The sequence below is a fragment of the Talpa europaea genome (assembly GCF_964194135.1).
Source record: "Talpa europaea genome assembly, chromosome: X".
NCBI lineage: Eukaryota > Metazoa > Chordata > Mammalia > Eulipotyphla > Talpidae > Talpa > Talpa europaea.
The window spans coordinates 75298940-75371028 of record NC_140081.1 but is presented as its reverse complement, the minus strand read 5'-3'; the positions used below and the strand labels follow the sequence as shown (position 1 = coordinate 75371028).

Here is a 72089-nt window from a genome sequence, read left to right as displayed (position 1 = left end):
ATGTTGGCTTTCTGACTCACACACTGAAAATGTATTCAGAGAAATTTTGAACTAACAGCAAATTGAAAATTAACAATATTTTTTAATCTGCATGAGACTTTTCATTGAAATTTTAATAGCCATGAAACTTTTTCTTTAAAAATCTTCACAGCTTCTTAACTGTTACAAACTCTTCTACAAACATACTTTTTCTTTACCAGAAATATTTTTGGTATCATCTCAAGTGTACATTAGTCAAATAGATAGGCCAAAATGACTTAATAGAATGAAATTTCCTTTTCTTCAGATGTGATCCTATTAAAATTATTGTTTTACCAAAATTTATTTCCATTAACCTAAAGAATTTCTAAAGGTTGAATTCATAAAATCAATAGTTATAAATTAATACTTCACATACTAATTGAGAGCATTTTAAGTAAGTGACAGCATCTGGAAAGATCTTTGTATTAGCGGAATTGCCTTTTTGATCTACTCGGAATATTTGTGTTACATGAAAGCCTTATTGGCAGTATTTATGAAAGTCATTTCAGTACTAGGTCAAATACCCAATTTGGGAGAGAGGACTGTGAACCCGTTGCCAGAATAAGAAATTAATGAATTTTTTAAAAACCAAGTTATATTAAATTCAAGGCATAATACTTTATGGTACATGTCACCTAATAGTTTATATGCTCAGTGGTAATTTGGGAAATTGAAGGAGAGGTACTATTTGGGTGTTCTTGACACCATATATTCACAAGTCACATCTGGCACCCTCAGCTATCTGGATTTTTACCAGAACAAGAAGCAAATAAAAAAGATCACTGCTGGCAGCCAAAGTCGATGTCATAAAGTCCATAAACTCCAGGATTGCATCTTGTTCCCAGTTAATGCCCCAGAGGCTAGCAAAAGCCTGGCAGATTTCTAAATGCAAGCACAATCAGAACTTCCTTGTAGCCTATTCATTCTCATTCTTGACAGAATTCTAATAAGCTTAATTGGCTGATTTATCAGTCCTGGTAGATTGCAGGCTAGGAGGAAAACTAGGACAATAAGAGGCTTGAGAAGGGAAAATATTTAAAGAGATGGTTCAACATTCTAGCTTCCTTCCCTCTGCAAGAATATCCTCATCTACAACATTCTTTCCTCTTTCCAGACTCGGGTTTCTTTTCCTGGTTGTTGCTTCTGCGATTTCTTTGCTTCTGCCTCCTAGGAGACTTTGTACCATTCAGCATCTTCAACCTGTCAGTTGCTGATGGCCATTTTCCTCATCCCATAAACATTTGAATCTCTTTCACCCTGATGATACTCTTTATAGACCCTGTGTCCCTTTTCTAACTACTTCCATATTATCCTTTGTGCTAAACTTGTATGGTTCCCATCCCATATTTTTGATCTCCTAACGGATAACTTTTTGTTCACTCCCAAATCTGTGGTCATTCTACTCAATTCCCACCCTCCATATTGCTAGATCTATTGACTTTTCATAGACTTCTCTAATATTTTACACTATTCCATACTAATTGAAGCTATTTCCTTCCTTGGCTTTTCTACTTTTTCCTGTTCCTTTGTCTATGCCTCAAATACTGATGTACCTAAGGGCATTGTCTCTAAGTCTCTTTTTATTCTATTGATACTTGCCCTTGCTGAGAAATATCCTTGTCCATGTACTTTGGGTACTTGGTTGGGATCCAGGCCTCTAAAACAGTAGATCCAAAACAAAGTCTCCTTCTACAATTTCCTCTCCACCTCTCACTTCAACCCCCCCCCCATAACTACAAACAACAGTGAAATACATATATTTTCCTTCCTGTATTCCCTACTTTGATGAATGGCACCAGCATCTACACAATCACTCAAGGTGAGTGAGTGGAAACCATTCTACTATCCTACCATACCCTGTCATCCATTTAGTCAGTTCTGCCTTATCATTAGATCTCTAGACTGTCTCTTCTACATCTGCACTTAGTTAACCCAATTTAGGGCCACACTGAGCAATAGAGATGGATGCCTTCTAACAATACCTCCAGTCTTACATCTGCTGTAACTTCTGAAACAAATATCCTGCTTAATCCTGATGTACTTCTTTTATGGCCATTAGTATAAGGCCAAGTTATCTAGAGCACACAGTGCCTTTGTGAACTGGTCCTAATACACTTTTCCTGCTTCTTCCAGCCAAGAATATCTCTTTATCTGTTGTAGTTACGCCAACCTACCTGCATTACCCCTGAAGTGCTGTGTTTTCTTACCTTCCATTTTTTTGTCTGTGCTATATCCTATTCCTAGAGTTCCCTTCCATCACCCTTAAAAACTCAGCTTTAGGGCCTCCCCGGTGGCCCAGCGGTTGAACGCTGGGTTGCGAAACTGCGCGCGGCCTCTGCGGCGCCGGTTCGATCCCCGGCTGCTCCCTGGCCACCAGAGGAGGGTCCCACATGGCGTGCAGACCTCTCCTGCCGCCCGCTGCTCCCCTCAGCAGTGTACTTCGGTCCTTCTGCCTGCTCTGCTCCCCGCTCTGGCTCTGGTGAATTCTCTCACCCTCCCGCGCTTCTGACTGTACCCAGTGCATGTATAAACAAAACAAACAAACAAACCAGCAAACAAATAAATAAAGCATGCCTCTATTAAAAAAAAAAAAAAAAAAAAAAAAAAAAAAAACTCAGCTTTAGTGTCACCTCTTTAAAATATGTCTTGTGTAACAAGGCTGACTTGAGTGTGCCTCTGAAATACATCCATGGCACTGCGTTGCCTTTCTCCTATTATAGGACATTTTGAAGTGATAACCACTGATTTCTTGTTTGACTCTCAAACTAGACTGAACATCATGAGATGAAGTTTTACCCTTAAGGCCAGCTTATATCTTTTCCCACTACTAAATCAGATTGCTATGCATTGAATCCTCCTTATGTCTGCTTTGTATAGTTGTTCATTTGGTTTATTTCATTAATACTTCACAATCTGGTGTTCAGGCACTGTGCTTTTACATCATCTTAACAGTTTAGCTCTGAAAGCTCACAGCCTGATCATCAAGGAAAGGCTAATTATATTCACCCATTATCGTCTGTTTAAGAAATCTGGGAAGTATGTGATCATTTTATATATCTTTCATCCCAAATGGCTGCATTTTGGGGGGTACTTAAAATGTACGATTTGGCCATTAGGAGAATCATTGTGGAACATCTCATTTGCTGGTAACTAATAACACTGACTTGTTACCTTGGTGTAAAAAACAAGTATGTTGGGAAGTTAATCTATAATCTATAATATACATTATGATTATAGATTAATATAATGTACAGATTTGAAATTTTGTCAGTGTTTTTGTTCTCAATTGTCCTTTTTCCACATCTAGCGCAAGACTGCAGTGCAGATGACGACAACTTCCTTGTGCCTATAGCGGTGGGAGCAGCCTTGGCAGGAGTACTTATTCTAGTGTTGCTGGCTTACTTTATTGGTCTCAAACGCCATCATGCTGGATATGAGCAGTTTTAGAACTTACAAATCTGATTGATTGTATAAAATACATGCACCTAACAATTTTTTCTTGCCTCTCAGTTTGGAAACACTTTCCTCCTTAAGACTGATAATGTTGAAACTTTTAATTCTTAAATCAGTTCCAGATTTTGAGATAAGTCTTTATAATAAAAATTGTTCTCTTTGATCCGCTTAAAATAAAAATGTTATTTACTGCTCCTGAAGACAAGCTTTGTTAAAGAAAACATCTGTGTGCAGTGTTTTAAGGTCTGTCTTAAAAAAGCATTGATCAAATTTTGATCCTAGCCTAAGATGCCTTAAATTTATTAACATGGCGATTATTAGAATAAAATATGTAGTTATTAATGGAATTAATAAATATTATCCAACTACAGATGTTGTTTCAATGCATGAAAAGTAGTTTAATTTACACTTAGCACAATGCCTTTGCATATAGTTCATTGAATAAATATTGGCTTGGCATAAGTACCCATCAGATAGGCTACAACATGGTTTTCAGTTGAATGTCCTCAAGACCATCAGCATTTTTTTTAGGCTTGTGACTTTTGCTGATTTCTTTGACTTCAAGGTAAGGATGAAGTAAGTATCTCAGGCTTGTGATTTTTCCCTAGGTAAAAAAGAGACCCAAGAGGCCACAACAGAACTTTAGCTTGCTTCAGAATTTGAGTTATTTAAAAAAATATTTCTTTGTCCTCAATAGAGACTGAACATGTTCAAGCACATTTGCTCTCTTGCCTTTTTTTTTTTTTTAACTTGTGTTTTTCTCTTCTTTGGATGCCTGATTAGCATTGAAAGATAGAAATATTCTATGAACTAATTAGGACAGATTGTGTTGTGTTTCTCTACCTCATCGTGTTGATCTCTAGAGCATTAAAATCTATTTAGTGTTGTCATCAGACTGGTACTTATGAAATGTAAGCTAACAGCAATCTCAGAAGGGAAGCTGTGAAGCATAGCAACTAGGCTCTTACTTCTTCAAGACAGCCCCTGTGGGGCAGAATGTAGATGGGGGTGTACAGAGAAGCTGTTGGCATTAAAATGGTCTATATAATCTGCCCCTAATGAAGCACACTCCGTATTATATCTGCAGCTGGATATATAGACAAAATACTGGATATATAGACAAAATACTAGATATGTAAACAAAAAGGAAGCTTAATAGACTTGAAAAGACTTTCACGTTGAAGTGATTGTTAATTTGTTCTGTGTATATACTGACTTGTTCAGAATTTCTGTAACTCGCTGAGGACTGTATCTTGGCACCCAGTTATCACTCTGAAGGCATTTCAGTATAGTAAATCCTTTTAACAAAAGCTAATATCATTACTGAAATTCATACTATACACTCAAAACCTTTGTAACTGCTTTTTTCATGAATGACAAAAGTATAAGAAAAGGGAAAATTAAGATTAGAGAGAAAATGCAAGTTATTCAGTCATAAACCACATTAATGATATTTTGTTAATTGTGTTAGACTTATACTGGAAAAGGACCTTAAAGATTATTTACTCTAGATCCATAGTTTTCCAGAAAGGAAGTGACTTCACTGAGGCTACATAATCTAGTGGGCAAAAAGCCACTAGTAGCATTTTGATAAAAATTAGTAGTAAAACTAGTTTAGATTTAGAATTTTGAGGCCAAAATTTGGCACTTGGAACTTCTGTGCTACTTTCAGTAATTCATGATACCAACTTTGCTTAAGTATTTTTCAAAGTACTGAATATTGGCTTTCTTCAATAATAATACACTGAAATACTCCTTTTTTGATCTCCAGTTGCTACTGCAAAGCCTAAACTTTGGATGGGATCACAAGCATAAGAGGAAGAGGGAAGGGAATGTGCACTTGTTGACCACCTGATGTGCTTCAGATGCTTTGGAAATATAACTACTTAATCCTCATACCTTATCATTGAGTATCATTATCCCCTTTTACAGATGAGAAAAGTGAGGTCCAGATTAAATAACTTGATCAAGGTCCTTTAGCTAGAATTGGAGGAGTCAAGATTCAAAGCCAGTTTTTTTCTGAATCCAGAGCCCCAAACCTTCACTGCTCATGCTCACTGCCTTCTTGGTGCAGTTAGGTGGACTGCACTGTATTGGATTCTGTTACTGTTCTTCCAGGTTACTGCTCAGCAAAAAATAATTATATAACACCCGACAGCTACCTAATGCCTAGGTGGAAAAAATTATACTACATTTTCTTGATTTTTTTTATTTATACAAGCACTGGGTACAGTCAGAAGCGTGGTGGGGGGGCGGTGAGAGAACTCACCAGCGCCAGAGCAGGGAACAGAACCGACAAGAGTAACGAAACACTGCTGAGGGGAGCAGCAGGGGCAGCAGAGGGCAGCAGGAGAGGCCTGCACGCCATGTGGGACCCTCCCGGCTGCCGGGGATCGAACCGGCGCTGCAGCAGCTGCTGGCAGCTTCGCAACCCAGCGCTCAACCGCTGTGCCACCGAGGAGGCCCCTGCGGGGAGGCCCCTGCATTTTCTTGATCTTAAGTCCTTCTTAACTTAAATTTTATTACATATACAGAATTCTTATTTATATTTTAACGATAGTTGTGGCAAGGGAGAAAGGGAGTGGGAAATACACAGGCAGTGGTTTTAAATGTAGATGATAGCTCTTTTCCTGGTGCCATTAGACAATTAAACATAAAATCTCCCCATATTAAGGCAAGGACAATTCTGTGCTTTGGACTCTTTCCAGTTCTTCCCTTAACTTTTGCTTTTTGTACTGAGGAATTAGGTGTGAGTTGAGATGAATTGATAATAAGGATCAGTTGCTTAGAAGTCTTTGGGTGGCTGGAGACAAAATAAGAAAATATGGGTAATGCTATAAAAGACTAACCCATGTGTATTTTCAAAATGCTTATGTCTTGTTTGCTTGTTTCTGCTTAATTGCATTCCTTACTAATTCCCTTTCTTTGCTTTCTGTCTGTTCTTTTCTAACAGCTGAAGACTGTTCTGCTGACTCTGACCTCAACTTTCTTATTCCTGTTGCAGTGGGTGTGGCCTTGGGCTTCCTTATAATTGTTGTCTTTATCTCTTATATGATTGGAAGAAGGAAAAGTCGTACTGGTTATCAGTCTGTGTAATCAGCCAAATTTCATGCTTTTTGTTTTTTGGCCATCAGAAATTATGTTTCCATTGGCTAAAAGCCAGGAAATGCTGTGCAATGATTGTATATGAGATGCAGACTAAGCCCAGTGAGTTGCTAGTTAACTTGGGCATGAGTAGTACTTACTTAACAACGTATTAGGATCAGTTTCTGTTTTTTTTCTCCCTTTGTTAAAGTGCAGTTGAAAGAAAAATTGTGGCTTAGAATTTTTTTATGTAAATAATGATTTTAAACCAATCCAATTATGAAAGCATTTCTACTGAAGTATAATTTTATATGTCGCAGTTACTTGTATTTTGCTACTTTGAGTTTATTGGCAAAATCAAAGCTGTTAGAACATTTAACTTGCTTCAGGAAATAAACTCAAGAACATAATGAATTAATTTCCATTGGTGGCAAACATAAAATTTGGTTCATAATCAGACTTCCTTTCCCTGCCCCCTAATCAGGATTATTTAAATCTGTGTTTATCTGCTAGTTAAAAAGGAAAAAGACAGAAATGGCATCATATTACGTTTATTAGTAAAAGTCTGGCTGTTTTCTTCATTACTGTTAAAATGTTAAAAGTGACTATATTTTAACAGGATGTCATTATTATTATTATTGAGCTTACATTAGCTTACAATGTTGTTTATGTTTTAGAAATAAAGGATCTCCCCCCTCAGGTGTTTTCACACTGCACCCATAGTCCATCATATAGTCCGTTGTGCTCCCTCCCTACTTTGTCCTCAACCACCCCTTCCCCTCTCCCACCCTTTATTTCCCTTCTTGAGTTTGGAAGATACTATCTCAGAGTTGCCATTTATACTGAAGGATAAAGTAAGATCTTCAACTCTGTTTTAAGGTGTTGCTATTATGTTTTTTAGGGCTATGATGTAGAATTTTTTTCCCTTAGAGTCTTAATTTGTCCAGAAAGGTAACTCATCTTCCACTAAAAAAAAAAAAAATTCTATACTTTGTATGCCTCTTATACTCTCCATTCATTAGATGAACACATTCGAATAGATATTTTTAATATATTGATTTCTTTTTTCTCACAGAAGCAGCAAGTGCTAACTCTAGAGGCTAGTGGGCCCTGAGTCATTAGTCAGATGGCTGCCTAGCCAGAGCTGACCTGGGAGATTCTATAAATTTGTTGATCTTGATAGAGACTTATATTCCTGTAGGGACCTCTAATGGCCATGGCTTCTGGAGTCAGGTCCTAGAGACCACTCATCTATTGTCTGCTTGATTGGTGAGGCTGTTGAACTGCCATTTATTTGTTGTATTTCTCTATGGCCCAAAGAGCTGCTTTGTGATGTTTATTTTATCAAGCTATTTTATCTCTATATACCTTAAAGACAAAAGTTTCCAAAGATCTTTCACTTCAGAAATGTTCCTTGGATTAAAAGATTATGCCTAAACCTTAAATAAAGTTAGTTGTTGTTAAATCCAAGGATTAAGTTCCCATCTACCTCTCAGCACAGTGCAGATGCTTACCACTCTTGCTGCCATACACTGATGCCAGAACACTTTGCCAGTAATCGGAATTAGAACATTTTGTTAAATAAAAGAAAATTCATCATTATCTTTCCTTTATTATTTTATCTGTATGTGCATCTCAAAAGCTTATAGTCCCCATTGGAGCAGAGAGTCAGATTGCTCAATTATATCTCCCTTAGAATGCTAGCTCTGACTTGCAGATTCAAGCTTTCTTCTGTTTGCCAAGAATATAAAGAATGTTTTCTTTTAAAATGTTCTCCTTTGAAAACAATTGCTTCTTTGCTATTTGTTCAAAATGATGGCACATAAAGATCAGTGGCTTCATTTCAATAAATGTTTCGGAGATGATTGTCTAGAAGCCAGATGATTTAAATCATCTTGTGACCTTGCTAAGTATGTGAATTGAAAATTCAGATACATTCAAAATGAAGTTCATTTAAAAGTTTTATTCCTTTTGGGTAGGAGATTACTAACAGTTTCCTCATTAGTTATCATGACTTTAAGATAATTAGCAAATGTGTTTAATTCTTTAAGCATTAAGATTAAAATATAAAATATTGACCGAGGGTTAAAACAAAAGCTGCTTCACCGCCAATAAAATGTAGGAAGTCCCAAATCTATGAACTGAGTGTTCAGCTAGCTTTGTTCACTGAGTTCATTTTTATGTCAGTACAACAGTGCATCAGAGAGTAGGACTATGAAGCCATGATAGAATTGTTTTTCACCTAAGCGTCTTTGGAAGCACTGAGGTTTGCTGCTACCTAAAGCTTTGAATATAATGACTAGTTAACGAATCAATACCTGCAAAATAAAGCATACTGTGGTACTCCTGTTTGATCTGATACGTTTGGTTTTTAGATCGATGGATTAAAAATAATAAAGATCATATAATCCCTATCAATATGGATAACTTCATTTTTGTTACATGTGCTCAGCCTCAAGAGATTGGATTGATTTGTATAATCTGAGTTCATCAAATTCTGGTCTCTTGAATTAATGGGAATCATATCCCAGAGGCCTGCAAATTAACCAAGTGCCATCATTAAGAAAAGCATTAGAGGGCCTCCCCGGTGGCGCAGAGGTAGAGCGCTGGGTTGCGAAGCTGCCCGCAGCCTCTGCAGCGCCGGTTCAATCCCCGGCTGCTCCCCGGCCACCGGAGGAGGGTCCCACATGGCGCCCAGACCTCTCCTGCCGCCCGCTGCTCCCCTCAGCAGTGTGCTTCGGTCCTTCTGCCTGATCTGCTCCCCGCTCTGGCTCTGGTGAATTCTCTCACCCTCCCGCGCTTCTGACTGTACCCAGTGCATGTATAAACAAAACAAACAAACAAATAAATAAATAAATAAAATGCCTCTATAAAAAAAAACAATAATTATAAAAAAAAAGCATTAAAACCTTTAGTACAGACATTTCAAATATGGCAGCCTTGTGGTCATGAAAATTCCAAGAAAACACTGAAAATAAAATATGGACATCTAATGAATGTAAGAATGTCTTAAATAATTTTTTAGCATATTGATGAACTGTACTCACTGATGAGTTCATTCCATTCTGGGTAAGATTTCAGATATTTTGGCAGGGGCAAAGGAGGAGCTATCCATTTTTGAAAATTCAAATTCCTTACAACCCAGCCCAATGCTTAAATGTGATATGATTGCATGAAATGGCAATACCCTCTTTTTTATATAAGGGGAAGGAAAAGGTATTGAACATTGGATCTCTCTATAGTCCTGAGTAATAGGGTTTCGTTTTCTGATTGTTGGATGTTTAATGAGTTTTAATTTAAGGGAAAATGTGGCACTGCCTTGTGTTTGTGGGACTAGAGGGGATTCTCAATAGAACCTGTTTCTTCATTGAACACACCTCACAGCTATGCATCGCAGGGCCCTTGCTGGGAGGGTTGCTGAATATCTAAAAAGCCAGTTTGGAGGTTTATCTTTTTTAAAAAAAGATTTATTTATTTTTGCATACAAGAACTGGCGTACAGGCCAGAGGTACAGGGGGTGAGAGGATTCACCAGAGACAGAGTGGGGAGCAGAACAGACAGATGGTCTGAAATACACTGCTGAGGGGAGCAGTGGGTGAGACAGGAGAGGTCTGCTGTGCCATGTGGGTCACCTCGCTGGCCAGAGATCGAACCCGTGCTGCAGTGGCTGTGGATAGCCTCATAGTGCTGCATCTTAATCCCTTGCCTCACCAGGGAGGCCCCTGGAGGTTTATCTTTTTAATTTCAGTGTGTATACTCAATGTTTGAACTGCCTTCTGAACTTCAAGGAAACATTTTGTCTTTGCTTTCACTGTCTATTTTGATGGCAATGTAAATATGAGTACCTTTGTTTAAAGAGGTATACATAATGAACTGGAGAAATCTTGGTATATAGTGCATTTTTAGTGGAGAAAGCAGCTGTAGTTTTACTGAACAGTTACAATGTTGTGCACTTACACAATTTCATTTCATCCTCAGCAACACTGAAGTTGGGTGTCATTCCCATTTTACAGATCAGGTAACTGAGGCTCGGAATAGTTACTTAACTAAAGCTGCACAAAGAGAGCGAGTAAGTGACAAAACTGACATTTGTGGCTAGCTCTGTCTGCCTCCAAAGCCCTTAATCTTAACCACTACACATCCTGGCTTCTAAGAAACAATCGATATTTAAACAACATACCCCTTCCATTAAATGGTTGCAGAGATCTGACACCTGTATTCCTATCCTGTGAGTAGTCAGTCTGTAAATATTCTTCAATATTCTTAAAATAGCTTGAGTTTTGTCCAGCCCACTTGAGGGGTAGACGGATGTTGAGACAGCATGCTTTTTGAAAGATCACACCAAGGCCAGTTTGTGCTGTGCCTCATCAGTAATGTTAACCCTGCCTGTCATTTTTTTCCCGGGTGGCTTCATCTAGTTATTCTGATCACGTATCATTATCGTTCTGCCCTCAAATTCTTCTGCACCATGAATCATTTTGACTGTGCATTAGTGTGTTTAAGAGACTAAATGGAACTGTCTCCCTCCTCACTTGCTCTAAATTAATGCCATCTCTACCCCCCAGCCATCCCTCAGCTTTAAATGTGATGCAGCCAAGACACTCAGCAATCTTTGCTAGGTGCATCTGAGCCCCAACACGCAGTTCCTACTGCCAGATCTAGAGCCTTTTTGAAAGAATTTCAAGTACTCCTTACCCACATACTTAAAAGTTTCCAGCTATCATCTGCAGCAGCCCCCTCCCCCACCTCATGGTATTCACTCTAGCCACATTGGCCTTCTTGGTACTCTCAAAGACTAAGGGGTCTTCATTGCTCACCCTCTCATCTATTTGGGTGTCTTCAAATCAGGAAAGCATTTCCTGACCACCCTGTTTAAAATAATATCCTGTCCCTCCCCTTCCCCTTACTCTGACTTCTTATCACCTATCACCATCTGCCATACTATGTGTTTCACCTATTCATCTGTTGTCATGTGTGTCTTCCACTAGACGGTAAACTTCATGAGAACAGGCATTGGTATTGAGTTTACTATGCTACTCCAGTGCTCATAATTCAAATATTTGCTGAATGATGAGTGGTTGTCTTGTATAACAGGTAAACATATTAGGCACTTAATACTTGTTTCATCAGAAGATGCCATCAATTTTAAGATAAATACTGCCAATTAAACTGTGGTTGAGAGGCTGGTATCAAAAACACTAAAATGTAAAAAAAAAAGTAGACTTGCTATGTGCCAGGCACCGTAGAGTCTGTACATGCATTATAGTATTTCTCATTAATCTGTGAATGCATCTGGGATTCAGACCCAAGCAGTTGGAGCCGATACCCTTAAGTACTCTGCCATTACAACTTCCTTTAAGTACTGGTTCTTGTGTCATTTATAATTCAAAAAACAGGTTGTATGGTTGCTATAATTTTCAATTTTAAAGCAGAGAGGACACTTTTTCATTTTTCCTTATTTTACATGTTATAGTATGGCACGGCCGGTATTTCAGAACAGAATCTGAATCCTGATTCTTACTGCACAGTGGTATGACCTTGGACAAATTGTTTAACCTCTCTAAGCCTAGATTTCTCCATCTTAATGTTTAGAGGATATGTCTAACTTTATTGTAGGATTTTAAAGGGAATTAAATAAGATAATGCCACCAAATACACAGTAAGCAATAAACATGAATTTTAAAAAAATGATATAGGTGGGCTCAAATGATTAGATAGTGATAGGTGTCAAATGATTAGATAGTGAAGTGAAGAGCAAGAATAGGGCTGAATTAAAACCTTAAGGAACAGAAATCTATTCAGAATAGATTTTTTTTTAAAAAAGCAATGATTTATGAACTTATAGGGTAAATCTCATGAAATCCAACTGAAGAAAGTTCATCTGGGGCTCAAAGGAATAGAATTAAATCATAAAGTTTCAACAAAGAATGAATAGGTGATGACTACCAGGAAAGTTTAGAAAAATGTGAATAATGTAATCTTTCACTGCATTTATTACTATGTGTTATAAATCTAGAATCAAATGTTGGATGGATATAAGAATAGACCGACAGTTTAACAAAAAAGACAAACGTGTGTGGTGTTTGGTATTTGATCAAGATGTTCTTTTCAGATCAATGGGGGAAGAATGAAACATTGAAAAAATGACAGTGAAAAATATTTCAATATAGAAAAATGTAATACTTCTGGCAATCAAAAATTCCATGACATAAGTTTAAAGATAAACTACAAACAAGGGAAAATACTTGCAATCATAGGTATGACAAAGGGTTAGGTTAATATCCTTACTATCATATAAATACTGGCAAAACAAGATGAATATTCCATGAGTAAACTTGAACAAGGACGTGAATCACTAAATCATGACACAATACAAATGGATAATTAATTTGAAATAAATGGTCTATTTTTTTTAATATTTATTTACTTATACAAGCACTGGGGTATAGTCAGAAGCGCGGGAGGGTGAGAGAATTCAACAGAACCACAGCGGAGAGCAGACAGGCAGACTGACGAAATACACTGCTGAGGGGAGCAGTGGGCGCAGCAGGAGAGGTCTGCGCGCCATGTGGGACCCTCGCCTGGTGGCCGGGGATTGAACCAGTGCTGCAGAGGCTGCAGGCAGCTTCGCAACCCAGCGCTCAACTTCTGCGCCACCGGGAAGGCCCTATCTTGTTAGTAAGCAAAGAAATAGAAATTACAACAAGGTGTTTTTAAACAGGTTGAGATATTTTTAATGATCTTTCCTCTTCGCCATGGTACAGAAAACTGTTCATATGGTCACAATGCTGAGAGTAAAAAGGATTTGGAAGCAATCCTAATGCCCAGAAAGACAGAGCTACTTAAATAAACTGAAACCCTAACACAACAGAATGTTACATAGCTATTTAAAATACAGTTTCAGTATCAATATGAGACTATGCTTGTGTCTTACTGTTTAAGTGAAAAACATACATTGGGAAGAAATTATATACCATTATTCCATTTTGGTAAATAAATCTGTGTAACTGATCCTCTGCCAGCTGAGACATGATTCTCTCTGTCCCGACACCTTCCTGCATGCTGGGTGCAGAGCCCACCACAGCAGCGGTCAGATTGGAGCCACTACTACAGCTGAAGAGGTTACAAAAACAAACGACATATCCTGTCTGGGTATGGATGGATATATGTGTGTATGTATATAAACAGCACCGCCTGCTGCTCTGTCTTCTGTATCCCTGCCTCCTAGGTTTCACCAGGCTGATGCGCCTAGGAGCTGTGTCCACAGGCCTCTTCTTCCAGCACCTTCATTTCTAGCACCAACACTCCATAGCAGCCAAGCCTGACTCTTGTCATCTCCACCCACTTCCCTCTCCACCGGACTGCCTCTATGACTCAAAGCCCTTCCATAGTCAAATCTATCAGTCAAGGTATTGATCGGGCCTATTAATTGCTTTTCATTGGTAAGGGTAAAAGGTTGACACTGTGCTATAGTAAGAAAGATTATGGAGTTTGGCAACAGACAGATTGTGTTGAAACCCACACTTCACCAACTCCCAACTGGATGACTTTGGGTAAGTTATTGAGTTGCCACATCTGTAAAATACCCTCTTTGAAAAACTACTATTAATAGAGGAATCTATTATATCTATACAGAGCCATGATGGTCCCCAATGTGATAATGGCCACAAAGTGTCACATAGTAGGCACTCAGTGGTCTGGGTAGGCATTTCATGGGAATACTTTATACCCATCACCCCATCATGACAAAAACAGAACCCTGAGAACAGGAGAAAGGGGATTTGGGGAGATTCAAATGTTTTGGGGGTTCGGGGAGATTCAAATAGCTCATTCTAGGTCACACAGCTGGTGAATGGCAGAGCCAGTAAATGAATCCAGGCCATCTTACTTAAAAAAAAACTCTCTACCTTTACCTGCAGGTACCGGGCCCAGAATGAAGGGATCATTGATAGGCAAACTCAGTGATTCTGGCCACTATTCATGCAGGTGGCAATGAAAAAAAATCAGCTCTGAAACATCGCGCTACAGAAGGGACAAATCTGCTTTCATACATATCTGAATTTAGTGGGCATCAAAGTGTTGTGAAGTTCCAAATGAACCAAGGGTATTGAAATCTAGGATGACCTGTTCCTCTTACACTATAGATTACAAAGTTTCTTAAACTTTAGCAGGCAGCAAAGCACAAGTTAGGTTGTAGCCCTAAGTCAAAGATGGAGCTCGAGAATTCGCATTTATTACAAGTTCCCGGGAGATCCTGATGCTGCTGGCCCCAAAACCACACATTGCAAACTACCAGATTAAAATATAACATTTCCAAGTCTCATCTTTCTCAGCCTCCCAGATTTCCAGGAAGCTATCAGCACACAGGAGTAGCAGAAAGTCATCCCCCAACCCAGAAAATCTAGCCCTGGGTTGATGTGCCTGAGGGTCTTCTTCCTCCCCAGTACCCTCCCAAGTGACCAAGACCTCCTGGTTAATCGGGAAATCTGAAGGAGAAAGCTGTTGGGGCAGGATCACGCCTTCTCTGTTCCATCCCCATCCCCGTACCAAGCCTGGAGCCAGACTCTAGTCCCCTTTGTCTCCAAGAACACACGCCTTGTTAGCAGACCTACACCTGCTGCTTTCTAGAATCGTGAGCACCTCGATGGGATCCTACATAGGCAAGAGGACATTCCCTTGCGGGGCGGAAATGCAGGAGTGTCTACTCAGAGACAGGGCCTCAGGGAAATAAATGGCTTCTTGGTGCCCAGGGAGGCTGGACCCCAGCATTAGGGCCCCCAGCCTAGGGAGAAGCCCCCTTCCCACCTCACTCTCGTGCCCCGCGGGCCCGGGAGCAACACACAAATCCACAGGATTTGGACAGTGGGAGCAGCAGGGACATCCACAAGGACTGAAGGCCACACCCAGGCCCCTCCTCCCAACTTGGGTAACTCTCAGCAGAGGAGGGGCCCCCTACTAGTGAATAAGATTGAACTTTCTTTCACCTCAGTGGGATGCAAGGAATTAAAGCTGCCACCTCTGAGCAACCGGCCCCAGGATACACGCCACGCAGAGGACACAGCAGACAAGTGCACACGCTCTTTATTACTACTTAGGATCAGAAACCCCCCGACAAAGGGTGAGCCTGGTGACCTGGGATCTCATGGGGGGAACTCGAGGACAGTTCAGACAGGAGGCAGGTCTAACTTCCCAGCCCCTCGGAAAGGTGAGTCTGCAGAGAACGCACCAAATGGATGAGAAGGCCGGAGCAGTCTCTAGAGCGCATGTCCCAGTCCAGTTCCATTTTTTTTTTTAAGATTTATTTATTTATGTATACAAGAACTGGGGCACAGGCCAGATGCGCGGGAGGGTGAGAGGATTCAGCAGAGAGAGAGCGGGGAACAGAACAGGCAGACTGACGAAATACACTGCTGAGGGGAGCAGTGGGTGAGTTAGGAGAGGTCTGCTGCACCATGTGGTTTGCTCCTTGGCCAGCCGGGATGAAACCGGCACTGCAGAGGTTATGGACAGCTTCACAGTGCGGTGCTCAACCCGCTGCACCACCAGGGAGGCCCCAGTCCAGTTCTATTTTTAACCTATTAGTGCTCCCAAAAGGAGCCCCGTCCACCGCATGATGGAGTCCATTTTGCTCTTTGTCCACTCTTGACTGGAAAGGGACTTGAGAAGGTGCTGGCTGGAAGCTGAGGCTTGAGTGGGTCACCTCCCTGGCTGGGGATCGAACTCAGGTGGCAGTGGCTGGTGATTGCTTGATAGCACTGAGACTTAACCCCTTGTGCCACCAGGGAGGCCCCAAGATCTTGACATTATTTCAAATGGGTTCACCCAAAGTCATTCTGCATGCTAGGCAAAGCAGACACCCCTGGTCTATACTGTATCTCAAATCAAGCTCTCTCTTGTAATGCAACCAAACTCCCCCGAGTGGGTTATATATAATGTGTTCACCAGATAACAACATAATTGTAGTTACTAACATATACAATGCAATCAATAGCTATTTGTTCACTGAATTAATGAATGAGGCAACAAACATGCTATAACTTCTAAAAATTAACAACACTCCCCCCAACCCCTTTTGAACTCTGATGTCAAACCCTCTTCCCCAACAGAAGGATGAAGTGCTAACAAAATCTGCTCTCCCTTCTTTCAGGATATGTGACAGAATATCTCCTTTTCCCTGATTCCTTCACATTCTTTTTTAGCTCTAGCCAGCTGAGGTCTCACTGAGGTGAAGGATGCTGAGAGCCAAAAGGGTATTTCGTGACGGTTCACACACTGTGGGCTGGAGCTTCTTCAGTTTCACACAATGTTCCTGGAGCCTAGAGACACAAAGAACAGGCCTATGAATGTTATAAAAACACACCAAGAAACAACTATGACCACTGCTGCAGTTTACAGCATAACAATAGCATTCTCAAGGAAAAGCAGTTTGAGTTCCTAGCATATTATGTATTTTGTGTTCTAAAAGCAAGGCTATTCTCAAAGACCTGGTATTATGGGAAAAAGTAGGTTAAGGAGAATACAGAAGGGAGAAAAAGAGAATGTCTCACCCTGTCGGGCTTTCCAGGATGTTAACCAATCAGTAGCAGTCAACCACAGTCTACCACGTGTGAACATAAATGCAGTTGAAGTTTTCCTTAAAGAAAAGATTTAAAGTGTACTCAACAGACTCATCTTTAAAACAATACACATTATAGACCCACACATACATGTGTAATAAAAGTGGGGGAGAGAGATCATATGTGGAACTAGATATAATGTGTTAAAAAGTTGTTTGATGGAGAGATTATGAACATTTTTGTTTGATGGGTTTCCAAGTTTTCTATGATGCAAGTATGAGTTTTTGATTAGAAAGAAGCCTCTAGAAATGGATTTCTTCTTGGAATCTGTTTCCATTCTTTTTCTACATCGCTGAATTCACTGAGGAGCTTGTTCTGGGTCCAAGCTGCCCACCTCACTTGGCATCTAGATTTTCTTGCATTCATAGTAAGTTGAGCATCAGGAAAAATTAACTTCTGTCTACACCATAAGCAATGCCAGGTCTGGGGCAGGTTTCTCCTCTTGCTGGGATTCAAAAAGGCTTCCTTACCTTTTGAGGTGGTTGCTCCCCTAGGTCTCCTTGGCTCAAGCTGGGGCCAGTGGGGGTTATGACATGCAACTTCACTGGGCCTTCCTTCTGGTCTTGGCTCCTCAGAGACGAGGGAAAGTCTTCATACTGGTGCACCCAGAGATCTTTCTCCAAAGTCTGAGCCCCAAGCAATTAGGCAACAGAGCACTTATTTACTGAGCAGGGGTACATTTTGCACTTTAAAGCAAGCAGGGAGAACAGAAGCAGTTATCCTAAGCAGTTATCTGGGTGTAAGTCAGGTATGTGGCCTTAAGAACACTTATCAGTTACTTCTTGGAACTTTCAGTCTACTTTGAGGCTTTATCTCAACATAACTTCAGACATCTTCCACTTCAGTACATAGAGCCACCCCCCAACCACCCCCCTTTTGGGTGGCTATGCTGTTCCTACCATTACTTCTGCCACTACTCCGAGTGGGGAGGTGGTGGGAACGGGAATGAAAATGCCATTGGGAATGGGATGGGGAACAGCACTGGCAAAGGGGACTGAACAATCTGGACCCAGGGACTAGGGGTGTGGGTCCCAGCACAGGAGGCACACGGGCGTGGAGGCCATCTTGGATTCCACATCCTGCCCACTCAGCGACTCTGTGGCCTGCGCCTCATTCCACTTTTCTGCACCCATGGGCAACCCATAAATCCTGAGCTGCTCCACTTGCACCTGGGGACCTCTTTGGGCAGCGGGATGGCCCGGGAGCGGCTGTGTGAATGGAGCAGCTGCCTGTACAGCACTTTGCGCTCGGCCAGCAGCTGCAAGGCCATCTCCGGGAGCTCCTCTAGCAGCCCCCGGAGCTCGGCGGCCGGTGCCGAAGAAGTGCCTAGCACTCCTCCAGCACCCGGAGCGCCCGCTGCTCGCGCCCCACACGCATGCTCAAGGCCAGCGCGCCGTCCTGACGCACCGCGGGGTGGCCACGAGGAATCGCAACACTCGATCTCATTCCAGGACCGCGAGGGGACGGCCTCGTAGAAGTCCGGGCCGCCGCTATTACTAAGCACCTCTAAATAGATGAACCCCACGCCCTCGCTGTGGCCGAAGCCTATCCTGTGGCCTTCAAAGCCCAAGGCCATGGCCGCTGCGGCCTAGTCGGCCCGCCCTGTGCCCCGCCTGTACGTAAGCGGTGGCTGGCAACCATTGGCTTCTCACCTCCCTGCCCGGCCCTACTGCAGCGTTGCCCAGTCCCGGCTCCTTCCCGGCCTCCTTCCTCTCTCATCCGCGTGGCGTGCTCCTAACAGAGGACCAGGCGGCCGCGAACCCCGACTGCCGGCCGGCGGGAGGGCGTCAGAGATGCAGCCTGAATCGCAAGGTGTGCTGGGACCAACCTCCCCCCGCGGAGCGGCCCCTGCCCATGCGGGCAGGTTGGCAGGCTGCGCGGAACCTGCTCTCCTGGGGCCGGCTTCCTCCCGGCAGGCCGCCCTGGCGACTGCGCTGGGAACTGCAGTTGGTCAGTCCAGAGACCACTCTTGCCCCAAGGGGCTCAGCAGGACGACATCGCGAGGCGTGGGATGCATTTCTTGGAGGTGAGTGGGTGCTTGGGGTTTTTTTTTGGGGGGGGAGGGGCTCAGTGCTCTCTCCCATAACTACCAGGTGCTCTTTCAAACTCATCCTAAGCTGAGGAGCTTGGAGTTCCTCTCACCGAGAGGATGGTAAGCGGTGGCTGCCGAGTGATTGCCCTCTCACCTCCTGCTCTGCCCTACTTTAGCCTGAACCCCCTCTTGACGGAGGAGCCTGGAGTAGGTGGAGGAGCATGAAGCCGCTTCCTGGGCGCTGGGTCCTGGGCCCGTGCAGCATGAGAGTGACGTGGGAAGGGGGCTTTGCCGTAGGCTGGGTGCCCTAATGCCTGGGGTCCATCCTCAAGAAAATCAAGTGGTCGAGCCACGAAGTCCAGCAGTTTTCCTTCCCACACCCCATTTTCCTGCTCCAGGTCCCAGTCCCTCCCATTCTGTTTCCTGAGGGACTTGAAGCATCTTATTTCCCCTTTATGTCCCGAGTCTCCCCGCTCTCCTGTTTGCTGGATACTTCTCTTCCATACAGTAAATCTGTTCCGGTTGCTTCTGTGCTTAGAGTAATTTCCTTCTCTACCTTAGGCCCTCGCCGTTCTTGTTAAGCAATAGTCCACATTTTGCTGCACTTTGGTTTTCACACTCCAAAGCTTGACTGACTTTTCTCTGATAAGGTCGCCAGCAGGCCTAACCTCATTGCAAAAGATAGTGGATACTTTGAAAGTCAGTTATACCTCAATTTTCCAGTAGGGTTTGTTGCTGTTTACCGTTCTCTCCTCGACTCCATCCCGTCTTGCTTTCTGTGATGTCAAATTCTATTGATGTTCTGCCTATCCATCCGGCCTGCCTTTCTTGGATTCACCGACCTGTTTGTTCTTCTGTCTAGGCACCAACATTACTGTTTCCCCAGTTTTGTCCCCAGACCCCTCCGCTTTTCATTCTATACGCTCTCCTTGGATGAGGTTATCCACTCTCATAATTGTAAACACTACCTCTCTCTCATCTCTATTTCCAATTTATACTTGTCTGCCCATCATCAGAGCCATACATTTTTGTTGCTTTAATAGATAGCTGTTGAACACACGATATGTTTACTTGACAAAAAATGATGGAAAAATGTTGAAAAGTTCCCAGCCCTCGTGTCATTGATATCTCATTGGTGGAATAATGAATGAAAAAAGTAAGGAAGGCAATTATAAGTAGTGATGTGTGTCATCGAGTTAATATGTAAACTGATGTGAGAAAAGGATTGCACAGGGGGTTGAGATTGTCCCCTATAAAGATGGAGTATGAGGAAGTTCTTTGTGAGGAAGCAGTGTTGGAGGTGAGACCCAGAACTCCAGTTACAAAAGTCTTGGTGTACAAAAGCTTAGAATCTTCAAAGAATAGAAAGATCCTGGTGTGGCAACAGCATGGTAAATTAGGCAGTGAGTGTTACAAGATGATGTTGGAAACACGGCCTCAAGTGCCATCATGCTTGCCTTCAGAAGTTGTATTAAGAAAATTGAGTTTTGGGCCTCCCCGGTGGCGCAGCGGTTGAGCGCCGGGTTGCGAAGCTGCCCGCAGCCTCTGCAGCATCGGTTCGATCCCCGGCTGCTTCCCGGCCACCGAAGGAGGGTCCCACATGGCGCGCAGACCTCTCCTGCTGCCCGCTGCTCCCCTCAGCAGTGTACTTCCGTCCTTCTGCCCCGCTGTGGCTCTGGTGAATTCTCTCACCCTCCCGCTCTTCTGACTGTATCCAGTGCTTGTATAAATAAATAAATAAAAATAAAACTTTTTAAAAAAAAGGAAAATTGAGTTTTATTCTGTGCATGAGGGGGCAACATTGAAGTGTTTTCAGTGGTGGTATCAGATCTGGAGTTTTACTCTGCATGTTGCATAGAATAGAGATTATATGGGATCAAGTGAATAAATAGGGATAACCATTTGGAAGCTGTTATACTGACCAAACAAGAAATGACTATAATTTGACTTTGTCTGAAATGGTGTTAATGGATGTAGACACAGATGAGAGACTTGAGGATGTATTTTGAAAGTGAAATTAATACATACTAAAGATTTTTGGGTGGAGGGTAATAGATTATAGAAAGAAAGTAGACAAGGTGACCCCTTTCTTTTAGGCTTGAACAGGTGGGAAGCTGATGGTACCATTTTTGACATGGAGAAGACTGGAGGAAGTAAGGAAAAGGCAAGTGTACTGTTTTAGAAGTGTGGTTTGTTTGTTTTTAAAGATTTATTTATTTATGCATACAAGAACTGGGGGTACAGACCAGAGGTGCAGGAGGTAAGAGGATTCACTAGAGACAGAGTGGGGAACAAAACAGGCAGATTGACTGATATACACTGCTGAGGGGAGCAGCTGGCAAGTCAGGAGAGGTCTGCAGTGCCATGTGGGTTGCTCCCTGGCCAGGGATCGAACTCGTGCTGCAGTGGCTGCAAATTGCTTCATAGGTTGCATCTTAACCCCTTGTGCCACCAGGTAGGCCCAGAAGTGTGGTTCGTGATGATGCTTAGTGACCATGGTGGAGATATCTAGTAGGCCTTCTGGGATATACCAGTCTGGAGCCAAGGGGAAAATTGGGTTGGAAATGAGAAATTGGAAATCAATAGTGAATTGATGATATTTAACAACCAGGGACTCAAATGACATTCCCTGGGTAAAGAGATGAATAGAGAACAGTGGACTGGGGCACTTTAACTAATAGAAGCATAATTAGATTGTAGTTAGTTATTAAAAGCACAAAAATGATTTCATATCAATTCCTATTTAACCTTTAAAGCCAGATAATTATGATATGCATGCCATGTTCAACCTTAGAAAAATATGAAATCTCCCTAGAACATTTTGTATAGCTATTAGTACTATAATGTCTAGTGTGAAAAACATATCACCAAACAGAGTGCTATTGACCTGTCTCATTTATAAATACAACTGCAAAAAGATTGTGCTAAAATTTCTATGTTTCTTTTGGTTACCATCCAAAAACAATTCCTTATGAGAGTCTCGCATTATACAGAAAGGAGTATAGTCCTTAAAAGTATGTTATAAGTTAATGATGCAGATTGTAAGTTAAAGATGTATAGTCACCCATAAAGAAAGATGGATAGCTCTCCAGTCCATTTTATAAAACCAATACAAATTTTTTTAAGATTTATTTATTTATTTATACAAGAACTGGGGCACAGGCCAGATCCACGGGAGGGTGAGAGCATTCACCAGAGACAGAGTGGGGAACAGAACAGGCAGACTGGCGAAATACACTGCTGAGGGGAGCAGCGGGCGAGACAGGACAGGTCTGCCGCGCTATGTGGGACCCTCGCTGGCCGGCCAGGATTGAACCGGCGCTGCAGAGGCTGTGGACAGCTTCCCAGTGTGACGCTCAACCGCCTGTACCACCAGGGGAGGCCCAAAACCAATACAAATTTTAATAGCCAGTCGGAAAACAGTGTTCACAATGATATAGTATAAAATGTCCTGTTAGCCTCTCCAGGGTATTAACCAATCAGTAGCAGTCATCCAGAATCCACCACTGGTGAACTTAAATGCAGTTTAATTTTACATAAAATTTTATATAAAATATCTGAGAAGGGACCATATCAATAATGTCATGGCAGATATTATTGGTTAATAACCAACAGCAAATCCTGTTCTCTTCCTGGCTAATAGAACCTTTCCATCGCTTACCCGGTGGTGTGTCCAACCCTAGGAGCATCTCATGATGGGTCTCAGCCACTCTTGTTACCCATTGTCAGTGATTGTTTTAGCGGTGGGTATGAAACCCTGTGCTGGTTAATGAGACCTATCAGGAAGTATGCTGGGGTGGGGATACTCAGGGAAAGGTTTCTGGGTGATTAGGGAGAGGACCAATGAAGTCAAAACCTTTCACCATGAGCCCTCATGCTTGGGGTGCTGGAGTAAGGATGAATTGTTTGGAGCTGCAGAAGTTACCTTGAGACCATGAAGAGAGTCATGGCAAACAAGATGTAATCATCTTGCAGATATAGGATGAATCCACATCCCAAATTTGGTTCAGATGTCAAGACGGCTGACACACATTAAGAGGTTATGGAAATGTTTATTATTGAATACTTACATAGTGGGACTTTTAGGGAGAGCAGCCAGGCGTTCCAAGTTGGTCCAAAAGTGGCTTGAGAGAGCAAGGAAAGGAGAGTGACTTGTGAATTTAATTGCAGTTAGGGTTAGGGCTGGGGTATTAGTTCCTGTGTGCAGGCAGGGGCTTGTGTGGTTTGAAACTCCTGCTGACAACAAAGGAGCAAGCACTCAGGCTTTCTTATTACCTTGCTCAGATGTGGGGTGTAGAGAGTGAGGGTTGAGGCTTGAAATCAGCCAAACATTAAAAAAATGGAATAAGCTCTTCATTATAATTCACCCCGATGTTCAAGTGATGATAAGAATGTAGTATGCTTCATTGAATTGAATTTGAACTTGTTTAAATAAGTCATTATGGCACTCTATGAGGCCTGAAATGTAGCCTATAAGGAAGGTCACTGCCAGTAATGTCTAGAATTCTGAAGAGGGTAAAGAGTGTCTTGGTATTTGTTTTGTGGTTGAAGTATACAAACAGGCATGTGTGATCTTGAGTTATAGTTGGGGTATCGGTGAGGCAAGAGTTCTTTCCCTTGAAGAGGAAACCATGGACAAGGAATTACTGTTGCTGCCATCAGCTGGAACAGAGCTCTAGACCCCTGGCAATAGTCTAAGAGTCTAAAATGGTATATAGGTGGGGCTGATTTTTCTGGTCAAGGGGAACAGTGATAAGACACATGTCTGAGATTTAGCCACTTGTGTTGATCACTGGGTCTCAGGGACGTCCTGGCTAGGGGAAGAACGCAGTAGCTCTCCTGTGAACTTTAGTCACGTAATAGTGACAACATCATCATCTGTGAAGTATACAAACTCCCACAGCTATTCACTCAGTTGATCACAAGGGGGTTTCCAGGTAGCCAAGAAGTATGGTAGAGGGGGTGACCTCCAGCACCATGACATCTAAAAGTGAGGGCAGGAGACACAACCCCTCCTGAAGTTGAGTTATGCCAGAGGGCCTAGGTTTGGTCCTGTTCGGTTGCAGAGGAGGCCTTGGTGGCGATGGCAAGTTTGTGGGGTCCTGCTCTCCCCACCCAATGCAGAGTGAGCAGTCTGGGGATGGAGGGACATGAGCCTGTGTTTCCAGGAAAGTGCAGTATGTGGTCAGCTATTGCTGCCCTAATGTCATATAGCACAGGGCTGAGGAGGGCAGTTTTGTTGCATCAGAAGCCCATAGTAACTGATGGCCATTGTGGGTGGCTCAAAGCATCCAGGAGGCATAAGAGAAGGTAGCTAAACTTTGACCATAAAAGACCATAAAAGAAGTCTGGGGACCTCCCTGGTGGCGCAAGGGGTTAAGTCTCAGCACAATGAAGCTGTCGGCAGCCACTGCAACATGGGTTCAATTCCCGGCCAGGGAGCTGACCCACATGGAGCAGCAGACCCCTCCTGTCTTGCCCGCTGCAGTGTATTTCAGTCAATCTGTCTGTTCTGTTCCCCACTCTGTCTCTGGTGAATCCTCTCAATCCCTCACCCCAACACTTCTGGCCTATACCCCAGTTCTTGGATGCATAAATAAAATCTTAAAAACAGTAAAGATAAAAGGAGTCTGGTGGAGGGACACTAGTGAGAATTGTATTGCAATTTTGACAGAATCTAGAGCCTTTTGTTGGAGGGGTCCCATTCAAGTTGGGCTGATTAGCAAATAACTGCATAAATGGGCTTAATTAAAATATGTAAATGAGGAATATGTTGCCTCCAGTAACTCCCAAACGACTTAAAAGATGTTGGATTTATTTTAACAAGGTGGGAGTTGTGAGTCAATAGCTGATTCTTGAGTGTGTTAGCTATGGAGGGGTTCTTGGTTTACCATTAAGTTTCAGGAATTTACAGAGGTGGCAGGGCTTTGCCCTCTGTGACTCTATCCCCCTTTTTTTAGCTCCCCTGTAAGTCCTTGCGTGTCCTGCATAAGTGTGCCAAATGAATATCCCCAGAGGAGGATCTCATGACTACAATGTCATTCTTGGGCCCTGGAGAAAACTTGATGCGGTTAGGATTGTGTCTGCAGAGGTTGCAATGGCCAGGCTGTTGAGTTCCTGTATAGGTAGCCAAGAAAAGATTCATTTGTCCCTTAGGAGCTGAAAGCAAACTGTGGATGAGAAGCTGTTGGAATAGATACAGAATAGAACATATTAGCTACGTCTATCACAGAAAAATATTCACCAGTTATTGATTGGATGAAGTCATTTCAATAATTTTGAGTATGGGGGCCTTAATGAATGGGCCCACAGTATTGAGGCTACAGTAATCTATTTTTTTAATATATATTTTTAAAGATTTATTTATTTATGCATACAAGAGCTGGGGTACAGGCCAGAGATGCCGGGGGGGGCGGTGAGAAGATCCACCAGAGACAGAGTGGGGAGCAGAACAGGCAGACTGACTGAAACACACTGCTGAGGGGAGCAGCGGGCGAGACAGGAGAGGTCTGCTGCGCCATGTGGGTTTCTCCCTGGCCGGCCGGGGATCGAACTCATGCTGCAGAGGCTGTGGATTGCTTCATAGTGCAGTGCTTAACCCCTTGCGCCACCCAGGGAGGCCCTGCAGTAATCTGTTGTGAGGCAACTATGGCTTCATGAGTGCTACCTTTCAGCACCATTCATTTTTTCCAAGTTTAAGAATAGACCAAATTGGATTGTCAAATGGAAGAGCACTGGTAACAATCACTCTTTCTCTAAATAGGTTTTGTATAATGGGTTTCAATCCTTGAAGGCCCTATTTAAATTTACATTGGACATTATTAGCCATTTTAACAGGGATGGGAGGGAGAGAAGAAAGTCCGTTTTTTAAAGCCAATTTGTAAGTGTGAGTGATTTAATTTTATTACCCTTTGGGATATAGCATCCACACCTCCAATACAGGATATTTTAGGGCAATTTTCTACCATCAGGAGGAATTTAGGCAAAATTATTGTTCTGCTAGTTAAGGTGAGACATAACTATCCTCTATTTTATGTTACAGTAACTCACTTAATATTATTGGGGTTGTGTTGTTCAAATTTAGAAGTATTACCTGAGTATTACTGTAATTTGAATCCAATATTGATTAAGGCCATCAAGGTGTACTTTCAGCAGATATTAAAATTAATTCAGAAGCTGTACTATAAAGGTGCGAAAGTGAATCAGCACACTTTCATCTTTTTGTTTTACAAATTCTTTGAGTGAATTTTAGATTTTTAACAGGGTCAAATCATGGACCTTTGTTTTGTTATTTTATTTTGCCCCATATGCAGATTCCTCCATCCTTTCTTCCCTTCCTTTTTTTTATTTTTTGGTCATAAGTGGAGATACTTTGTGAGGTGGCGGGGGCAGTGGGGGGGGGGAGTTCTTTCTACCCTACTCATATTTATGAATTTCTTTCTCCAGAGAGCCTAAGATAAGCTTTATCAGTGGTAGTGCCTCTGCTGTGGCAATGGTTATTTATGCAGCTTAAGAACCATGGGCCTCCCCGGTGGCGCAGCGGTTGAGCGCCTCTGCAGTGCCGGTTCGATCCCCGGCTGCTCCGCGGCCTCCGGAGGAGGGTCCCACATGGCATGCAGACCTCTCCTGCCGCCCGCTGCTCCCCTCAGCAGTGTACTTCGGTCCTTCTGCCTGCTCTGCTCCCCGCTCTGGCTCTGGTGAATTCTCTCACCCTCCCGCGCTTCTGACTGTACCCAGTGCATGTATAAATAAATAAATAAATCTTTTTTTTTTTTTTAAGTAGTTTCTCCCTCTTAAAAAAAAAAAGAAGAACCTCAAGGTTAAATTAAGTTCAGATTAACCCCTTCTCTGTGCCACAAGAGTGCTATTGGTGATTTTTTCCCCCCATAACTCTGAGGGTCAGGATCTTTGTTTTGCATAGGCAGTAGCAGCAATAGCCAAAACAAAGGCAGTAAAGACATTTTATAAAAAAGTTTTATTGTACCCTCTGCCTTTTGGAATGTGGATTAGGTCATTAAAATGTTCAGATAGGGCCTCCTTGGTGGCCTAGGGGTTAAGTCTCAGCACTGTCACCTCTATGGCCTGAGTCTGATCCCCGGCCAGGGAGCTACCCACAGGGCGCAGCAGACCTCTTTCATTTCTCCCGCTGCTCCCCTCAGCCATGTATTTCAGTTAATCCACCTGTTCTGCTCCCCACTCTATCTCTGGTGAGTCCTCTCATCCCCGCTGCACCTGTGGCCTAGATCCCATTTCTTCTATGCCAAAACAAGCAAATAAATACATACATAAATAAAATTTTTAAAAAAGTTTATATAGACTGCTTTTTCAAACAGGGACTGATCTTTGTCCACAGGAACAACCATCTAATAAGCCTGTATATTGCACAGGGTATAGTCTTTCCTATGAGTATTCTGTAGAACAATAATCAATGCCTGACTAAGACATAGCCACAGAGTCTCAGGGTAAGACTCCTTCCTCTGCACCTAGCATTAGTCACACCTTGTGCTGGACTCAAGACAGATGATTAATTCTAAGATAATCAGATAGGTCTGCTCTGGCCCAAGACACACAACTCAAGTTTATTTAAGGAAGGCCCCGATCCCATATTCCTGTCCCTAAATACCAATTAATTATTGAAACTTCTGACTTAGGTAAGTAAAATCTCAGTAGAACTCAGCAAATGTGTCACAGAGCAGCACAACTCAAAGGGCAAACTAGCCAGCAGGCAGCAGAGTCATTTAACAAATCAAAGCAAAAGAACATATATCCCTGATGGTGGTCTTTGTTTAAGTATCCTACTCACAATACCAGTTACATGCATCCTAGAGATACAGGAGGCACCCCCTCCCTGCCCCAAAATTTGTTTTTTTTTTTTTTTAAGATTTATTTATTTACATTTATTTATTTATTTACTTACTTACTTACTCCAGTTTACAAGAACTGGAGTACAGGCCAGAGGGGCGGATGGTGAGAGGATTCACTAGAGACAGAGTGGGGAACAGAACAGGCAGACTGAAATACACTGCTGAGGGGGAGCAGTGTGCTAGACAGGAGAGGTCTGCTGTGCCATGTGGGTAGCTTCTGGGCTGGCAAGTGATTAAACTCATGCTGCAGAGGCTGCGGATAGCTTCACAGTGCTGTGCTTAATCCCTTGCACCACCAGGGAGGCCCCCAAATTTTGTTTTGATGTTAAGACTGACACATATCTTAGAGCATATGAGATGTTTATTACTTACATAATGAGGCTTTCTGGGCAACCAGAGAAGACAAAGAAACTGTTAAAATGGCTTTTGAGAGCAAGGAAAGGAGACTAGTTTAGGATTTTATGGTAGTTAGGGGGTGAACTCAGGTGAGGGCTCCTATGCATAGAATGTATGGGGTCTACCTGTTTTAATCTATAATTAGTGCCAAAGGAAGGAGAACCCAGTCTTTCTTACCAGCTTGCCAAGGTGTGAGGCACAAAGGGGAAAAAAAGAGGAAGTTTAAAAGCTATCCACTGTCAAACATTGAGGAAGGAACTTTTATATAACATACTTCTTGATGGCACCTGCAAAAATGAGAGAGCCTGGGTCCTTGATGATGTTATTCAACTTCTAAAAAGACCTTGGAACCACCTGCTCCAGACTTCTAGTGTTGTTGAATAATTCAATGGCTCTTTGGTTGAGGATATTTTTAGCTAGGCTGTTACTTGTAGGCAAAATAATTCTGATCTGATACAATTTTGTAGATATAATCAATTATTATCATTTCAGATGTAATCAGGGAATACAATGGTGGTTCAATATAAATAAACCCATTGTTGCAACTCAAAAATAAAGAATATTGTGTGGATAGTATATTTTAAATGTTTTCATAAGATTCAGTAACAATCCCTACTAAAAACACAAGATAAAAAAGGAATAGAAAGCACTTACCTAAAGACTTTTTAGTTAAAACTAACAATAGATACTGTTCCAAAGAGTGAAATACCAAAATGTTTCCAAGATAATTAGGAGTTACACAGGAATGCTATTACTATTATTATTCCACCTATTAACTCTCCCAACAAATTTGAAGAAAATAATTAATATGATAAATATTGAAAAAAAATCATAGCTTTTTCTGATGTGAGTATATAAACCAAAAAGTCCAAAAAATACTAATAAATAGTAATACAATTAATATTGTCAAGGTTGCCGGATACAAGGTAAATATTTGATTTTCTTTATGGTAGGAATAAATGGGAATAAATAGAAATGTGGGGGAAATATTTCATGCACCGAAATGACTTAAATTTTAAGATACTTCATGTGGTAGGTTTGAAATTGGTAAATAGGTTCTGCTATTTCCCAGAGTTCCCTTCCATTTATATTTCCAGTTAGGGTGGGGGACAAAGAGTGATTGTTGCAGACTTGGAGGACAGAAGTGAAGTAAGACCCAACTATAAGTTGCCTATAAGAAACCTTTTTCTGGGGCCTTCATGATGGCTCAGCATATTGAGTGCTGCACTGTGAAGCTGTCCGCAGACTCTGCAGCGCGGGTTAGATTCCCGGCTGGCCAGGGAGATACCCACATGGCACAGAAGACCTCTCCTGCCTTACCCGCTGCTCCCCTCAGCAGTGTCTTTGGTCTATCTGCCTGTTCTGCTCCCCGCTCTGTCTCTGGTGAATTCTCTCACCCTCCCGTGCCTCTGGCCTGTACCCCAGCTCTTATATAAATAAATAAATCTTAAAGAAAAAACCTATTTCAAATATAAAAACAAACAGTTCAAAAGTAGAAGAATGGATTTGGCGATGATTTCTTAAATATGACTCCCAAAGTATAGGCCACAAAATAAAAAAACACATAAATTGAACTACTTCAAAATGAAAAAACTTCTGTTCATGAAGGGACACAACAGAGTGAAAAGGAACCCCATGGAAAGGGAGAAAATATTTACAAATCTTATATTTGATAAGGGGTTTTAATATTCACAGTATAAAATAAATACAACTCAGTGACAAAAAGCAAAACAACAATCTGATTAAAAAATCAGCTAAGTGAGGGCCTCCCCAGTGGCGCAGCGGTTGAGCGCTGGGTTGTGAAGCTGCCGGCAGCCTCTGCAGCGCCGGTTCGATCCCCGGCTGCTCTCCGGCCACCGGAGGAGGGTCCCACATGGCGCGCAGACCTCTCCTGCTGCCCGCTGCTCCCCTCAGCAGTGTACTTCGGTCCTTCTGCCTGCTCTGCTCCCTGCTCTGGCTCTGGTGAATTCTCTCACCCTCCCGCGCTTCTGACTGTACCCAGTGCATGTATAAACAAAAACAATCAAACAAATAAATAAATAAATAAAACATGCCTCTATAAAAAAAAAAAAAAAGAATGTATAAAAAAAAAAATCAGCTAAGTGAATAAGATGGTGGACTAGGAAGCTCCACGCTCTCCTTTTCCCACAGAAGCGCTGAATAACAGCAATATACTGACCAGAATGCCTCTGTGAGAACTCTAGACCACTTCAGAAGCCACAGCACCTAGAGCTGTAGGGCTTTTTGTGGCATTTGCTACATTCATTCATGGCACTTCTCCTAAGCAGAATAGTGCAGAGCAGTCAGAAAGAAACTCTCCATACTGGAACTCAGCCCCCTAAAAGGAATTAAAAGAATGGACCATGTTTCCAACATTCTGGCTAGGCCTGCGGGAGTGACTAGTTTCTGTTTTGCCTACCTCAGAGCAAAGATAATACCAGCACCAAGTTGGAAGCCACTGAAAAGAGAGAGCAAATTAGAGCTGTAGTTCTGCAGGCAGACACCAGGGGGAGCAAGAAATCAGAAAAGGGATGAGAGGTCTTAGACGTCCACCAGAGATGAAGGGTCAAGGTCTTACTCTGCAAGAAACCAGCAATCAAAGATTGGGAGATGTGGTTATTTTTCAAATGCCTAAATCCCAGTAAGATGTACAATTTATGCAAAGAAACAGGGAAACATGGCCCAATCAAAGGAACAAAATAAAACTCTAGATATCAAACCTAAAAAACAGATTTATTAACTGCCTGATGAAAAATTTTAAATAGTTGTCATAAAGATGCTCTCTTAAAACTGTAAGTATAGGGCCTCCCCGGTGGCGCAGCGGTTGAGCGCTGGGTTGCGAAGCTGCCCGCGTCCTCTACGGCGCCAGTTTGATCCCCGGCTGCTCCCCGGCCACTGGAGGAGGGTCCCACATGGCGCTCAGACCTCTCCTGCCGCCCGCTGCTCCCCTCAGCAGTGTATTTCTGTCCCTCTGCCTGCTCTGTTCCCTGCTTTGGCTCTGGTGAATTCTCTCACCCTCCCGCGCTTCTGACTGTACCCAGTGCTTGAATAAACAAAACAAACAAACAAACAAACAAATAAATAAAACATGCCTCTATTAAAAAAATAAATAAATAAAATAAAACTGTAAGTATATACATTTAAAAAGAATATATCAAATCAGTAAACTGTATACCCCACAAACTAGAAAAAGAATAAACTAAATCAAAGGTAACAGAAATAGTGAAATAATAAAGATTATAGCAGAGATAAATGAAATAGAGGATACATTTAAAAGTATTGAAACTAAGAATTGGTTTAAAAAATCAATAAAATTGACAAATCCTTAGCTATACTAAGACAAAAAGAAAAGCTTCAAAAAACTAAAATCAGAAATATTACAGCCAATATCACATAAATAAAAGAGTTATAAGAGAGATTATGAACAACTGTATAACAAAAATATATATAACCTAGTAGAAATAGATAAATTCCTAGAAAAGCACAGCCTTTGACGACTGAATAATGAATAGAAAATCTGAAGAGAAGAATAACAAATAAGTATATTAAATCAGTAATAAAAAACCTTCAAACAATGAGAAATCCAGGACCTTGAGAATTCTACTAAATATTTAAAGAGGAATTAACACCAACATTCCTGAAACTTCCCTCCCCCAAATTAAAGAGGTGAAAACACTTCCAAGTTCATCCTATGAGACCAGTATTATCTTGATACCAAAAGAATAAGACAACGATGTCCACTCTCACCATTTGTATTGAACATAGTATTGGCAATGCTAGCCAGCATAATTATGCAAGAAAAAGAAATAAAAGGCATCCAAATTATAAAGGAAGAGGCAAAAGTATCTCTTTTTGCAGGTAACGACCTTATATGTGGAAAATCAAGATGGGCTTGGCATTTGTCTAAGGCTTTGGCAGCTTTGTGAATTCCACAGATAGGCCATCATGAATGAGGGAGGTCTGCAGCACCTCTTGCAAAGAAATATTAATGTCCATTACACCTCCAGCAGCAATACTTTCTGGAGCCATGGTGGTGGGTTATAGGTGGAACGCAATCTTGAATGCACCTGAGCCTCTGCCTCTGCACAATTCAGTGGTGGCAGGGAGAGTGTTTCCACTTTTTATTATTATGAATAATGTTACTGTGAACACTTGTGTGCATGTTTTTGAGTGGACCTATATTTTCAATTATCTTTGGTGTATATTTAGGGGTGGGATTGCTGGGTCATATATAAACTCAGTGTTTAACCTTTTGAAGAATTGCCAAGCTTTTCTCAAAGTGGCTTCACCATTTCACAGTCCTAATTTTTTTTGTTTATGGTTCTTATTTTTCCACATCTTCAATAGCACTTGTTATTGTTCCTTTTAAATTATTGTAGCTTAGTGGGTGTGAAATGTTGTCTCATTGTGATTTTGATTTATATTTCTCTAATGATTAAAAATGTTTAACATCTTTTCAAATGCTTATTAATCATTTGGTTAAATATATTTAAATTCTTTGTACATTTTTGTTTGGACTCTTATCTTTTTATTATTGAATTGTGAGAGTTCTTTGTAGATTCTAGATAGTAGTACCTTATTAGATATACAACTTACAAATATTTTCTACTAGTCTCTGAATTATATTTTTACTTTCTTGATCATGTTCATTGAAGCATGAAAGTTTCAATTTTTTTAACTTTTTTTTAGATTTTTATTTTATGTATTTATGCATACAAGAGCTGGGGTTTAGGCCACAGGTGTGGGGTGGGTGAGAGGATTCACCAGAGACAGAGTGGGGAGCAGAACAAGTGGATCTACTGAAACGCACTGCTGAGGGAGGCAGTGGGCCAGACAGGAGAGGTCTGCTGCGCCATGTGGGTAGCTCCCTGGCCGGGGATCAAACTCTTGCTGAAGTGGCTGCATATAGCTTCATAGTGCTGAGACTTAACTCCTTGTGCCATCAGGAAGGCTCTCAAAAATATATTTCTGTAGATATATGGGTTTATTTCTAGAGTCTCAATTTTATTCTATTGATCTATATGTTTATCCTTATGAGAAAACTATATATTATTAAATTATTCTAATCTTGTAGTAAGTTATGAAATTGGAATGTATGATGTTCTGCTTTTCGAGATTATTTTGGCTTTTCTGGATCCCTTAAATTTACATACAAACTTTAGGATCACCTTGTCAATTTACAGAAAAAATAGAAGTTGAATTTTGAAAGCACTGTACTGAATTTGAAGATCAATTTGGGCAATGTTGTCATTTTAGCAATATTAATCTGCTAGTTCATGAACAAAGATGTCTTTCCATTTATTTCATTCTTTAACTTATTTCAACAATACCATGTTAATTTTCAGTGTACAAATCTTGCATTTCTCTTGTTACTTTTTCCTAAGTATTTTATTCTTTTTTAAAGCTACTGTAAGTAGAATTGTTTTGTTAATTTCATTTTTAAATTGTTCACTGCTAGTGTATTTAGAGACTACTGATTTTTGTACATTGATCTTTACTCTTACAACCTGGGTAAACTTGTTTATTATCTCTAATAGTCCTTCAGTAGATTTCTTGGGATTTTCTATATACAATATGATACCTAGCATATTAGGAGGGGAAGGATATCATCTTCATCCTACTTGTTAATGAACGTTCTGGTTCAGGTTAGCTGTATTTTGAAAGTTGTATCATTTTGTTCTGAAACAGACAGGTTTTATGCAAATCAAACTTCTAATGCAGAGTTGAATTGTAGGATTTTCTTTGGTAAAGACAAAGCACAATAAATTAAAGTGAGTTCTTTCTCACTCTACTGTTCCTTTCTTCTGAGCAAAAAGTATCTAAAAATGCTAGGGTAGGGGTGAAAGGATTGTTATTTGGAGATATTAATGTTAAATTTTCAAAAAGATTTTAATATAAAAGTTCACATGCAAACATAAATAGGTACAAGATTTGATAGGTAGGGGTGAAAGGATTGTTATTTGGAGATATTAATGTTAAATTTTCAAAAGATTTTAATATAAAAGTTCACATGCAAACATAAATAGGTACAAGATTTGATAGACACTGACAAAATGTAGTGGACATCTATCTTTCATTTCACATTCATTCACCTTGCCTTGGTAACATTGAATTTCCTTAAGGGGATCACTTCTCAAAGAATCTCAATCCAGGCAAGTTGAAGGATAATGTTATCACCCCAAGTTACAGGAATGGGCATGTGACTCAAACTTGGCTAATCAGAGAAATTTCTCCCCATGGCCACAAAGATTGGTTCAGCGATGGGCACAGAATCCAATTCAAGTCACTGAGAGATTCAAATTTTTTTTTAAAGAATTTTATTTTATTTATTTATACAAGCCCTGGGTACAGTCAGAAGTGCGGGAGGGTGAGAGAATTCACCAGAGCCAGAGCGGGAAACAGAACAGGCAGACTGACAAAATACACTGCTGAGGGGAGCAGCGGGTGGCAGGAGAGGTCTGTCGCGCCATGTGGGACCCTTGCCGGCTGGCCTGGGATCGAACCGGCGGCGCTGCAGAGGCTGCGGGCAGCTTCATAGCCCAGCGCTCAACCACTGGGCCACCAGGGGAGGCCCGAGATTCAAAAATTTTATTCGAACTATCATTCAAGAGAAGTTATCTTTTCAAGTGGCCATTAACCTTTAAAGGTGTAGGCCTGGCAATGCTGGCAGCCATCTTGTCTATCTCGATTTGTGGAGCCTGAGAATGAAGCCAAAATGATGGAGAACAAAATAGAGAGATGGGGAAAGACTGGTTCCTAATGACATCTTTAAGTTCCTGGACTTTGCTATGCTGAAGTAAAACTACATGTGGACTTTTCAGTTATGTGATTCAGTAAATTTACTTTTATCCTTAATTTGAGGTTGTCTATTCCTTTTTTTTTTTCATTTGTCACTTGCAAGCAAAAGAGTTCTAACTCATGTGCAAAGGATATCGGGTTAGGAAATTATGAGGGAAGAAATTTGAAAAGGGAATGAATATTAAAGAATAGAGAAAAGGGTTTCTATATTGGGAAAACCTAATGCCTCTCACCTCATAGCCATAGAGCAGAAAACACATGATGATAAAATTGCCCCAATCACTGGAGTTAGTTCTAGAGGTAGTTCTAGCACTGTATCAGGCTCCAAGGAGTCTGCCCACAGAGCCTCCACTTGGTTGTTATGCTAGATATCCCGTGTTTGTCCCTCCAGGTGCGCTCTCCACCATCCTCCTTCATTCTGCTTGCTTTCTTGAGGTGACCTGTATGGATCACATTGGCTGGCTTTTGATTGGGCTTGATCAATGAGAATTACCAACAGGCAATCAGAGGGAGGGAGGAAAATGATGTTGAGGTATTTTTCTCCTGTTTCCCTCCCTATAATACCACCCTGGGCTAGTTTCAGCCCAGGACCTTCAGCAAGGTCCTCATTCCTTTCAAGGCAGACAACTGTCTAGGATTCTCAGTCCTTCTAAATACTTCTTACTGCTGTCCCTTAGGGTCTAGGGATGGTTAAGAGTTCAGTTTCACTAACTGGTTATTATGCTGTACTTTGTGGCTTTCTATATCTGCACCTTTGTAAGTATTCTCTTTGTAAATATAGCCACTTTTAATTATCTTGTCAAGTGTGCTATCTATTTCTTGTTGGAAACCTGACTGATGCTATTATGGTCATGTAGGAACCTGCAAGGAATTACATCCTAGAGAGTAAGTTGCTGGATTGAGAGCCTATCACATCCTTCTTAAAACTTTTGGATCTTCCATCAGCTTTTCTTCCCTAATGATCTTTGGGATGTAGGCGGTGATCAAGCTTCTCAATTCCTTTTTTCCTTGCCCTTTACCTCCATTGATTCTATACCCATTCTCTACCCCAAAACAACCCCCTCCCACACCCAACACACAAACACCCAAATCTGTTTCCTGCCTGGATAAAATCACAGTGTAAATAGCATGCCTGTATGATTTGGTTAAACTACTTTATCATCTTTGAATATTTTAAGAGGAAGTCAGTAAGGAAAATGACTAACAAAGACCCCTGAGAGGGGGAAATATATTCGGATCATGGAACTCCCCTAATCAAACCATGTCAGCCTAGTAGACCTTAGGCCAGGGAAGCTCCCACAGAAATAAGGGATTCCTGCTACAGCCTAGTCTCCGAGTCAAATAAGAGAGTGGAAATATTTCTGTCTTTAATTGCAGTTACCACTAAAGATTTGCTGTGGGAGACAGTTTGTGGCCAGCCATGCCCTGAAGTCATTGAGCTAGGCTTTCATCAAGCAATTGCAGAATTTCTCTTTGGATTTGGGTTCCTTCTCCTCACCTCAAAGTTTCTCTTAGTGTTCCTGTTTTACACAAACAAATGGAAAAATTTATATTGGGACTCAGCCCTGGTGAAAAAAGGAAAATTGCTCTGAGAAAATGGTCTTCTGAGAAACCAATGTCATGAGACTGCAGAAAGAAAACGTGTTGAGAAATGAAACAACTTTTAGTTTCATCCTCCTGTAGCTAAGCCCCAAGAGTTGAAATAAAGGTGGCGGGAGAAGAAAAAGGTCCAAAACGAATAGGCTGTCAATTGCCAAGTTTTCCACCTACATGGCTGCCCCATATTCCTGTGGGAAAATCAGAGGTATGGTCTAGAAAGAAGAGATCATACGTTTCTTTTTTATTTCAGTTTATTTTTGTTAACAACTCCCCAAGATAATATTAGTGTTTTCTACATGAAGATTTCCAGAAAATAGATGCCTAGGAAAAATTACTTTAAGATAGTGGTTTCAGAGGGGTAGGGGTTAAAAAATTGTAAGTCTACCGTGGACAAAACCATGAAGACTTTTGGAAGTATCTCCCATTGGCAATCAAGTAAAATCAAGCACATTGCAACAGATGATATACAAATCAAATCCTGGTACAGCACAGTATGGGGGACTATTTAGATTAATCCACTAGAAGTTTATTGTGTAGTTAGAATCCAAATTTAGTGAATACATTATAATATCCAGTTCTGTATAATAAAGGTATTTTTTCATGTCCCAGCTGACAACCTAAATTATCTTAGCATTTTTCAATACTGCTTTGAAACTGTGGACACGATGGTTTCCACTGAGTAAGAAATATTGTGTGACAAAAGATTCATAATTCCTTGTCTGTTTAATAGTCAACGTATCTAACAGGATAATGAATTATTTATAAACCATAGCACCAGTCGTTGAAGTCCTGTGAAATGTTAACTGTTCTAACTCAAGTTTGACATATGTTTCAAAATGTTTGGGATATCATTCATTGATTTTTTAAAAAGATGGTACTTCCTGGTAAGCAGCAGCTCAGAGTAGAAAGAGCACTGGACCTGGAGTCAGATGCAATGCAGGTTGTTTTCACTAAGTGCTCTCTAAAATTTTTTTTCCAGATATAATGTTCTATTATCTTTTACTACTGAATCTTGAGAGTTTGATTATTTGAGGTAATTTTTAAGTGGTCTTAAAATTGTTGTTTTCAGGTGTTTTGTTCATTTTCTTTTTAAAGGCTAGTTTTGAAGATTGAATTTGGTGAGGAAAGGTGTTGAGAGGGGGCTGTTTTGTTGTTGTTCGTATTTTACATGGATCTGCTGTTATCTTCTACCATTTGTTGATAGTGGTCAGTGCCCCTCTATGCTCTTAATAAGCGTTGGAAGGTGTCTGGGAGGGAGAATTCCAAAGAGCAGTAGCAGTCCTTTCTACCACAAAGCCAACAGAAAAACACTGTCTGAGGCTAGATGGGTGTGGTGTGTTTCAAACTCCCAAGATTAAATAGCTTAGAATTTAAGAGTTCAGTTAAGCAAATGTTGCTCTTATTCTCAAATTTCTGTCTCCTTAGTTCCACTTGTTTTCCACCTCTACATCAGTATCTGACCAATAGAAATCACAAGCCTAAAATGTCCAAAATTGACCTTAACCTCTTCCTCTCCAAATCTGCTCGTCTCTTGTATTCCCAATCGTGATCAACAGTATCACCATCCCACTGGTACCAGTGGAGTTGAAAACCTTGGAGTCATCCTTCGCTCCTTCTCCCTCGTTGCCCATTCCCCAGTGTTGCCCCTCTGCAGTCCACCATTCTCCCTGTGGCTGCCAAAGTGCTCTTGGTAAACGCAATTATGATCACAGAGCTCTCCTACTTAAAATGCTTTAATGACTCTTTTTCACCTACTGGATGAAACGCCCAGTCCTCTTTTGGTTCCTGAATGCCTCTCTGACCCAGTCCCCGGCCACTCCCTGCCATTCCTCCGAGCCCTTCACATTCCAGTTACATGAACTGCTCACAGTCACCCAAACACACCAGGGTCTTTCATGATTGTGACTTTGCACGTGAAATTTCCTCTTTTCCTCATGTTTCCACAGCATTTCCATATACTAGTTTCATAACTCATGTCACACTGTATCGTTGTTACTCCTTCTCGTTTATCTCCACGACTAGTCTGCTGCTTCCCTATTTGGGGAGCACGTAAACATTGTAGAGGAGGTTCAGACTAGATGCTTCTAGGTGGCATTTCAGTTTGCTTTGGGCCCTGAGACACTGCTATTTTCTGATGCTCACTTTTTCTGCTTGCCCCGGCCTCCCTCTGGTGGAGGTGCTTAGAATCAGCGGATTGGTCATGTGGCCAAAGATAAGCCAAAGCAGCCTGGCTGATGGACAACCTGAATAAACATCTGCCTCATATAATTTTTTAAGCAAATATAAAGCTAGCTAATGGGCCTTGGGTTTTGAATGTCTTGGTAGAGCTTTTTGTCTTGCCACATATTAGTTGGCAGACCCTAATTTCAATCCCCAGAGCTCTCACTGGGTGTCAACACACCCACCCCTGATGGTCTCAAAGAACATCACACTACAGTCAAACAAATAGCCCAAGAAGAATTAGCTGGTAGAGACCTTCCTTGTTTTTCCTCTGCCCAAGCTGAGACAAACCTGTTTGCAGGAATGTTTGCCTCTGGAGGATTACATCATACAGCAAGGGATCAAACACCAATTAATCACACCCACATGGTAGGTATTGCCCCCAATTGTAGTGGGACTCACCTCCCCTGAAAAAGTCATAAGGTAGGTCTTTATCTCTATCCTGGAACAATATCCAGTTAATACTCATTTCTGTCCAGTTGAAGATAACCTAGGCGTTGAATCAGTATGTGTTCTCAAGCGCCCTTGAATATCGAGTTCCCTAAGTATGGTGGTGGCCTTAGGTGTATTCTGAGTTGATCTGATTGTTGAATTGTTGATTCCAGGGAAAAACCTTGCCAGGCAGGGTTTTTTTTTTTTTTTTAAGGTTATTTATCAGCCTGGTTGTGAGGACTCTCACCTCTGAAAAACAACAAACCTTTAGAAAACATGACAAATTTATCATCTTCATGGCTATTGTGAATTTGATCAGATACTATGTTTATACTACAGTGAGACTTCTAGCAGCAAGAATGGGTTTTAGTCTTAAGGGGGGTGGGGGGAATGAAAATTAATATAATCTATTTGTCATCAGGAGAGTCTACCTTTAAAAAATCACTATCTCCCACGTGTCATTTGATACATATGTCAAAGGCCAGGAATGATGATCTGTTGTCCTAGTGTCCATCTGACTATGTTCTGGTTGAAGAAAAATGATCGAGGTGCTACCAGGGGTAACATGCAATAAAATAGAAACAGAACTGGTGGGAGGGCCCCCCTGAAGTTCTTAGGTTTCTATGTTCAGAGTAAAGATGACCCTACCCACGAAACGATCATTGATAACATCATTTATGATGCCTTTGCCCTTCAGTTGGCACTGCACAGGCACCGCTTGGTTCTTCACCACATCTGTAAAGTGCATCGCCACTAGTGGGGAGGTGTAGTTCACCTGTAGGTGGAAGAACAATGATTCTAAGTGTGAGGAGTAGAGGGTGTGCTGGCGGGGTGGGCGGGGGTAGGGGTAAGTAGAATGGGAAATATTTAGTGCAGGGTGGAATAACCTCCAGAAAGGGAACTGAGTAAATCCCATGATGTCAGGTCACAGATGGCTAAGGCAACTGACAAGTTCTCTCTGCCCTGGGAAAGTGGGAAAGTTACACATTCTTCTCATAAGTCACTTCAGATGTCTGAATGTCCTGTGGGAAAAACCAATTCTAACTCAGCATGACATGATTTTCTGGATATCAGACCATGAACCAAACCAGAGCTAGTATTTATCAAGTCTCTGTTGTGGAAATAAAGCCTTCAATGCCTAAGGCTTCACATTGGAAAAACATGGAAGTATGATTATTTGGACATAATTGAATGCAATAGTGGCGATTTCTCTTCTCCCGGTGCTGCTGCTAAATAGCTATGTGACTTTGGGCAAGTCACTTCCTCTCTCTGAACCCTAATTTCTCCATCTGTAAAGTGAAGAAGTTTCACCATATCTGAGACTCATTCAGATATGAAAATGATAGGAATTGGTCGAGCGCTCCTGGTCTTGGCCAGCAGCTATTTCCCCAGTCCTCTCTTCCTACCAGCTGCTCCCCAATTCTCATAGATCCCAGCCAGCCTTTCATTTCTTTCTTTCTCAGTCCTCTCTGACAGCAAAGACAAAGGAGGTACAGGCTTACGTGAGTCAGTTTGCCGTAGTAAGGGTAGTAGCGGAGGTCAAAAGAGGCCGACTCTGGGTAGTATTTGATGGAGCGGATGTCGTTTTCATCACCTCTCTGTAAGTAAAAGCAGGTATAAATGGTGTGCTGGGTCACTGAGTGGTTGGGGCCTGAGCTAAAGAGACCTGTGTCCCAGGTGAAATCCTTGCATGACCCACAACTAGTTGCCCCAGGAAGACCATGAAAGCTCAGCCCAGCTCTATCCCGAGGAGTGCTTCCAGGGAGGGACTGCTGGCTTTTTGGTTCAGAGGACACTGGACAGAAGGCCTGGACTGAGGAGGCCAGCAGTACTCAGTTCTGTGCTGGCTCCGAGGGAACCCAGAAAGGACTCGAAAGGGCATGCAATATCTGGTGCCGCTCTGGCCAGAGGGTCTACTATGCTAGCTTTTCTCCAAAGAATCATCCTGGCACCACCTTGGACTTTGGAACTGAAGCAGGTATAAATTGGAACGCCTTGAGGAAATCCCACTCTACAGCAACGTGCACACTTTGGGCTCAGTTCTATTGGAAGTCAGACTAGGTGTGCAGGGATGTGTAGGACTCAGCCTATACTTGGCACACTTAAACTCTCATCTCCAACCACATTCTCTGTAGTGCTTAGTTACAGTAGGTGGAGTCAGGAGGATAAGCAAGAAGGATCCAGCACTGGAAATGATTAAACAAACAGTTCCACCCTCATCAACCCTCACTGAATAAGAGACTCCACATGCTGACTGCTCATTAGCTTGTCCTAAATAGCAGAGGTCTGGGAGCTAATAAGGGACTAATAGTGCATCACTGCTAGCAAATCACTTGCTAGGGTCATGTGATGACTCTTGTCACTACAGTATGATCCTTCTTAGTATGAACTGAGCTCTCCTTAATTTAGTCTAGTAATTATCTCATCCTGTGTGATTTCCACGTGTGGGTGTGGATTTGACCAGTATTGATTATTACAGAGTGTAAAAGCACTTTTAATATTTCTTTTTCTTTTTAAAGGATAGTTCTCAGCAAATTTTGATGCAAGCTGAAAAATGAATAGCTTCCACTAGGGAACCATAAATGGGCTCAGTCCAATTAATATGCTAGTTTAAGAGTTGGTGTTTATGACTTATTTATATAGTTTTCTAAAAAGCAATGAAATTCATTTTTGTGAATGGTCTGTGGAAGTTAGTAGTCATGTCCCACATGTATGTATACTTCCACATATTCACATACATGTGAATAAAATGAATGTCCTCCCCTACCTCATTCATCTGGCAAGCACTACCTGATCCAGCATTACTGCCACTCACATGGAACCTCTCCCTCTTCATGTCCCTACAGCACCAGTAATAATCGATTGCCCTAATTTCAGAGACAGTCATATTTATGTTGGCACCCCAACACCTCCCAAAGCACCTGGTACTTAATAAGTGGTCATTGAATGCTTGCTGATTGTGGACTTTTGGCTGAATAAATACTGCTTTCTGATCTGCCACCATCAAATTTTGAGCAGCATTCCTAGAGCTCAGAATGGGATGCCTGGCTTCACACACTTACAAGACAATCGTCCAGGCTGGGGGCGGAAGTGGGGGGGGGGGCTCAGTTGATGTGGAACAGGAGGGACCTGTTTGTAGTAGGTTTAAGAAGCAAACCCAAGATATAGGACTTTTTCCTACAAAGGAGCTAATTGGTGCAGATGAGGTAGGAGTTAATGGTCCCTGGAAGGACAGTTAATTAGCATATTAATGGAGTTCTGTTTATACTTCCCTTGTAGTCGTTTGTTATTGCAACACCCAGAGCCACTGGTCATTGCTGCAAAAAGTGAAATTCAGTTTTAAAAGCAGGGACTAATGACTCTAATGAAGGCCATTTGTTTAGTTCAAAGAAACAAGTAATTAGAGCTAAAAGCAAAAGTGTAAACAGAATCCCAATTAATGACTTGGCACATTGTTGTTCCCTGCTGTGGCCCTTATCTAAGGTTGTGTTTGACTTTCACAGGTATAAATCAACACACACACACACACACACACACACACACACACACACGAATTGAATGCTGTCTGGAAGTGAGGAGGCCTGAAGGTACTAAAAGGAGGTATAGTTATAAAAAGATGAACCTTTCCCTAACGCATAGCCAGGATGAAGCATCTTTTTGCAGGGAACAGATGTGCTGGCAGTACTTACTCAAAAATGCACTTTACCTGAACTTTGCAGGAAACCGTCACGGGATCTCCAAGCTCAGGGCGAAAGCCTACAATCTAGCAAAAGAAAACCAGTATTTTAAAACACAACAAGACAGATTTGACAGTCACAACGGGGTTTTTCCTAAATCCCCCTTGAGTCATCCCTTCCTTAAGTATAAGCATAATCTATTTTCCTCTCTCAGAAATGTTGGGAAAAGCACAAAATGCAAACTCTCTTCAGAGCTGTGCAGCCCACCGACCGCACTTTAGATTGCTCCTTGAATTTGTGCACGGTACAATGGCAACTGCAGCAAGGTAACCCTCAACATGTAAGAGACTTTATGGTTTCAAGAGTTGCAAGGCTGATAAGTCTCTGACACACCTCAGACATGGAGGAGAGCAAGAAACTGCATTTCTTCCCGCTATAAGAACCCTCCCCCAAACCACCCTCATGTCAATTCCCTGTTCCAAACAGCTCTGGACCTCTGTTCTGACAGAAGACATCAAAGGGCAGGGCTAGGGGTGGGGAAGAAGTTTTAGGGAGAAAAAGGAATTATTGTTCAATAGGTTTGTCTGGTAGTCAGTAAAAATGGCCAAATGTGCAGTGTGTGAAGACAGCCCAAGAGAAATAGAGTAGCCAGAACCTTCCTATGCAGCTAATCCACTTATTATCACTAGAGTATCAAGGATCAGTATACCCGGTTCATCTTTAAAAGGATGCAGGGCTGCCCAGTAGAGTAGCCAAAAGTAGGATCCTCCAGGCCAGAGCAGTTCTTTAGGAAGGAGCGCTTAAATTGGCAAGCTTTCTTATCCTCATCCTCATCGCCATCTTGGATGAAGTACTGCCCCGGGGGACAATCCACATTCATTTCCTCTTGAAGACTGTCATTATAACCTAAAGAGGGTGGGTGGCAAAGGGTGAAGTTAAACAGGTGCTACAGGAGAAGGCTGTGTTTTCAGTAGCCCCCCTCCCTAGCTTTCTTTCTTCAGCTTTCTATGCTCCTTGAAAAGTCCTCTCAATCTGTCCTAGACTCTATGACCTGGCATCAGGGGCTCAAGACCCTCCATCAGCAATATCTCTTCCAGGAAGCCTGCTGGACTAGTCCCTCAGCCTTCTTTGGTGGTCTGTCCCCTCGCTTCTCTTTCCCTCAGAACTTGCAGATTTCTATCTCTCGGTCATATATTGGTCCCTTGACAATTTCTCTCCATATCCCAGTATTTTTTTCAGATATGGTGTATTGTAAACTTGGAGGGCTGCCTCTTCTTCTGGGAGAGGAATAGGCACACAGACAGATTTGGAAAGAGGGACTGAGTCATGTGGAGGCATGGTGTATATCAAGAGGCAAAGAACGTGCCTCAGTTTAGTCTTTTTAAGTTCAACTTAGGAAACATCTCCCTTTGAGGAGGCACCTGGTGCAAGAGAGTGAGACCTGTGCATTGTAGGACAGGAGAGGAAGAGGAGGAGGAGATAAACCAGCTTCTCATTCTTTACAGAAAGACAGAAACCAATGACAACCATCAGGGCATCATCGAGAGTGGGAGGAGGGAGAGGTCTTGTCTGTTGAGACCTCAGGTACTCAGTTAGTGTCCTTTTACATTGGATGGAACATCGTGTGTGTCCAAGGCACACACATCAGGAAGAGAGTTGAAAGGAGTTATCTGGTGAGCTGACTCTGAGCTACAAGATGTCATGGAACTGGCCTTTGGAAATGACCACGTTATTTACAGTTTTGTTCTAAACGATGGAATCCAGTTAGTCCTGTTAGATCCAGCCCCCTGTGTGTTCATGTTCCAAGTAGTTGGATTTTTTAGAAGCGATTGTCACCTACGAACAACCAGAGATCAAACTCCAGCTATACTGCTGGATCCTCTTCTAGACAGGTTGTGACTTGGGTTTGATATTATTAAGAAGCAATTGGGAATTTTAAATCCATTCCAATTATGGTTATTCATTTATTTTTCCTTCGACAATGTTATATTCAAGATTTTGTTTATATATATATATATATATATTTAGAATGAGAACTATGTTCAAATAATAACTTTTCTAAATAGAAGCTGTAATCACATGCTGATTGTTTCTGTTGAGGTAGTTTCATCAAAAATAATGTAACATGGACATGACCCTTATTGCAAAATTCCAGTTCTCATGGGAATGAAACTGATTCTCTAGGATGTCTATTTAGAAATGGGTTCCTTTTAAATAGGGCATATTGTCTACACTTAGGAACTAAAAACCCAGTGTTTTTCCTGCTGTTCCCCACCTCTAACATCGGGTCAGAATTGGTATTTCCCTATCTTCTCAGAGGGATTTCCTTAGTAGAGATTCTGGCAACATCTTTGCAATAGCTCTCATGCATTTTGGTGGGGGAAAGATATTGTGCTGGCTGTGATGCCCAAAATGTGTGTGTATGTGTGTGTGTGTGGGGGGGGGCTTGGCCAAAAATGAAACTATATGAACTCACAAAGAACTCTGCTTCCCACATCTTGTAGGTGAGAAGTCTGAAACTCAGGCTTACCCCAAATAAAACTGAGCTTTACTGATACAAAGCTGAGCTTCTAACTCCTTGTTGTATGTCAGCAGCAATGAATTATGAAAAACAGCAACTTCTGAAGCTTTAAAGGTCACACACATCACCTGCAGATGCTGTTCAAAGGCAGATCCTGATTCAGGAGATCTGGGGTGGAGCCTGAGATTCTGACTTTCTAACAGACTCCCAGGTTTTGCTGATGTGCTGGTCCCTGGGTGTCAAGTGAATGGATGTGGGTTTTAATACTGGTTTTGCTGCTGGGAGTGTTTGGTCATGTTACTTCCCCTTTCTGAATCTCAGTTCCCTCATTTTGTAAAATGGGGATGATACGCAGGATTAAAGTTAAATTACAAAATTTATGCATTTAAATAACACTGCCCATCACGTAATTCCTCTTAATCCGGTGCATGTACTACTACTGTCCCCCTCTTGTTCCTAGACCAGGACAACCAAACCAATCTAACTGGCTTCACCTGTCCCCCTTCACAAATAACAGATGGGCAAGCTGAATAAATACAGAGTCTGTGTCCTCTATGTTCAATCTTAACCAAGCTACTACTTCAGTTTCAACCTTTAGAAGGGCCTCTTAAAAAGCCATTCCTTTGTCCCTGAAGATGTGTCTGATGCTGCTGTAGAGATAGCATCTTAAAACTCTTCGGGAGGAGGGTCCCACATGGCGTGCAGACCTCTCCTGCCGCTCGCTGCTCCCCTCGGCAGTGTACTTCGGTCCTTCTGCCTGCTCTGCTCCCCGCTCTGACTCTGGTGAATTCTCTCACCCTCCCGCGCTTCTGACTGTACCCAGTGCTTGTATAAATAAATAAATAAATGGTTTACAAAAAAAAAATGTAGAAGTGGCTGCTGCCCAGATACTCTTTCTCTGACTCCCTTCTGGAATGCTGTTAAATAAAGACACTTAAGCTCTTCAAGATAGCCCACCTCCAAGAAATGAATTCTCTTACCTTGAGAGAGTATAGGAGACAGGAATCTTCTAGTTTGGGAGAACATGCTTCTTTTCTCACCACTACCCCCCAGAATGGTCCTTTTATAATTGGATCCTTATTGAGCCATCTGGATGTGGCCAGGACACAACTAGGTGCTGTAAAGTGCTCACAAAAATAAAACACGTTCTCTGCCCACAGTGAACTTACCCTGCTGGGGAGTCAGCTTGTGTGCTTTTAAGGCAACATACAGTCAGAAAGTAGAGCAGTTTGGATTGTATCTAGAGGTGCTGAGGGAAGGCAAGATGCACGCATGATGGGCTGGGGCTTGTGGGAGTAGGATTACTGGGCCAGGTGAGTTTTGAGTTTTGAATTCCCAGCATCGTCTCCCAAAGAGGCTTCCAACATTCAGAAGAACTTACCCTGGAGAAAGCCATTTAGGCTAATCACGTAGTGCTGCCAAGTGTCAGGTTCAGAAACGTTGAAGTTGAAGTTAAGGCTATGGGCGAAGGGTCTGATCATAACTCCTGGCAATGAAAACAGGGCTTGGATATATTAACCCATTCGTGGGATCGGTTTTTTGTATCAATTCCCAGGAAACCATTTCCCACCAGGCAATCAAAATGAAAAGGACTATAATTTGCCAAGTACCATTTTACTTTTACTCTGAATAATTGAATCCCTAAGTCATTACCGGGAAGAGCCAAAGTTAATTGAGACTGAACACGCTGTGCAAGCAGATTTCTGTCCAGCCAATTCTGACAATACAGGGCACTTGGGCACTCACCAGGAGGCTTCACCCTTTCAGTGAAGGATGGCAGGTAAGGACTGATGGTCAGAAATAGAGTGTACATGCAGAGGGTGATCACGGCAGCCAGGGAGGCATAGAAGAAGAAGTATATGACTAAGATCAGGCCTGCAGGACAATCAGAGAGGAGAGTGGTCAGTGCTTGCCAACAAACCCTGCCTCCTCACCTGGGCTCTGGAACTGGAACCAACCCAAATGGACTAGATGGCTTTTATTTTATTCTCCCAATTCAGTGTGTCCTTGCTCATTTAGATGCCACCAGTTTGGAATTGGTGAGAATTGTGTTGGAGGTTTCATTGCAGTTTACCTTTACAGCATCTCTGATGGAAGGGCTTGCTGAGCACATGATGACCGTGAACAAGATTATAGGGGAGTGGACTACAGTAGTATAAAGTACTACAGTGGACAAATGACTCGGGAGTCTTTTGGGTACAGGTTGATGTCCTAAGTGCAAATCATTTTTCACTATTCATTAAAGCAGGTGTCCTGAAGAGCCCTCGCACTGGTTCCAGTGATTATATGTATTTGCAAGGAATGAAAACAGCATTTCTTTCCATGTAGTCTATAATTCACATTTTTGATTAATTTCCACTGGACTTCCCTCTAATCAAGGCAAAATGAGGTCTCACCCTACTTATTTCAAATCTTATTCATCTTTACGGAAGTTTAAGTGGCTCTGCCTTTCAAAAAGAATTCTAACACAGGATATGTCAGGGACGAAGAGGAATTCCAGGGCACTGCTACCTGTGGCCCCTACCTGTGAGCTTGCGAAGCTATAGAAGCTCTCCGCACCCCCAATTTCTCACAGGTAAAATGGGCGTGGATTTACCACTTAACTCATGTCCTGCTCTATCCCTGACAGCATCTGAAACTCAGCCTTTCTTTACATCCTGTCCTGACTTTGTCACTTCCAAGCTGTTTAATCTTGGACACGCTGCTCATCTCTCTGGATCTCAATTTCCTCATCTGTAAAATGAAGATTTTACAGATTTACTTACATCTTAGCATTGAATAATGCATATAAATGGATAGCACAGAGCCTGGAAGATGCTAAGTGCTCTATCAACGGCAGTCTTCATCGCTGTTATTGTTGATACTGTTACTGCCGCAGGACTGGCAGCGCGGTGGTATGGATTCCCCTGTGTGAGCTGTGTTAGAACTCGGTTTGCCCCAGGATTAGGCGAAGCAGAGTGAGATGGATGAGCCCGAGACTGCCGCTGGGAAGCGCTGTTTAAAGACCTCCTTGGGGCTCTGTTGGGCAACAATATCTGGCTCCAGTCACAGCAGTGACATGATGTGGAAACTAGAGATTTGAGCTGAATCATGAACCAGAAACTGGAACAAACCTTGTAACTTTGCTGTGTCCAAGCTGAATCCAAATAGTAATTTTTAAATTGAACCGTGAACCAAACAAAATTTACCAAAGGGGAACAAAATGGAGTGGGGAAAGAGAGGGGGAAAGCTCCCTGGCATTCCAACTGGAAATGAACCTTTGTGTTTTAGAAGATGAGCTAAAGCGGAACTGGAACATGAGCACATGGATTCAGCTGGAGGCCCTGGAGAAGCTGCAGTGGCACCTGTGTGCTTGTGGTACTTGGCGGCTGCCCACAGCTGTGCTAATTAGGTGTGCCCTACTCCGCTTCCTCCATCCCACGCTTCCCATCCCCATCCTGGGAATGGATCAACAGTTGGAGCCATCTTGGGAGGACCGGAAGACTCTGTTTCATGGGTGGAAGGAAAGTGATGGACTGCAGGTGCACGCCCTTGGAGACACCTTCCTTCTTGCCCAGAATGTGTGGCCAGGAAGCTGTAATAGGAGAATGGCTCTAGCAGTGAATTTCCTCAGCCTGCCCAGGAGTCTCTGCCCTGGACGCTATAATGAATTCTGTTAGCCAACTCCCCACACCTCAGGCAAAACCATCAGAACCCACTGATCTCTCCAACCCTTTCCGTTCTGGATGTCCAAGTTTTACTTGGGTCACTCCTTTAGGTAATTTGGGGTTCTCTCCTAGATGTCCCACCCAAGCCAGGATAAACCTGGATATCTTGAATAGACTAGGTATCCCTAATCCTGATTCTTCACTCCTCTTACCAAAATGGCTCATCAGGACCTGAGGCCCTACCCATCCTCAGGTCCCGGCCTCAGGTCCTGATGGCTTGCTCATTGCTCATTGCTGTAGTTCATGAAGACGGTGTGGTGTTCTGGCAAGAGACTGTGCTCCAGTGTTCATCTAAACTGAGTTTGAATACCAGTGCTGCTGCTGAACTGTGGGACTTTACACAGGTTACTCTCTAAGCCTCAGCTTTTGCATCCGTCAATGATGATCACAATATTGCTGCCTCATATGGTTCTTGTCAGTTTGTCAGTATCCAGTAAAGTAGCATATAGTTCCTAAGAATAGAGGTTGCCCAGTCACCAAAGAAAAAAGCCCAGAATAAATAATAGGCTGGGAGAATATGTTGGTTATGTTGATGTCCAGGCATATGTTTGGTGACCTTGGCACTAATGTCATGATGTACCCTTTGCCCGGAGTAGCCAGGCAGAAGGAGCTTGGCTTCCTGAGCTTTCATTAGCCCAGCTACTCAGAGGTCAGGAAATGTTCTACCATATAGTGTCTCCACTTCCCCATATTCCCTGAGAATTTGAACCTGCCTTCTTCATACGCAATTAGTGGCCTATAGATTGTTCTCTAAAGAAGCAGTTTGCATTAGCTCATCTGGTGAAGTCCCAATGGCCGGCTGTGTGGGAGTTAATGTTTGGCTCCCTCTCCCAGAATCACACTTGTGTTCCACAAGGCCTGTTTTTCCCAGTACTCTTTAGGCAAGGGAGAAACAGCTGTGCCCTTATGGAGCCCCGGTGAGTGTCCTGCATTTGTCTGTAGCTTTCAGAATGTCGGAATGTTCCTTGAATGGTACATTTGTTCCAGTTCGAGTTCGAGGGATGGGCAGGGGTGGGGCAGGGACTGACGGGGGTGAAGGGAGGTGGGTGTTGCTCAGAGCCCCACACCTGCTGTTCCTAATTCCAGGAAACAAGGCTAGCTAGCTGTTTCACCCTGACTGAATTGAATTAGAAACAAACTCCAGTGGAGAGAATTCTCAGCCAAAGGGGCCTTTAGAAGGCATGACCATCAACTTTAGCAACTTGGCCTCTTGACACTGGGGGGCTCTCATTTTATCCATGGCATCCTATATTGTTTTCTTCTACTGTGGGTTAACTGAGTTCCAAACCAGCAGCTGCTCTTTTTCTGGGCCATGCAGAAGAGTGTGGCAAGTGTGAATTTTACCACAGGCTAAATCTCCTGAGACGAAGGCTCAGCTTGAATAGTTTAGGAGGTGAGTAGGACTCTGGCAGAGGAGTGCTGGGAAAATTATGAAGTAAAAGTGGTGGCTGCATGTGGTACAAAGAGGAAATGCTAAGGAATGTGATCCTGTCACTGATCCAGCAACATGGACGCTCAGCATTAGTCTCCCGCCACGATCCTTTAAAGACAATTTCTCTGTGTACACTGTGGGAGCATAAACACCCACCAGCTGCAGCCAGGGGCAAGGCCTCCTGGCTTTCCTCAGACCTTACTAGGTGAAACAGTGAGGCATGGGTAGGTAACCAGGGACTTGGTCCTCATATCCTAGAATGTCTTCTAAATAATACTTTGTACAATTTAAACATCTTATTGGAGCCTCCAGCTGATCTGTGAGAGAGGTGAGGCAGTTTTGGCCTCATCTGACAGGTGAAGAAACTATCAAGAGGGCAAATAAAGAGCCCAAGATCACACTGGCAGAAAGTGACAAGGTTAAGACTTTTTTTTTAAAAAAAGTCTCTGCTCGCCCAACTCATTCTTAAGGTCTTTCTCTATTGCAAGTGATATTGAGTCCAGTGAATTTTAGCTATACAGTCAAGTTTGTTCACCCTCTGGAAGTTTGTTCTCATGGGGTCTGCCCATAGTCCAGGCACTTTCCTAGGCACTGATCCCTTTACATGAAATGTTAAGAGAAGTTTGCAGACAAGCCCATCCAACGTATGGTAAAGGAGTCTTGGACACCAAGCCCAAAGCAAAGGACACCCGACTGGGACATTGGGACAGCTGGGACTTACTCCAACTCTGACCTGTTCGGGCCAGAGACATCCTTTTCTCCGGATCCCACAGGTATTCGCTCATGATCTGCAATTTCTGCCACCAGGTATTGCCTGCTGGCTGACCCTGCACCTCTTCCTCCTCTTTTTCGTCCTTTTCTTTCTCCTCTTCTTCCTCTTCCTCGTCCTCTCCTATTTCTTCTTCTTCTTCCTCCTCCTCCTCCTCCACCTCCAATTCAGGCACCACCATCACCTGAGCCTCTTCCTCTGCTTCTTCTTCTTCATCTGCTAAGTAGTTCTGGTTCACTTCATCCTGATCATCCTGGAGCAGTGACAAAGCACAATCCCCGTTTTGAAAAAAAAAAAAAATTCCAATGGTGCACCCCACCAGCCAAACATAAATGGAAAACGACTCAATATTTGGAGATGCTTCAAATTCCACTTCCCCATCAACACAGCCATGGTACAGGAGGCTGATTTTCTTTCTCTGTCCTGATAGAGGAAATGCCCTTTCAGTGACCCATTTTGAGCCAATAGTCTTTCCATAGAGGTGTAAATTTTATTCTCAGCTTCAGGCTTTTCCCCTAGGACTGTGCTTATGGCTGCCCTGTCCTGGGATCTCCCGTTTAACTTTGTGTGACTTGTCGAGGCAGAACTGAGCTCCACACTAGAGGATGGAGTCATTTTTGACACCTGTGTCGGTGATCGCAAATTGTCAGTCCCAGCCAGTATGGTTCTAACACCCTATATACTTTCAGCTGCTCAATTCTCTGTCCCAAGTTGTGGCTAAAAATAGCCTGGGACAGACATCAGGAGGACAGGCCAGCTGCTGTACCCCTCCTCAAAACTTAGCCTGCCCACCCAACAGAAGCAAGAGTTAGGAAACTATTTGCAGCTTCTTTGACCATTGCCTGAGCTGGGACTTTTTCCTGCCTTAGGTTGGACAGAACACCTGAGTTCTGGGACCCAACAGATACTTCTTTAGTTCCTGCCCTCCCTGCCCCCGACCCCATGCCCTAGGCAAAAATTCTGGGCACTTAGCAGACACTCAGCACAGATTTGTTGATTGACTGATTGTAGTCATTACTGGAGATCTGAAACTGTAATCTTCTCTGAGTGGTTCTAAGAAAATTAAACCAAAAGAGAGAAAATCCCAGACTTCATTCAGTGGTATTTCAAATGCCTCCCAGCCCCAGGCTGGAGAGTTGGATCCTTGCTCTTTGTGGGTCTGCCAAGGCTCACTGCAGCAGCAAAAAATGAGGCCACCCCCCCTTCTCTCTGCTATCTAAATCCTAAGAGTGGCAGGGCCTGTGCACCTGTTGAGGTTGGATGTGTCAAATCAGAGAGGCCAGGGGCTGCCCTCCCTGACTAATTTCTTCAAAGGCCATTTAGAGGACACTCAGCTAAAAAGGCTGCCACTGGTGGGGTAGGGGTCAGGGGGAGGGGGGGGTCAGCAAATCGGATTGTTCAGAACCAGTAAAAGTGATATAAAATAACAAGGCTCTACTCTGAGTATTCTGTCTGCTCAGCACTATCTGGCTCTTGACTATAAGCACTCTTGAGTTGTTCTCCGATGTGTTTAGATGTACAGCTTTATATCACACACCATCCTTGGATGGGTGGGGACCTTGGGGATTCACTCATTCATCTGAGATCCAGAGAGGGGACAGGATCTTCCCAGAGCCACACAGCAAGCTCATGATAGAGTCGACAGTCTTCAAACCTATGTCTCTTGATATCCTGCATGGCGACATTCCCCCCATCACATTGAGCACAAGGGTCTACAGGTGTCTTAGCAGATTTATGGAGCACAGCAATGTGTTCGATTTTGTGTGCCCAAGAGATTATAGGTGCTTAGACTCAATGATTTCTGACTCTGACATGGACTCACAGTGTAAGGCTTGGGAGAATAAACCCCATAACTCAATGTTGAATGGATTAATAAATGTTCTCAACTTGCTGTTGCTTGCGTGTGAACATGGGTACACACCTGTCCTCCCTAACTACATTCTGAGCACCCAGGGGGCAGAGTCCATATTTTCTAAGTCCTTGATGGCCCTCCACAGTGTGAAGCCATAGCTAGGTACCCAGTGGATGCTGAACAAATGTCAGTGATAACTGCCTGACTTAAACTCCTGAACCAGGACTCCAGGGGAATGTTCTCCCAGAGCTTGTCACACTAAGCTCAGCAGTCATGATGGGAGTAGTCATCACCATGTCTCCCAGAGAATGCTGCAACTGAGAATATCAGAAAATTTGAAGTGCAACGTTTCATCACAGAGGAATTTCTATTCCCTTCATATTTTCTGAATAATTTCCATTTTCTTTCCATGTTGCCGATGCCTGTCCTCCACCTCTGCACCACAGAGGGGGCAGCTGGCCTTAGCCTCAGCCTGATCTTATTTGTAGATGTGAGCTCTCACAATAATCCCATTAAAGATGACTTGTCATTAAAGCTTTACCCTCCCGGGAAGAATTAACCTTCTCAGAGCTCATTTCCCCACAGCTCTCACACTGCCTGAGCTTCGGAAACTGAGCACAGGAGAAACCTCACATTGTGTAACTATTTCTGAAATCCAGTAGGGAATCCGTTGGTAATGACAGGTTCTGTTTTTGACAGTTTCCTAAAGTGACTCTGCCCTTGTGTGAGTTTGCTGGGATATGTAGTGGGTGTGTGCTACGGCCTTCGTGTTGCCCTAAAAGGGAAGAGTCTGAAGGGCAGGAGGTGGCTCCATTTTGAGCACTCTAAATATATAAACATATAAACAGACAGCTAAACAAATAGTAGGACCCAAAGGATAGATTTGTGCCCTGTACTGAGTAACAAACTGTAGATATCCAAATGGTTGGTTAATTTTAAGAGAGAAACTAGCACATTCATAGAATCAAATGATTTCTTTATAAATGTGACCAAGTATTCCCAATAAAGAGCAAGATTCACCGAGACATTTAAAACTCCAAGCCAGTTGATCAATAATTGACATTAGACCCAACACTTGAGCAGCGTTACATAGAAAAGAGACCAAATGAGGAATTGTTATATGTGCCCTACAGATTGTGACTGCTCTGTGAGCTGTCAAAAGGAAGATTCTATAAATTGGGCTGGAACATAAAGGGAAGCCCTCTGTGGCTGACAGGACGCTAGGAGAATTTGTGTTGCCCTCTGCTGACTGTTGACAGTCTTCACTTAACCCTTGGATGGCGATACATGTGGCCATTCCCAGAGAAAAATGGATTTGACTTTGTTTCCTCCTGAGGCTTAGATCATAGGCCTCTGTGGGGGAGATTTCAGGATATACCTCTCCTCCCCAAGTACTCTGTGTGGTTTATATTAATGATTTATAGCAAAGTAGATGCAAAGAAACGTTGGGTTCAAAGAAATTTCTAATGCATCCTGGAGATAAATAGATAAATGATGACACCAAAAGGGGGATGGCAAGGGAGAGAGGGAGGGAGGGAGGGAGGGGTGGCAGGCTGGATAGCAATGGCCGGTGGAGGATCTGAGGCTTATGAAGTTGCATACCACAAATGTAATGGAAAGAGCACAAGATTAGACGTGGGGAAACTTACATTCTCACTTTGGCTTTTCCACTAACTTACAAGTCACTCCTGTGCTCAGAGCCCCAGCAGCTACCTTTACGTAATGAGAAATTCTGGAGCGATGATGTCTAGGATTACTTCCAGCTTCTATCTAGGATTCTGTGATTTTAACTATCGTTTGGAATTTCAGCTTTAGAAAAAGAGCAGCTGGGTTCCTAAGAAGCTCACTCCCAAAGGGACCGAGACAGCTGGGTAGGCAATGCCTTTCATTTCCTCTTCCCCTTCCATTCTCCCTGGGTGAAATTTCCTACTCTGGGAATGAAACCTATGTGCTCACACTCCAAAAGGTCTGTTCCAATTCTAGACTCCCAAGAAAAAATTTTAGAAAGTGTCTTATTCTCGGTCTCTTCCCCTTCCCTTGTCTTTCTTCTACAGGAAGAGGGGCTTCCTCATTCAATCCAGACATTTAGGGTATAATGGGGTGCTGGGGGCCCCTGCTCACTCTTGAAACTCATGGTCTTTGTAAAACTTCACTGTTCCCGCCCATCCCAAGGAGAGGCATTCATAAACCAAGACCCATACGACCCCTAACCCACCCCTCTCCAAAGGTACAGCAAAATTTTCTGCTCCTCGGGACTCACAAGTCTGAAGCGATAACCGTAAGGGAAGGCCGGAGCCCTTCTGGACCGCAGCTGCCTTCGCATGGCTGTTCAGTGGGCAGAGATGCGGCAGATGCAGGCAAGTGGGTGAGAGTTCTGGAGCTTCTGCTGGTACAGGAGACACTGGTTGCTGGGGACACTTGGCGCTTAGTAAAAGTGAACCCTCCTGGCACAAGCACTTCCCCAAAATAATCTAACATGCCCCTCTCTCATTGGCTGGCCCCTTCCTTGAATCGAAGGAAAGCCCTTCTGGAAAAGCAAGCTCATCATTACAGGGAGGGGGAGATATTCTGGGTCATGAGGATGAGCAAATCACCCCCTCCAACTTCAAGTCTCTTCCCGCCCCCCCTGGCCTACCCCAGCGCCTGAGATACTATGGGCCCAATGGAAATCTTGAGTCGTGTTCGCAATTGAGAGTTGGATATCAGTGTGTGCAGAGGGTAGGGCGGGGGTGGGAGTTGGGGGTGAGGGGAGATGGCCAAGAATAACTTTCTTTTTTCATAAGGCTGACCTCATGCAAAAGGATCTAGGGTGTCAGGAAAGATTCCCTTTGCTCTTCCCACCCCACACACACACCAAGCCACCTACAATATCCCTTACTTGTGTCAATCTATGAGCTCCTTAAAATGTGGACTATGCATTCTGATTTTAGAGGCCAGACTTTTGCTTTACCCCTCCCCACCCCAAAGAGGGTCTTGGACATAAAGAAGGCTCTTCTAGCCCACATGCCAGAATGGCCCCATCGGTCACTGCCCCTCACACACACCCTTTGGAATCCTGGCCAAATTTCTGTAGTGGTTGAGATCTATATTTATCCCTTAGCATCAGGGCAGGGAACAAGCCAGAACTTTGCAGTGTCAGTTTCCCAGACATATATAACTCCTGAAGCTGATGCGGGATCCAGCAAGAGAAAAATTAGTAGAAATAGCCAAGGATATTGGATAGTGTTTTTGGTCTGTTTGGGCCACCCCAGTGGAGCTTGAGTGGAGTTTGTGATACCTCCTTCACAAATCACCTCCCCTTACACCCAGGTGGCTGAGAATGTTGCAGATACTGACATTCTGAGCTTATTCATAACCAAGAAAAACAGCACAATAGCTTAGATTGATTATTTCTAATTCCAAGTCTAGGCTCTTCTGATAAAGACAATTTCAATAGTAGCTAATTTCAAATAAGAACTCCATTTACTAGAACATTACTAATTGAGACTCTTTCTTAACAGAGTCCTCTCCCCCCACCCCCCCATACCCTTGTTTGAAGAGAAAAAGGCCACTGACAACAAACAAGCAAACAAAAACACCTAATTTCTCTCTTTGGATTTTAATAGAAGCAAAATATATTCCAGAGGACAACCTGGTCTCAGTAGATATTAAAGTCTGTTTCTTACACTTTCTCCACTTGAGTCTTCTGTTTGATTCCTGATGTTAAGTATGTGAGCCCTGGAGCCCTTGGAAACTTTAAAAAACCAAACAAATGCTAGACTAATTGGCCTTGTCTTACTTGGACACAAAAGAGCATACAGTTTTACTATCAAGCTTTCAAAAACTTGGAGTAGAGGACAGCATTATTCATAATAATCAGGATATAGAAACACACACACAAGTGCATGCATGCACATGCGCACACACACAGACACATGAATATAATTCAGTCACAAGAAGGAAACCCTACCATTTGCAACAACATGGATAGCGTTTGAAGGCAATGAATGCTAAGTGAAATAAATCAGATAAAGACAAATACTGTGTTGTATCATTTACATGTGGAATCTAAAAAAGCCGAACTCATGGAAACAGAATAGAATGGTAGTTGCCAAGAGTTTGGAGGTGAAGGAAATGGGGGGGGGGGTGTTGGTTAAAGAGCACAAGCTTCCAGTGAGAAGAGGAGTAACGTCTGAGGATCTAATCCCCAGAGCCTGGTGACTATACAGTGTTGCATACTGAAAGTTGCTAAGACAGTTCATGTTTTCACCATAAAAAGAAATTATAATGATGTGACATCACTGGGGTATTATCTAACTCTATGGTGGTAATCGTTTTGTAATATGTAAATATATCAAATTATCACATTTACACCATAAATTTACACATTATATGTCAATTATTTATCAGTAAAGCTAGAAAAAAGAAATCAGAAGTGGGAGGTCAAAAAGGGATGTGGAGAACTTTGACCGCAGGTAACAAAATATTCTGTTTCTAGAACCTCTCATTCCCTAGCATTCTGGGTCAATTTAAGTTTGTTATATACTTACATATTCGCAAATGCATTTTGTCTATAACCCAGGCTGCCTTCAGCTGTTGGGTGGGGTAAAATAACAAAATCTCATAGGGTCTCAAAATCTCATAGCAGAATCTATATGAGTTCATACTCAAAAGACTCTAGCTAGGAGGAGCCCTTTCTGCCAATTTTGGGGAAAAAAGCAGTCTGCTTAAGAGTACAGCACGCTGGAGCCAGAAATGGCCAGTGGGGTGCTTGTAAAGCAATGGCTACAGAAGCAAGAGAGGGGGAGAAAGGAAAAGCTTTGAATTTTACAGCAAATTCAAAGGCAAGTGATCCAAGTCTGCAAAACTTGTCCCATCTTTGGGCACAGGTGTCAGCAACTGCTTTTCTTAGCTCCCTTTCTGGATTGCTGCTTGGGTAAAACCACATAGTTGCTGATGGGGAATAGAAACAATCTTTTTTTTTTTTTTTTTTTTATAGAGGCATGTTTTATTTCTTTATCTGTTTGTTTTGTTTATACATGCACTGGGCGCAGTCAGAAGCGCAGGAGGGTGAGAGGAGCAGAGCAGGCAGAAGGACCGAAGCACACCGCTGAGGGGAGCAGCGGGCAGCAGGAGAGGTCTGTGTGCCACGTGGGACCCTCCTCCAGTGGCCGGGGAGCAGCCGAGGATCGAACCAGCGCCGCAGAGGCCGCGGGCAGCTTCGCAACCCAGCGCTCAACCACTGTGCCACCGGGGAGGCCCGGAATAGAAACAATCTTAATGATTGGGTCCCTTTGTTCCCAAAGGGAAGAAGATATGACCACACTTTTCAGAGAATCTATGTCTCTACCATGAGATGAGCTGCTTTCTGGCATCTGTTCTTGTGGGCCGTTTCCACAACTGTTGGTCTGTGTGTGGGAGGGGGGAGTGTGTCCCAGAGCCATCAAAGAGCAGTTGTGCACTTCCCCTCCCAGTGACTGGCTGAGTCTTCAGGGAATCTCTGGGAGGTGGTGTGTAGTAGAGCTGAAGAGTTGTTTGCCATTGGGGTCCCCAGGCACCACCGAGTGCTCTCTAGAACCCTAGTCCCTTCCAGCATCAGTGACCTTGTATACTCTGAAGCCATAGCTATTGAATATCCAGGGCAATGTAGGCTGCCTGTGAATGCTGCCCAGTTCTGTCACCTTTGAAGTGAATGGAGGAGGGGAATCTCATCTGGGACTGCAAAGATCAGGGAAGGCTTCCCGGAATAGGCAGGATTTGGGCTGGACCTTGAAGGGCAGTCCTTCAAGCTGTAATAGCTACTACCCAGCTTGGATGATGCCAGTATGGTCCCCAGTGCCCAAAGTTCCCCCTCCCGAATAACTAGTCTCTGAGGCCAGCAGGCGTGGCCAGCACTGGCTAAGGACAGAGGGTTTGTTTCCTTGATCTGAATGGTCCAGATAACAACCCTAGATCTCTACTTCGCTGGGTTCCAGGAAGAACCCTTAGCGCATCACATTCCGAAGCAGACTTTCCATCTGTCGAGTACAGTTGTACAGTGAGAGATGCTTTCATTTCGAGGGACTGAGGGCCATGGGTTTGTGACCGTATAAGCCTAGACCCCTAGGGGAAAAACTGGAGGCTTGGGAAATTGTGAGGTCCTTATGGAGATTCAAGCCTATTTCCAGTGGCTAAAAGGCACTAATGAGTATAATGCAGGCAAGAGGCGTTGGTTCAAACAAACAACTAATTGGAATTAAGAGAAGAAGTGTGCAGAAGCCCCTAATGAATGGATATGCTAATTGGTCTTCTTTGCTAGCCCCTTGGGCTTTGGCTGTGACATAGGCTAGCTTATTAGATGTCTGCTCTATAATAGCTGCTGAACGCTGGGGCCCTTTATTGCCATGGTAACATTGATGTCTAGAGTCTAGCTGAGCCCCAGATCTCTTAATTTACTACTCAGGCGGCTACAATTCTTTGGGTTTTATTATTCTTCGTGCCCCGGGTGCCAGAGTGGCAGTGAATCATGCTTATTCATCCTCCGCACCGCCCACGGTGTCTTTGAATAAGTCAGGGTGTCTCTTACTGTGTGTGATGAGCAGATTATTAAGTTAGAGCCTATTTCTTCCTCAGCTAGATTGGTACCTCTCAGAAACCCAGTGCACCTCTCTAACCACTTGCTAACCTGCTACATCAAATGGCTTCTGGCCAGCAGTGCGATGGCCTTGTACTGGGGCCCTCAGATGCCCAGCCTGCAAGTAGCCACATGCTTGCTTGGTGGGTGGGGAGGAGCAGAGCAGTAAAGGTTGGTCAGAACCAGCTGGGAGGATGAACCGTGGAGACACAGGCAATGGGAAGGGAGCAGTCAGAGGGGGAGCTGAGTTATTGTATGGAGGTCCTCGCCGGGAAGTGTGGTGTTGGAAGTTTCACTCCCTCTGGGGCAGAGGTCTGGTCTAGGTGGAAAAGGAGATCCCCTGTTTTGAGTGTTTTGAGTGTTTTGAGTGACTCTGGAGGGAGGAAGCAGCCCCCAAAGGCTAGAAAGTACCAGGAGGATGGATTTCACCTTTTTTGGAAAAGACCTTTGTTTTTAAAAAACTGGGCACAGAGACCAGCTGCTTCTGAGAGCAGATGAGCAACTTGTCATTGGAGCTGCCCATACTTTGGTAGCTCAGTCCAGAGATGTTCTGAGCATGCCAGGGGCTGGAGCAGCTAGAAGGCTTTGCTACATGACCTCTAAGGACTCTTCCAACTTTGAAATTTTCCATGTCTATGTAGGAAGCTGTTTAATTTTTATCAGCACATATGCTAAACTTGGATGATACTTTATATGTACATGTGCTTGCTTCAACAGCACATATGCTAAAATTGGGATGATACTCTATATGTGTTTGTCTGTGTCTATGCCAGCCATAGTTAACATTTTGCAACAGGTGCAGAGATATTTTCCTGACACCTCTGTCGCTAAGAAATGACCAACCTGAAACTAAAGATAAATTGTGCAATAAACCCCCAAATTACACATGACTTGCTAGCAGCAGAGTCTTGGCTTTTAGGCTTTTATTTCTTTTTTTTTTTTTTTCATTTCACTGCAACGTTTGAGAATTCTCATGAGAGAAGTGGAAGACTACAGAGAAACTGGGCTACCCGAGTATGGAGCCCCTTTTGCAAAGGCTTTTTCTCCGTTTATTGGGAATGGAGGGTGTAGGATGGGGGTGGGACGTATTCTTGTGCTGACTGGAATCTAAGAGGTAGCATTTCTTGCAACAGACTGGACAGAGAGCCGTAAACCTAAACACAGTTAATCAAATGTGCCAAGCACAGAAGCAGCTGTTAGGCGACATTGGTCTTTCCAGCAAACCCAGCAAACCTGTTTATTATCAAGCCAGCAGCATTTCCCCACACAAAGGACAGTGATATTAATCCAACCTGAACCCATTCTGGATTCAGCGAGCACCAGTCAGAAATCACAGTGGCTCTCAGCTGCCTCTTAAATCAAAATCAAATTCATAAGCAAGAGCTTAAGGTCTCTCCATCAACAGCCCTGCTCAGTTACTCACTTGCTGTAAGACCACAGGAATGCCAATTGATTTCTCTGTTGCACCATCTCTCCACCTTGAAAGAGAATAAGTTCAGTGTCCCTGCTTTCTCACTCTCAGGAATGCTGTGAGCCTGGAACTTTCCAGAAGAAAATTCTGAAGTTGGGTAGAATGATTGCTCATTTGGAATACAGCATATTGTTTAAAGGCATTGGGCTCTATACTTGAACGGAATCTAAGTCCAGTTCCCACTCTTAATAGCTGTGTAATCTTGGGGAAGTTGCTGTACCTCTCTGAGCCTCAATTTTCCCATCTGTAAAATCACTGGATTCATGTAAGGATCAGATGTGTAATTTATAGAAACTCCTTGACTTAGTTCACTCAGTAAAGGTGATTATTACTATTACTAGTGTTATTATGCACCTTAATGGATATTGTTAGTAAAGTAACTCCCAGAACACATGATTTCTCTGGACTCTTCTTTGTCAAGACAGCAATAGAATTTTAATCTAGGGCCTCCCTGATGGCGCAAGTGGTTAAGTATCGCACTATGAAGCAATCTGCAGCCTCGGCAGCACGAGTTCAATCCCCAGCTGGCCAGGGACCTGGCGCAGCAGACCTCTCCTAACTTGCCCGCTGCTCCCCTCAGCAGTGTATTTCAGTCTGTCTGCCTGTTCTGTTCCCCACTCAATCTCTGGTGAGTCCTCTCACCCCCCATACCTCTGGCCTGTACCCCAGCTCTTGTATGCATAAATAAAGAAATCTTTAATAAAAAAAAGAATTTTAATCTAGCAGTATGGGCAGGGGAAAACAGAACAGGGAGGGAAACTGCTTTTGCATGTCTGTCAGTTATTCAATGTGGAAATGGGAGCAGTGATCCTTAGATCCACCCTCCATTAGAAATTCTGTCCAAAATATAATCAGGTGGAGGTTTTCCCACTCTCAAACAAACAAAGCAAGCAAAACAAAAATACCTATCTTTTCTCAAGATTTCTTCTTCCCAAGACCAATAACCTGGTTGGTACAAGGAGCAAGTCCCATCAGGTTGGAGGCAGTGCCCCCGTCTGACCTGCTAATGTCTTTCTTGCTAAGGGTTTTGACCTAGGCAAGAGGGAGAGGGTATTTGGAGGTGGAGTTGCTGGAGAATGATAAAGGTAGGCAAACTAAGTCTGGGCTAAGTCAGTATTTAAAGATTAGATAAGGTTGTTGATGACCTTCACTCATATCACACCATGAAGAACAGTGATTCAGATTTCATTGCACTCAAAAATCACCAGAAGAGGGGCCTCCCTGGTGGCACAAGGGTTAAGATGCAACCAATGAAGCAATCCGCAGCCTCTGCAGCACGAGTTTGATTACCGGCCAGCCAGGGAGACACCCACATGGCGCAGCAGACCTCTACTGACTCGCCCGCTGCTCCCCTCAGCAGTGTACTTCGGTCAATCTGCCTGTTCTTTTCCCCACTCTGTCTCTGGTGAATCCTCTCACCCCCCACAGCTCTGGCCTGTACCCCAGCTCTAGTATGCATAAATAAATAAATCTTTTAAAAAAAAGAATTACCATAAAAGACTGTTCAGTATGCATGTTCTGATTACTCCACAGATTACGCATTAATTTCAAAGAAATAAATGCACCTTTCCACTGAAAGGTTCTGGAAGACACCACCTTAAATAAATGATCAAATTTCGCATTACCAGTAGCAAACCAATGGCATGTGACTCTCCTGAGGTGACACGAGAAACATTATTTCTGTAGCATTCTTGCCCCAAATTTTTACTGTGAATCTATCATGAGGGGGAAGAAATCAGACAAGTCCAGACTGTATATAAGACAACTGACCTGGACTCTTCAAAACTATCAATATCACTGAAGGGGGCGGGGTGCCGGATTGGGGTGGGGGAGGATGGACAGAAGCTAAAGGTTACTGTTCTAGGATCCAGATGAAAGTCATGATCCTTGATTGAATTGTATATCAGTATAAACAGCTTGTTTTGGAGATTGAGAAATTTTAATATGGGTTTGAATTTGGGTAATCTCTCATTTTCTTGGATGTGAGGATTATGAGTATGCAAGAAAATGAGAGAATGCTTTTTCTTAGGAGATACATGCTGGAGTGTTTCATTGCCAAGTGATGTGATATCTGTGATTTAATTTCAAATGGTGTAGTCAAATACATACATGTTTGTAGTACATATATGTGCATGTGTGCATAGAGAAGGAGCACGTGTACAAATCTAAGATGTTAACAATTGCTAGGGATGCTGGTATTCATTCTAGTTTACTTTCAAATTTTACCCCAAAAGTCGAGGGGTCAAATGTAAATCCTTTCAGCTCCATCCCAGATGTGCCTTCTCATATCCCCAATACTCCCTGGCACCCAAGTTCTTATTTTAAAATTTTCAGTTATGTTTACTGAGGGAACATTGGTTTATAACACTGTATATGATTTAGGGGTGTGATTTTGCACCTCCTCAAATGTATGTAATCACACCACACCCACCACAAAATCACCCATAATCTTCCATCATAGTCCGTTGGGCCCCCTCCTCACTTTACTACCAATCCTCACTCTCCTCCTCTGGTGGAGTCAATTTTGCAGTCAGAGATTCTAGGTTTGTTTTGGTTTAGTTTGTTCCTTTTGTTTCTTTATAGTCCACATATGAGTGAAACTATCCAGTATTTGTCTTTCTCCTTCTGACTTATTTTACATAGCATAATCCCCTCCAGTTGCATCCATCTCACAAATGTCAAAGGTTCATCCTTTTTTATAGTTGAATAGCATTGTATTGTATGTATGTGTCCGTCAGTCTCTGTTTATCTATCTATCTATCTATCTATCTATCTATCTATCTATCTATCTATCTATCTCACATCTTCTTTATCCTCATTGGACACTTGGATTGTTTCCGCACCTAGGCTATTATAAATAGTGCTGCAGTGAACAAAGGAGTGCATGTATCCCTTTGGATGAATATGTTTGCATTCTTTGGGTAGATACCTAGGAATGAAATTGCTGGATCATATGGTATATCTATTTTTAATATTTTTAGAGATTTATTTTACTTATGCATTCAAGAGCTGGGGTGTAGACCAGTAGTACAGGGAAGTGAGAGGATTCACCAGAGACAGAGTGGGGAGCAGAGCAGGTGGAATGACCAAAATATACTGCTGAGAGGAGTGGGTGAGACAGGAGAGGTCTGCTGCGCCATGTGGTTATCTGCTTGGCTGCTGGGGATCGAACTCGTGCTGCAGTGGCTGCAGATAGCTTGATAGTACTGAGACTTAATCCCTTGTGCCATCAGGGAGGCCCTATTTTTAATATTTTGAGAAACTTCCATACTGTTTTACATATAGACTGGACCAGTCTACGTTCCTATTGACTGGATAAAAGGATTCCTTTATTTCTACACTCTCACCAACACATGTTGTTTCTAGTCATTTTGGTATGGACCTTTCTCATGGGTGGGAGGTTTTGATTTGCATTTCCCTGATAAGTTATGGGCATTTTTCATGTGCCTGTTGGCCATGTGTATGTCTTCTTTGGAGAAGTGTCTATTTATATAACTATTTTCCCTAATTTTTGATTGCATTATTTGTTTTCTTGTTGTTGAGTTGTATGAGTGCACTCAGGTTCTTATATCCTAAGATCCCCTACCCTATAACAATAGGAGATAGTTGGCATTAAGGAGCCATGAAATCATAGGAAACTTTATGAAAGTAGCTATAGCTGAGCTTGGGAGGAAACAGGATTTTGTCAAGGAGAGATAACAGGGAAAGAACTTTGCAGAAAGAGGCCACGACTTAAGTGGAGATGCAGAAATATAGAGCTGAAGTTCTTAACTTTAGTGTTCAAAGATATGTGAAGAGCTTGCTAACTATACAGATTATTTAATCCCCACTCCAAAATGTTGATTATATAGGTCTAAACTCGAACCCAGAAGCTGGAAGATTTAAAAAACACTAAGAAGAACTAATGCAGAGATTCAAGGACCATGAATCTGGAAACGCAGATGTGATAGTCACCTATTTTCTGTATACAAAGAACTGCCCTCTCTCAGGTGTAGCTGAATTTCTCATAGGCGAATCATCACCAAGAGGGAAGTCCTCTGTACCAGGCTTGTTAGCATTGGCTTTGCCAGGTCCAATACTCTGTTCACTGCCTCCTGTTTGGGAGAGCAAATACGGCTAGTTGAAACATAAGGGGCCCCACAATTTGGTGAATAGATAAGGTAACCAGGCACAAAGAGCTCTGCCTGATAGAATTGATAGTAACAAGCGATAGTAATTAAACCAGCTTTCTGCAGAACTGTGCCTATAGACTATGAAGAGAATTTTCCAGTCAGTGGCAACAGGAGGCTAGAGCAGACTTACAGAGGGAAGCAGGGACACTATGCAAGAGGAGGAGAACAAGATACCGATGTCCCTGGCTGCTTTGGAATCTTGTTTGCTTTCTAGGCCGTGTGTAGCCTCATCATAATTTTTCTTTTCTTGAGGTATCCTACTTGAACCTCTGTTATCTATGACAAAAGGATTAAATTAATGCACCTTCCATGAGTTTCCCAGTTCTTAAACTTCTTGGAGGACTCCTAATGCCCAAACTAACAAAGAAATTGCCTCTAGGGCATTTTGCTGCTGCCAGAGGAGCTGGCAGGAAGGAAATAAGTTAATTGTTTCCCTGACTCTTACCTCTTCAAGCAGATACAAGTCAAGAAAAGAACCCTTGAACCCGCTTTCTCAAGATCCTCCCTATCTTATAGATGCCATTGTCCCATATGCCTCTTTCCTATCTTAAGTCCTTTTTGCTTGGTTCAGGATGTTGGAAATCCCAACTTGGATTATCCTTTTCTAAACTGCTTTTCCCACCATCTCTGGCTTCAACCCAAGCAGAGTCCAGCATGGTAAATCTGTGCCCAGGAGACCAGAAGTTAAACAATCATCCCTTGTTCAGAAGAGAGCAACAGCTGCTGGAAAGGGCCAGGGAGGGGAAAAGCTGTGGGGAGATTTTGTCCACTGCTCAAAACTCTGCCAGTGGGCCATTTAGTCATGGGGATCAACCAATTGGTTGAACTCCAGTGAGGAAAGGCTACCATCTCAGCCAAAAGACACCTCCATACTGCAGAGTTTGGATGTAGGGAGGTGAAAGAAAAAGTGAAACTCTAGGATTCCCAGTCCCCAGGTCTTTGCAGTACACCAATGCTCATGTCATCCTTCCATCCTGCCTTTGCGGAAGGAAGCATGACATGACTTGACATTGACTTTGCCCTACCCTTTGCCTCTTGAGATTCTGTTTCCAGACAGGATGACCAGAAGCTGTCAAAATCCTAATGTTACTCTTCCTTTACCTGCTTGAAACCAGAGCACTCTCTGAACTCACCGAGTGAACAGGATAGGGAGAAGAATTCTAGCCGTTAGTCTGCTGTAAATACACAGTATTATGTTGGACTAGTTAGTCATTCAAACTCTTTGGATCTCAATTTCCCCAAAGATCTATTATGAGAATAGCAGGTAATCACTTTGGTGGAAGTGCTAGACTATTCATGAAGCCGTTTGGTACTGCAGTCCTCTGGGACATAAGTGGGAATGACCTCGCTCTTCCACAGCCTTCTATTTTTTTCTCTCTCCAACCCTATACTGGTGTCTGTTGTTCCAGCTTTAGTGGACAGAGAGCATGATAGTAATAATAGTCTAATATCCCAATGTTGTTGAAGATAAAAAGAGATGGCAAATAATGAGTGAAAAAGACGTATATGAACAAAAGGGATCCTTGGGATTCCTGAGACTAGAAATTGCTACTGAAACCATATTATACAATTAATTTTGGGATTAGAAATATATAGCAAATGTGATCTTGAAATACTACCATAGTACACATCCTCAGCTACCACCTTGTTGCCTATTGATGTAGAGTTTGACAAGGATGCCCCAAAGAGCGAAATTAAAACTTGCTGGTTACTTCTGAAGTACCTATAGTGCTCTAGTTGTTGAGTCCTTTGGCAATTACTGTCCATTGTTTTGAAAGTACCTGACAATAGCTTGACTATTGCAAGAACCATAGACCCAGGAAAGTGGGCCAAAAAAGATAAGATGACAGATTAAGGACCTTCATTAACCTAAGAGACAGAAGGAGAGACAATCAGATAATTTAAACTTCTCTGCTTAATGGGACACCAAATCATCCAATTTGAGAAGTAAGATCAGTTCCAGTGATGGGAGAAGCGCATGGAGGAACAACATTACATGGTGCAGCAAACACCCCAAACACAGCTCAGGAAGCAGCACCAGCCTGGGAAAAGAGTGTGGGCTCTGAAGTCAAACAGACATGGGTTCAATTCCTAGCTCTGAAATTGTCCAATTGTGTGACTGTTAAGACTTGTGAAGGTTCTAAGATTTTATCTTACATGTAAGCTAACAAGTTAGCCTGCCACATTTTCATGGATGCTGGCAGAAGACATGAAACTTCCTGGGTCAGAGATCAGGGACTTTCTCACAGCAATAATAGTAGCCAAGTATAAGCATTTTCTGGTGCAAGTTCCCTTTCTGGTGCATTCAGGTCTCATAGGAGCTACTGAAAAAGAGTCAGGTGACACCTGCACACGCTGTGGGTTGTGTTACAGGAGAGCAAGCCTGAGCTTAATGAATCTGAATCTTTTAGGATAGACAGTAAATACGACTTCCCTTTGCTCCAGAGGGAAAGCAAAACTATTCACTATATAAATATGCATGGAAAAGTCAGTGTCTCTGCTCGCAAGGCATTTAGAAGCATGGGAAATTGACAGTGGTGATCATGAACAAGCTGTCTAACCTCTTTGAGTGTTGTTTTTCCTTTTTTTATTATTTATTTTATATACTACATGTATTTTTATTATTTTTTAAGATTTATTTATTTACACAAGCACTGGGTACAGCCAGAAGCACCGGAGGGTGAGAGAATTCACCAGAGCCAGAGAGGAGAGCAGAACAGGCAGTTTGATGAAGTACACTGCTGAGGGGAGCAGCAGGCGGCAGGAGATCTGCATGCCATGTGGGACCCTCGCCTGGCAGCCGGGGATGAAACCGGCGCTGCAGAGCTTTGCAGTCCAGCGCTCAACCGCTGTGCCACCAGGGAGGCCCTGTATACTATATTTTTTTGTATTTTATATATTTATTTTATATATTTCTCAGGTGTAGTCCCTGTGAAATTCCCACCATCAGTTCACCCATGCACCATCATCCTAGCCTCTTGTGCTCTTCCCACCCATTTTGATCCTTCTCCCTCCTCCTCCCCTGCAGAATGTCTCCGATTTATAGTTGCCTGCTGATTTTGATTTTTAATTTATTGTAATTACTGTTTTTGTTGATCCCTTATTTGGTTTCTCTACATTCCTCCTATAAATGAAACCACCCCATGTTTTTCCTTCTTTATTTTTCATCTGTAAAATATGGATTGTAACATACCAACCTCATAGAGTTGTGAAGATTAAGTGAATTGATACTTGTTAAGGCATCAGGCACCTAAAAAAAAAATCTCAACAGATGTTAGTTTCATTCATCTCACTGTTACTTTCTCATCAGTGTTACTAGAAGGATTTATGACTCCACACTTCCTGTTTGGTTCCTGCAGTCATTCCATGACTCCCAAGGAAAACCTCAGTTTATTTCTATTCACCTTTTCTCACTCACTTGCTAGTTTCCATCTGCATCCTGCCAGGATTTAATTCCCACTTCATTCATTCTTCATTCATTTAACAAATATTTATAGAATGTATTATATGTAAGAAATTGTGCTGTGGATATAGAAGGGAGTGAAAAAGGCATGGTTTCCACCCTCATGGAACTTGTCTTTAGTTGGGAAGATAGACATTAAACAAATAAAAAATTATTGGTCACCAGGAAAGCATAACATATGGAGGAGAGGATTATTCTTATTTTCCTCATTTGATCTGTGCTGTTTCCCTAAGAGAAACTGTCCATGTAGGATCATATCTCTTAACACTTTTCCTTGATGGAGTCAAACTAGTCTTGGGCCCTAACTAGGTGAAAAGTCAATCTAAACTTGTAGACTAGCTAGGACATCAAATACTGTCCAAGGAGTGGAGTCCTATTACTTTCCAGGACGGGCAGCAACTCTGGTGATAGAAAGGAGGATTAGGGAAATAAGGCTTCTGAAATCTGCTGAGGACTCGAAAGAACAGATCCCAGTTGACATTAACAAAGCCATTCTTTAAGAGAAAACACAGCTACCAAAGAGTGTTTGAGAGCAAATCTGTTGGCCCTCAGTTTTAAGGAACCTCCACAGGGCTCTTATTTTCCACAATTAATTAGCTACAAAAACTTTCCTTTCTTTCTTCAAAGGTCACATTACTTCTGGCATATAAAAAAACGATCATGCACTGTAAGTGAGAGATGTTTCACTGATTTGCTACTCCTCCTCGCTGAATATTATTTCTCTCCAATAAGATTATGAGAACCTAGAAGGTAAGGCCTCTTGCAACTCACTTTCACTCCTTCCCTTTCCAGCAAAGCCTGTATCTGCTCCGTTGACACAAATAATCTGTTCTTAAAAAAATAGCTAAAAAAAGGAATGATGCTGTGGAATGGCATGGTGTTTACAAGTAGATTGGTGGTTATTTTATTTATAAAAATTCTCAGACTTCTCTGGTCAGTCACTCTTATGGTATCAACAAATACATTTTTTTTCCAAGTATTTTGTGAGCCCAAACAGATTGGTCTCCCTAGTTTCACAGACAGAAAGTCAGATGTTAATTTGAACCAATCCTGTGCTAGTACAGTACTGCTAGGAATAGAAGCAAGGAAACATTATCTCTAACTCTCTCTTTAATCATTAGCTCGGTCTCCTTCTTAGTCTAATCCCTTTGATCATGAGTCAGAGACCTTTCCAAGCAGTATGCCAAGGATTTTGTCACTGTCCCTCCCTGGGGCAAGGGGCTAACTTAACTTCAGGGGAAGAGGTCATTACCTCTCAGCTATTATTAACTAATATGGAGGTCAGGGGAAGAAACCAACCCTTTGGAGAGAATAAGACTGGAAGATAGTTTCATATGTGGCAGCCGGGATACCCTCAGAAGTAGGAAAGAGGAGGAAGCTATGGCACCTGCAGAAATTAGCTCAGCTATTGAATCTAGCTGTTCACTTATCAGGACTGAACCTAGGAGGCCTTGGAAAGTCAGTAATTCCTTACTTGATTCTAGAAAGCATGGATGGGGTAATGGGAGAAGCATAGAATTTTCACTTTGACAGCCCAGTATACTTAAGTCTAAAGTTAATATATTGACATATGCATGTGGAAGTGTTACTGGAAGAGATTAGCATTTAGTTCAGTAGATTGATAAAGAGATCCACCCTCCACTGAGGGACCAAATAGAACAAAAAGGTGAAGGAAGGTGAATATCTTCTCTCTCTCTTTGACCTGAGACTTTTATGTTTTTTTACCATCAGACAGATAGCAAAGCTTCTGGTTCTGGGATTGTCAAACTCAGACCCAATTATACCACCAGCTTTCCTGGTTCTTCAACTTACAGATAGCAGACCATGGACTTCTTGGCTTCCATAATTGCATGAGCCAATTCATATTATAAATCTCCTACTGGTTCTGTGTCACTGGAGAACACTAATCTGACTAACCTGGCTAACACAGATTTTTGGTATTGGAAATGGGGTTCCTCTGTAACAAATACCTAAAAATGTGAAAGTGGTTTTGAAATTGGATAATGATTGGAGGCTGAAACATTTTGAAGGTATATGCTAAAAAAAGCCTATATTTCCATGAATGATCCATTAAGGGTGATTCAAGTGAGGGCTCAGAAGATAAAAAGAGCTGTAGAGAAAGCTTCAATCTTCTCAGAGAATGTCTAAGTGGTCATGAACGGGATATTGGTAGAAATGTGGGTGGTCAAGGCCATTCTGATGATGTCTCAACATCTTTATGCAAAACTGTTAAAAAGTGGCAACGAGCTTGACTGAATTGTGTTCATGTCCTGGTGTTTTATAGAAGGTAGAACTTTTGTGTGATGAAATTGGGTATTTGGCTAAAGCTATTTCTAAGCAAAAATGTTGAAGGAGCATCTTGGCTGTCTTGAATGCTCGTAGTAAAATTCAAAAAGATCAATATGACTTGAAGAGGGATTTGTTAATTAACAGTGAAGCAAAAATTCACAATTTGGAAACAATTTCAGTAATATCCATATTGCAAAAAAAAAAAAAAAGAATGAAAGTATGTCCAGAAGAGAACACTAAAGGTGTGGCCAAGTAACCTTTTGATAAGGACATTAGTATGGCTGTGAGCCTTGGACTTAGTCACCCCAGCAGGAAAGCAGCCAATTTAAACTGAAAGAGAATACAGGAAAAAATGAAGGAAAAATGTCAAACTTGTTAAATTTTACAGGACAAGTCCATAGAGCCATTCAGCTATGAAAAGTGAGATATTTTTCAAGACAAGGGAAGATGGGCCCAAAGTCAATTCAGAGATCATCAGGGCTATCTCCTTGGTTTCAAAAGGTGGGGGTGTGAGGGCACCTCCCGAATTTTAACAGGTCAGATGACTCTCTCAGTCTCCAGAAGCTGAATCCTTGCCCTGTGGAGTCAGAGTAGGGTCACACTTGAGACCTGAGATTGGTAGAGTCACT

At 42.5% G+C, this 72089-nt stretch overlaps 1 protein-coding gene across 2 annotated transcripts; it reads right to left on the bottom strand.

The window, feature by feature from the left end:
* Positions 1 to 40128: 40128 nt before the first annotated feature.
* Positions 40129 to 55796, bottom strand: ATP1B4 (ATPase Na+/K+ transporting family member beta 4; the record flags this gene model as incomplete). Of its 2 annotated transcripts, none has more annotated exons than XM_084258080.1 (8): positions 40129 to 40290; positions 41018 to 41113; positions 43222 to 43278; positions 43902 to 44098; positions 47095 to 47199; positions 47460 to 47588; positions 51574 to 51874; positions 55734 to 55796. In XM_084258080.1, the coding sequence occupies 8 exons, from the start codon at positions 55794 to 55796 to the stop codon at positions 40129 to 40131; spliced, it is 1110 nt and encodes a 369-aa protein (XP_084114206.1). The 2 variants fall into 2 exon arrangements, with proteins under 2 accessions (XP_084114206.1, XP_084114207.1); XM_084258081.1 differs by having other exon boundaries at positions 51586 to 51874.
* Between the last annotated feature and the right edge of the window lie 16293 nt (positions 55797 to 72089).